Source organism: Epinephelus moara, chromosome 17 (assembly GCF_006386435.1).
Source record: "Epinephelus moara isolate mb chromosome 17, YSFRI_EMoa_1.0, whole genome shotgun sequence".
Classification (NCBI taxonomy): Eukaryota; Metazoa; Chordata; class Actinopteri; order Perciformes; family Serranidae; genus Epinephelus; species Epinephelus moara.
In genome coordinates this window covers 22,546,569-22,601,344 of record NC_065522.1, presented here as the reverse complement: position 1 = coordinate 22,601,344, position 54,776 = coordinate 22,546,569, and the positions used below count along the sequence as shown (strand labels likewise).

Sequence of the window (54,776 nt, the reverse complement as noted above, 5' to 3'; positions counted from 1 at the left end):
GCACTCACTCACACGGCGGCAGGCCAGGAGCCTTTGTAGCCAAGTGCAGGACATCCATTTCAAAGCCTGAATGTAAGTAAATGCACCATATACGTTTTAATGACTGCTTAATGTGATGAACAAAACATCCAAGAGAGTTTTTTCTCCTGCAGAACAGTTGCTGCTTTTCCTCTGAACTAAACCAGGAACCACACAGGGACAATCGTTAAGTCAGCCATGTCAGCAAACTTTTAAAATGTGACTGATAGCCGCAGTAACAATTTTGCATTTATATGGCGCAGTCAAAAGGGCAAGCCGATCCAAACCTAAGTGCCAACTTGACAAGCCGGCAGTAAACACAGTGACATTTGCATGCTCATTGGCCATTCAAAGGGCAACGCTGAGGGAGTGGCTTCAAAAGACTAGAGAGTCTAGCACAAAGCCCCAGGAGTGAAGTCATGACACAAAACGTTGTATTTAATGAGGTGAGGGTCGACTTGGCCGTGCGTTTTTTAAGACTGGATTATTCAGAGAGAATATTTAATTCAGAGTTTTTTACTTTGAATTGATGAAATGTCAATGTCTCAGTGCTACAAGGATTTAATGTGATCGTATGAGTCACTGCTGTCCTGTGAGTGACTCAATTGTTTTAACCTTTGACGATTATAGTTAATGTTTATGTACTCGTCTTGCCAAATGTTTGGCCCATCCCACATGAGATTACAAGACGCCACTGTATGTCAGATCCTCCAGTCACAAATATACAAAGCAGAGCTGAAACAGATATTCAGTCTATCAGTTGATCAACAGAACATAAATATGTATCAGTTTTTGTTTGTGCTTTTGTGAATTTAACAGTTACAGCATCTAAAATGTGAACCTCTGATGCTTTCCTGTGTTTTATATGAGAATAAAAAAGAACATTTGTGGGTTTTTAACTGTTGTTTGGAACAAAAAAAAAAAACACTCTGAGGGTGTCAACTTTCACTCTGGAAACTTGTGATGGGGATTTTCCAATAATATATAGACCAAACTATTAATTACGTATGCAACAGTCCAAATATGGAGTCAAAAGCCAAACCAATTTTTAACCTGATAAATTACTTTTTTCTAGGGGTGGAAATCACTGGAAGATCCACAATATGATTTTATCACAATACTTACGTCACAATACAATATTATTGCGATATGTTGAGTATCGCGATAAAATCTATCGTGATTAATTACCTTTTTTCAATTGTAAATTATGCCCCCAAATGAAAACTTTGCATAAATTATTCAAAGTTTAATTTGTATTTCTAATATTAAGAATTTACAAATTAAAAAATCCATACTAGGCATTGTGTGATGATACGATATTGTCACACAAAAATATCGCGATACTATACTGTATCGATTTCTTTCCCCAACCCCTACTTTTTTCCTCATCTTGCAGCTTTGTCTGCTGTATAAAAGCTTCCAAAATCCCACTGAATAAAACTGATTTTTTTTTTTGCTTGTCACAGCATTGACAGGTGCCCTCATAACCACATCATGCATTCAGCTGCGAAACATTAAACAAACACCTGGAAAGAGGGAGCAGGAATGCTTGGCACCTCTCCTACATCGGGGTATGAAGCAGCTCATCATAATCTTATTCACAACATGCACAGGTATACGTCTCATGTCTGTTTGACAAGTATATTGTTGTGAAGTTAAGCTTCCTTTCAGTCTGAACACACAATTTCTCTGACTACTCTGATCGCTACAACACCAGCTCCACCAGCTACACACTGAAACATGAACTCTGCAGAACAGACTGACCCCTTTGTTTGAAGCAGGAGTGATAGGAGGAGAAATATCTAATTACACACTGCATCACATAAACGTAAATTGCTCTAAATTCCCCTAAAAAAAATCCACACATGCACACATGTGGCAACTTGCACATGAGCACAATACCTATCCTATCTATGAACAGCCCTTTCACATGGCTTCATCGGGGTGGGAATCACCAGAGAATCCATGACACAATATCATTACAATAATTAAGTCATGATACAATATTATTGTAAATATGTTGCAATTTATTACCTTTTTTAACTGTAAATTATGTCCCCAAAGGAAAACTTTGTCAACATCTGTTTTATCTATAAAGATAAAGTTTTCAGTCTGTTCATCTCATTTCAGTCATTTTATTGCAGCAGCAAATTGTATCTAGTGGACTCAAAAAGCAACTGATTATATTATTCTAATAGACTGCCTTAGGTTTAATTTGTGTTGTCATTTTAATAATTTATATCATAAAAAATCAATACTTAGCTCTGTGTGAAGATATGACATTGCACACAAAAATATTGCAATACTATTCAGTGATCCTGCCCTGCAATACTGAAAACAATATATGTGTTCATGCAAGAAGATTTTCATAATCCAATAATAATAATAATAATAATAAAAATTACAAAACAAAACTTTATACCAGTCATTTTTCACTCATATCTGATCTGAAATAATCAACAGATAAATCAATAATGACAGCCCTATGATGCTCAAGATAAAGCATGTGGCGCTTGTTTGTCCTTCGATGCCTCCCAAACAAGACCTGGAAATTAAAATTAAATTAACATCCAAACAAACCCTGTTAGCACCATACAAGATAAAGCTGCAACGACTAGTTGATAAATCAATTACCTAATTGACAGAGTTGTTTAGCAACTCTTTTGACCATTGATTTCATGGTTTCTGCCTCTTAAATGTGAGAATTTGAGGCTTTTCTTCATCATACCTGATGATGAACTAAACAGTTTGGGATTTTTTTTAACTGTTTAACTGGAGCCAGTTGCACAAAACACCTTAATTTTTCTCCAATAGGTAAAACACTTAAGACTTAATTTTTCCTAAGCTGAGGGACTTACTTAAAGTTGTTGCACAGAATCCCTCAGAAGATTTCCTGAGTTAAATAAAAGTGTTAAGGCAGATTTTGCAGTGGCAAAATACTAGTTTCCATGATAATCATTTGTTTGATTGCACTCAAGTTTGTGATACATTACGTTTTTTGTGCAATGGTTTCACTAACTTTGAGAGATTCCTTAAGTTTAACCAAGACAAGGAGAAAGAAACCTGTTGGAAAAGATGTGTTTTGTGCAACTGATTTGATTTAAGAAAGCCTTAACATGGGCTTTAAGGAAAATCTTAACTTAAGGTGTTTTGTGCAGGCGGCCCCTGAAGACTTCACATTGGGTTCAGGGCATGTTTTATTATTTTCTGCGATTTTATTGACAAAAACACAATTGATTAATGGAAACAATAATGGGCAGATTAATCCATTATAAAAAATAACCGCTTACTGCAGCCTGAACACAAGCTCACGTCTCAAAGTGATGCAGTTTGTTCCCAGGCCAGCCGCCCTTTGTACTGTGCTATCTCTCACACCATTGCACTGATCTGTATGTGGCAACTCTGAGCCATCATTAATGAGGCGAGCCTCAGAATTAGCCTCTGTGCGAGTGAACAGCAGCGTGACAAAGGGGGGGAAGGCGGCTGGTCTGAACTGAGAGGAGGTGTATGAGGTTACCTGCACATGTGCCAGATCTACCTGTCCTGACCGTATCCACTTACACACCAAAACACACTGTGTCCACCTTACACAACATGTGGGTCACACGTGCAGAGAGGAGGGCATCATTAGAGGGGACAGTGAGGTGTGAATTTCCACCATGACGCCATCCTTTAAAAACAACTCCATCACCAATCTCCTCCTGTAATTATTCAGCATCATGTGTTTGGTTCAGGATGCACTGGTTGCCATAGATACCACTTCACAGATAATGAGTGAGTTAACAGGAAGTCAACAACTCACTCAGAGCTGTCAGAAAAGTTCAGCTCAGTTCACACTCTTGTCTGATCACCTTAAATGATCAAACACAGACATAAACTTTGATTTTGTGTAACCATGGAGACCTGGAGGATGTCAGCATTAAATATTCAGCCTGTCCTAACTTAAAGCACGAAGAGAAGAGTCATTAAACATCACTGATGACGCAAACACTCACCTTGAACACCTCAGAGAAGAACCCCGCGCCGATCTTCTCCCGGTTGAAGTCATCTAGGCGGGCCAGGCTGGACACGGCGCTGCGCAGGGCCCGGTAGGAGGACGGTCTGATCCGGTTGGGTCCGTGGACGCTGTGCATGGGCGGCTCTGCCTCTCCCTCCTGCTCCGGCTCGACCCTCTCCGTCTCCATCTCCATCTCGGACGCCCCGGGAGGAGAAGGAGGAGGAGGACGTGGGGACGTGTGCGTAGTTGAAAATCCAGCCCGACTAACTGTTTACATTTCCCATGTCCGCTACAAGGCCACACGGCGCAGCGCTCTCCGGATGGCAGGAATGAGAAACTCTCAGCGGGGGAAACCAAACGTCGCAGCTGTGGTCAGCGACCGGTTGGGCCTAATTCCTCTGTCAAATTCCTGCACACGTCCCGAACAGGCTTGCGTCTGTCTGTGTCTAACAAACTACGCAGCTGCAGCGTTGCATCCTGCAGAGTCAGTGCGCAGTTTGGGTGAAGTCCCTCATGGCGTGCAGCAGGGGAGGCTGTGCCGTTTTCTAAACTGCGCAGGCTGCTCGTGCTCCTGCTGCTGCTGCTGTCTTGGCAGCGGCGTCTCTGTCTCGGTTTCCTTAACTCTGCTCCTCCTGCAGTGGAAAAGGCCGGGGCTCCCCTCTTGGATCCACCAATTGAATGCCGGGTTTCCAGTGCGCACGGAGCGGCCTCAGTGACGCTGCAGCCTATTAAAACTGAAGAGGGAGAGTGGAGAGGGGGGCGGAAACAGGGGCGTTAATTCACTAAATCATAAAGTGTGTGCATCTGATGTGACAACTCCTGCTCACACTGACTGAACTAAAGAGTTATTTACAACATCACAATCTAATCAGCGTGCCAAATTACTATCTGACACACAATGCTTCGGCGCATGATTAAGCTTGTGTGCAGCCCTCAAAATGTGTTTTATCTGCATTACCATGAAGGCAAACACGCTAAAAATCGGTCTCATGATTAAAATCAATGATAACATTAAAAGGAAAAACAAACCCAGCAGAGAGCTGCTCGTAAATGAGTGTGTTTGACATGTTATCTGCTCTCTGGTGATAGCAGCCGTGGATGCAGCAAGATATCACCCCTCATTGTTACTGCCTGCACTTTGCACACACAAAACTGATCCAATCACCCGTGCAGTATTCATGCATGCACTAATGGTGGCTCGGGCACACTCAGGGGACTGTGCGCTGCGTGCATGCCGCCTGCAGGAGCCTCCTGGTGCTCTGCAGGAACCTGCGTGACGCCGCGGAGCTCCCCACAGCCTGACTGCGGCTTGTAAATTATGGATGCCAAACTGAGCCGAGTTTGTGAGCTCGCCTGTCACGAACTCTAGTCTACCCCCTCTCCGGATACACTAACGCGCATTTTAAGCTTTCACGATTCAAAACTAAAAAACGCTGACGCACAACAGCACCGAAAGGAAACTGCAGGAGGACGCGTGCTCGGCTGAGAGGAGGATCTGACTTACCTGGCCTGCTCCTGAACACACAACCTCCACACGCGCCTCCGTTGAGCCCAGATCAGCCGCAGCGTCCGGTTACTGGAGCTTTATTTTACTAATTAATCATCTGTGTGTGTCGCATTCACACACACAAACTCACACACACACACTCACACGGGGCTCAGTGGTTTCGGTTTACGTGCCCGCTGCCCGCCTCGCTGTACGTTTGGTTGCATGAAGGAAGGGGAGCGGTGACTTTTGCTGTGCTTTATTGGAGGCGGCGAGGCAGGGCGGGTCCATACGTCATCAACGCAAAACAGCACCTGAGGGGGCGTTTGATCCGACCCAGTATCAGTGCGAGCTACAACATGTATTTAACTCGAACAGTGACATTTTTGTGCCACAGAAAATCAAAGTTAACAGCACTGAGAGCACTGATACAGATATTATCATTGGGGGAGACTGGGGACGGTTGCAACAGTTCTCTCCAGTGTTGTTTTTTGTCTGTGCAGGTGGGTGGGTTGGGGATGGGTTATTCTCAAGAGTTTTTTTAAGAGTGTCTTGTTTCTATTCACACATGTTGTATGTAAAAGCACACTGAGATTACTTTGTATGAAAGGTGCTATATAAATAAAATTTGATTGATTCTCTCAGTTACTCAGAGACTATTTGGACTACAGCAACCAGATTTCTATATTTTAAACTTACATCTGTTTGCTAATTACCCATACTATTTACACATGATTACATATGACATATTGTTCGGAATATTTATTTGAATGGAAGAAGCCAGCTAGTTTTATTGTCTCAATAAGCATAATACGCTCAAAATATACGTGATTATATTATAATAATAAATGTATTTATATAAGCTAAGCTAAATTATACAACGTAAAACGCCATAGGCTTGTGCTAATAACGTTAGCATGTTGTAGTTGTTTGGAAAAGATGTTTAGTATAAGACAGTTGTTTTGTCGGTGAACCTTGGGAGTTAGCCTGGAAATCCAGACTCAAATCTATAAAGATTTTGAGTCTGGTCCTCACCGATACACCCTTCCTACCCAAGGGGTGGCACTAACTGAGGCACATTAAATGCTGCCACACACAATTGGATAGCAAAATGGCCAATCAGAGCAAAAAACAAGGTGACGTATTCATTGCACTAAGCCCCATTTGTTAGCCGACCAGTAAGGCTAACTGATATATTATGCTTTTGCCGTATCCCGTCGGCAAAACGGCAAAAACGGCCTTCCTGGAAGCAAAGGCTTCTAGGGCAGTCTTCTGTTCCTCTCTCAAGGAAAAAGATAAGTGTAGTTGGCTTAGCGTTTCTTCCAAAGCTAAATTGAAAGGACGAGGTCCTTCAGCAGCTGCCATCTTGGCTGTTTACTTTTCGACTCCTACAGTGCAGCGCTGTCTTCATCATATTACGCCCGCCCAGAGCCCGCCTCTGTCAGAAAGACTGATGTGATTGGTCCAATTTGCGATTCAACGGGCTCTGCTCGTCAGGGCCAGATCCCCGTGCAGTGCAAATTTGAATTTGCTAGGGGCGGGGCATCTGGATTTCCAGGTTACTTGTGAGTTGTAATGGAACCAAATTTTGTAACGTTACCTTTGTTAAATGTCCCTGGCTTCATATGAAGGCCAAAACACACCGGTGGCGTCATATGACGGCGGCGCCCCCAACACACACAAAAAGCATCGCGTTGCGGGGCGTCAACTGGATTTCTATTGCACACTCCAGTCCGCTAGGCTGGGAAGTACAAAATAGCGCTTTTTCAAGGGCGGCAACGCTGGAAAAATAGGACAATAGCGTAAAGTGCCACGGCACGTCGACGCGCGTCGAGCCGCCGCCGGTGTGGGTTTTTAAATAGAAAATAATGGGGGCGGCTGTTTTGACGCGCGTCGTACGGCGCCGGTGTGTTTTGGCCTGGCTGTTTTGACGCGCGTCGTACGGCGCCGGTGTGTTTTGGCCTTAACAAGGGGAAAAGTCCGCTAGCTGCTAGGCTAATTTATACAATGTAAAACGCCATAGGCTTGTGCTAATAACATTATCATGTTGTATTTGTGGGGAAAATGTTTCCAGATAAAGACAAGTGTTTGTCTGTGAATGCTGCGAGTTATAGTGAAGCTGATTTGTGTACTTGTGTTTGAAATTGTCTCTATTAAGCCATGTTTAATGTGTGTTTAATGTGTGTTTAATGTGTGTTTAATGTGTGTTTTGAATCAACTAAACAGCACTTCATAGAAACCCTGCCACCAACTAGTGTTTTGGAGGTGTAACTGCAGAGTGACTCAGAAACACCGCCACAGAGGTATAAATGCTCACAACAGTGTACGCCATGTGCATAGGACTACAGCATAGGGTCTGCATAGAGCTGACGCACAAGTGTAAATCCCGCTTTAGTTTCATTTTCACTGATGATGGCAGTAGGAGCATGGTAAGCTCAGCCCTCGTTTACCAACTGGGGGCATAAAGTAAATGCATAAAGTATGTCCGAGCCTTTAAGCAATCTGAGCATAGATATACTGTATATGCAACCTTTGAAGGGGGTCACAAGCCAAAGAGGTATGATACCAGTTACTAAATGATGTCTTGCAAATAAAAGCAGTCTGCCTAAACTGGTATTTATCAAATGAATTTAAAGACTGAGACCAAAAACACAATTAAAGGCTCCAAACGACCCACCTGACTGTCTATAAACCTGCTGAATAAACTCTTTCCAGTTGAAATACTGTAAATTAGTCCAGTGGGAAGCATTTGTGAAGTTATTAAATAAGTGCATAACATATAAATGCCATGTCCACGTGGGATGTGTTGGCTGGAATCAGTCCAAATTGGCCTGCGAGAGAGAATGAATTATTAATCGCAATTACAGAGACACTAAGTTAAAATGAAGCCCTTTTAATGGCCTCAATTAATTTTATGTGTGAATTTATGAAGCTGCAGATATAATATTTTGTTCAGAACAGTTTTCAAAACCCTGAGTCACACCAGGAAGCAAGTTAGAATAAGCAACGAGACCAATAAGACTCAAGTGAAATCAGGTTAAGCTCTCAGACGAAAGTTTTGTTTGAGGACAGATTTAAAAGACGATATAGATTCAGATGTGGATATGAACTCTCTTTACACCTTATTGTGAACACTGCGTGGGGAACCCAAAAGGTGCTGGATGCCAAAGAGCCATAAAAAAGTGTGTCGTACAGCGTGAAGCCATCTCACACCTCACAGCCACATACTCGCACACCGTTAACACATTCAGCTGCAGAGGTGTGTGACGAGGTTTGTGTCTCCCTTTGCTGAACAGACCTGCGGTCTCTCGCTGCATTATTTATCCATCATTTTATTGGCTCTGTCCTAAAGCCTGAGGAAAAACACTAAAGTCACACCGTCGTCTCTGATAATAATATGTACTATTTATTATTTAGTGCTGCTGATCACTTATTCATCACACTGACTGTTATATCTGTTTTGAGTCCAAGTTGGGCTTCAGTGAGCGTGTGTGTGGGGATTATGTGCAGGCATTCATGCATGTGTGTGTGTGTAGGTGTGTGACAGGAGATTATGGTGACTCGCTGACCTTTCAGACCAGACTCGGGGTTAATTTGTCACCCTACAGGGGTTATACATTCTCGGGCAGAGATTTTCTTCTGATAACTTTCAGTTGTTTTTATTGACTTACCACTCAAATCACTAACTGTGTGTGTGAAGAGCAAACAACGAGACAATCTCATCAAACGCCTCGAACTTTACGGCGAACGCTTAACAATGGTTAGTAGATAGGACTCCTTACTATGACGTGGATATCTTAATTAGATTTTTTTGCTTTTTTACTTTTTTATTCACTTGTATTTGCATCTTGAAGGATACAATCAAATAGGTAGGTTAATAAATAACATTTTATTTTGTTAGCTCATCCAAAAAGTGATGAGATGACCTAATGCAAGCTGACAAGAATGCACACCAGGCACACAACACTCTGTGTGAAGCAGGGTGTAAAGCAAGACAGGTATGAAATAGTTTTTAGGGAGTCCCAGTTTGATGTACCCAAATCTCTGACTGAACTGTCTGCGTCGAGTTGCATTGTGGGTAATGCAGGCGTCAGGTTTTGATAAGGCAGAACAGGTGGATTAGACACATTCAGACAATGTTACAGGAGTGAGATGCTAAGATGATGAGGTAGGCTTTTAATGTCACTGACTGTGTGTCTCTATCTTTATCAATGGACTGTTAAAACACCAGGGATAATAATGAGACTAACTGATTCGTTGTCAATAAACCAAACCAAAAACCCCCACAGAAACCAATTCACATCACTGAAAGACCCAAATCAATATGTGATTTAAACAGTCCGGTGTTAGTCCCCTACTAACACACTCAGTATTTATCTAAAAGTCGTTATATGTGCTGCAAAACCCTCCATCACTATTTATTTTTTTGGACTCACATTGATTTTAAGACTGGGCTTAAAATCAATGTGAGTCCATCTTTCTTCTGGTCTCATGAGGCACAAAAAATGTATTTTAATGAGGCTGGCTCTCATTCAGATCCCCTGCTGAAAAGTTTTAACAACACCCGGCAGGAAGGAAATCAATAGCACGCTCCTGCTGCATCTAACACCTGAGCTGTTCAGATCCCCTTCACAAGACAGATCAATCCCTCCAGAGCACAATGGTAAATACTGGACCAAAACTGATCCACAAGCTGTTAGTTACAGTCACTTAGAGGAAGCTCACCCACAAAAATATATCCCTACTTTCACATAAAGAAACATTTCCTGTTTACTTTATATTTTTAGTTAGTTATTTTCTACGCAGAAAGATGCTTGTACCTCCCAAAAAAGGCATCTGTACAGGCTCTGGTAGGACCCCTGCTCTCCCATGCAACCCAATCACAAGAACAAAATGTTTGCATTGTGCGTGTCTGCAAATCACTGATACGTTACATCTGTACTTCATTTTGTATTGGATAAGTTGAAGCTTTACATTTCTTAACAATGCTGTGATGAAGGTTTGTTTTGGCTTAAAACACCCACGTTTGGTGGCACAAAAGCTGCTGGAAAAGCAGGAACAGGTCGGTAAAAAATATGCAGGTTCGGTGACTCAAATGCAGCAGGGAAATGTCATGTTGTGTCGCTGAAAAACACCCAAGTACCAGGACTAAAATACCCCGCCTGATGTGTCGGTAAAAAATATCAAGGTTCAGTGGCTCAAACGTTGCTGGAAAAGCAGGGATGGGTCAATGAAAAACACCCATGTATCACTGCTCAAACGTCACTAGGAAACGCCAGAGTGTTTTGGTGGAAAAACACCCAGGTTTGATGGCACAAACACAGCTAGCAAAAGCCAAGACATGTCAGGAAAAAACACCTAGGTTCAGAGGCATAAATGCTGCTGGGAAATGTCACCAAAACACCCCAGTCCCATGGCTAAAAAACCCTGTGTGATGTGTCGGTAAAAAACACCAAGGTTCAGTGGCTAAAACATTGCTGGAAAAGCAGGGAATGGTCGGTGAAAAATACCCATGTACCACTGCTAAAACGCTGCTGGGAAAAGCCTCAGGGTGTCGGTAAAATACACCCATGTTTTATGTCACAAATTCGGCTAGAAAAAGCTGAGATGTGTCAGTTAAAAACACTCAGCTTTGGCGGCTCAAATGCTGCTGGAAAAGCAGGGACGGGTTGATGAAAAACACCCAGGTACCGTGGCTCAAACGCTGCTGGGAAACACCACAATGTGTCAGTAAAGAACGCTGAGGTTTGGCGGCTCAAACGCTGCTGGAAAATACGAATGAAGGGTTGCCAAAAAACAACAGATGTTGTTTGTTGGTCTTGAATTGTTGTCTGCAGCTTGGCAGTCGCCTTGCCCAGTGCCACGCCATCCACCACCCCCTTCACCTTGTGATAACAAAAATCAGCTCGTATACTACGTCACTTCAGAAATATTGATATTATACTGTACATATGAGGTGTTTAAATGAAGCATATCAGTGGTTTGCAGAAATGTCTAATTCCAACATGTCTTCTAACGACTGTATAAGCTCTCAGTCCAGTGTATAGTGTAAATAAAACATGAAGCCTCTCCTGCATCTGAAATTCCAATTTCCACCTATACATCCAGGTCTGGGCAGTAAAATCTATATCCCGAGCCTGCTGTGTCTCCCATCTGACCGTTTGGAGGTGGCCCCTCGTTAAGACTCATCTGTGGGTGCTAACGACCACGCTCTCCTCCTGCCTGGCCCTTACAGGCAGCCAGGCGGGGGGGCCAGGGGCCTTTATAATTGGTTTTTCGAGGACACCAGCTGTTTCATGTGCCCGCGTGCCGGTCCCCAAAGGAGCAGAGGGGTGAAGGGCGGTGAGGGAGAGGAGTAGCCACATGGCCCGTCTCCACATCCCCACCCCCCATCTCCTCGACCTCCACCCCCTCCCAGGCCGGATGAAACACTACTGCTGAGTAGACAAATAGACAAGTGGAGGTGCTGCTGCATTATACAGTATATGCTTTTGTTTATAGTTTGTTTTAAAGCTGGGCATAATAGGCCCCAGTTTTATAATAACATTTCCTCATAAATACACTTTTGTTTCGTTGTGACTTTTGTTTAGATTTCGTGTCAATTTAAAGGCAGTTTTCATCTACTCTCAAACAGCAGATGGGAGTAAACCTTCAAAAATCTAATCATCTCAGAGTCAGTGGGTTCTTTGAATGGGTTCTTGGTTAGATGACTGATATAAGGTCTGTGGTTAACACAAGCTTGAAAGACTTTCATGTTTTGTTCTACAACATCAAATATGTCAGTTAATACCCCACTTGTGAATTTTGAAGCTTTTCGTTGTCTTAAAAAAGATGGTTGCTGAATGAATGAATGAATGAATGAATGAATGAATGAAGTGGCTAAACGAGTACACAGTACGTCATCTTGCTTAACACAGCTTTACAGCCTCATTGTAGTGGCGATGTTTAAGTCATGGACTGTGGTGTAGTTTGTTTATAGCACTGGTTCTCAGCCTGGAGGTCTTGACCCCCACTAGGAGTCACAAAAGCTTCATAGGGGGATGTGAAGCCTTCTTTATTTTAACGAGTGTAAACAAACTTTAAAGGAATACAGTAGTACAATAATACAGTACCTTTATCTCATCATTTGATTTATGTCTGTGATGAAAACAAAATGAAATCCATATTTTTAAAGAGTAGCCTTCACTCTCTGCTTAACAGTCTCGTCCTGCATTAGAAAAATTCGCAGTTGGAAAAACAAATGCCCATACATCAATGGCCAAATGTTAGGGAGAAGAAAACACTGAATTTCTATATTTCCTATTCAGTATGTTTGTTAAAAATAATAATAATAAAAAAGCTTAGAAAAATATCAGGAATAATCATCTCTGATGCAATATGCACAGGGTCTGCTTTATCTTTATTAGATAAAACAGATGCTGACACAGTTGAAAAAAGTAATACATCGCAGTATATTCACAATATTTGGCATATTGCAAAACATTTAAAATTGCAATAATATTGAATTGTGGCTTTTTTTAAGGTTTTTTTTGGGGGGGCTTTTTGCCTTAATTAGATAGGACAGTCTTAGCATGAAAGGGAGAGCAAGAGAGGGGGGATGACACGTAGCAAAGAGCTGCAGGCTGGAGTTGAGCCCATGGCCGCTACAATTAAGACAGTGCTTTCGTATATGGGAGGCCTGCTCTACCCACTAAGCCACTGGGCACCATGTGATGTAAGTGCTGTGATAATATCGTATAGTGGGGCCTCTGGCGATTCAAAAATCATAAATGCGGTGATCATTTGTGAAGATAAGCTTGCTGAACAAAACGTGTAAGTATCATAAACTTCTGTTCGCTGCAGAGTTGGAAATTGAAAATCCCACTGACTTATTGACAAGGGAACCAGGGTGACTTTAACACCTGGGGTTGGCCTACAAAAAAAACGCCATCCCTGCAGCAAATAACCAAAAAACAAGACAAAACAGCAACAAAGTATAAACTGGGATATTTTGTGGGGACAATCCTGTGAAGCTTTCCCTGCGTCTTTCACCCTGTGAATAATCATCTGGGTGAAACACTGAACACTTTCAATTCTAAGTAATGAAAATGGTCACTTAGGCGCACAAACAACCACAAAGACACAAACACACAGTTGGATTTTAACCTCCAGGGACAGACAAATCAGCCTGCACTGGTCTCCAGGGCGAAGCTGAGGTGCTGGAAAGTGGATCAGAGCGAAGTGCTGCTTCATCCACAGGGAACGAGTAAAGTAAATTACTGGATCCAGAGGGGGGTTTGTGTCTTTTGACTCATTAGGAAAATTAAATGCCTGGATAACACTTTGATCCATTTGGCTGTCAGTGTTTCAAGGACTTTAGACAGTTTTTTCTACAATGTGTGAGTCAAAAGCTGTAGATAGATGGTATGTGGCGTATATGCCGTGACAACAGTGGCAGGAAAGAAGGTGGAAATCAATACAAAAGAGCCTGAGGCCATCCTCTGTTGTTCACTGACCCCGTATCATTTTACCCTGAAGGCCTGCATTCACAAAGGCTTTACGGTTCCCATACAACACGCCACAGCACATGCTAAAGTCACAACATAATCTCTAAATAATGGGCAATTGAGTGCAGTTACATTTGCTTTATGCACTTTCCCAGACAGACGAATTTCTCCTGCAGCTTCACACAGGGATACAAACTGTGCAGATGGTGTGTTATCCCTCCTGTCTCTACATGCCCGGTACTTCTCTGAGCCTCTGGTTTCACCTTACAGGTAGGGAATGTTTTTCTCCACTCGGTTGGGACTGTGATATGTTTGTGTTATGTTTTTGGACTGGGCGTATCCCCTCAAGGTGTATTTATCTTATGATTCTGTGACCGTCGCTTCATTTAGTCAACAGTAAATGCAGTTTATTTGCTAAAGATAAAGTTTTGCCTCTCAGCGACTGTGTCAGTGTGTTAACAGGTTGTAGGTCTGTGTGCAAAAGGTTGCAGAAAAACAGCAACTTCCTTCAGTTGACAGAATTTAAAGTGAACTCACTTCGTTCTGGCTGAAGCTTCCTGCCGCTGAGCATCAGCTCTTCATCTCAAAACAGGACGTGAAAATGAGGTCCCTCCTGAAAAAAGAGGATCAATATGTAACTCAGCAGGGTGTTGCTGCCATTATGTGGAGATTATTGATTTCACTATTCTTTTATTCACACCGTCACGCCCTAATGTGAAGTTTTCAGCTAATATGAGAAATGCATAGATACCCCTCTCATCAGAAAAAATAAAATAAATCAGATTACATTTGACTCAACATATATTGTGAGGATACTCTGTAATGCAGCGTTTATACATCTGCATCGAATCAACGCCGTACCTATGGCGTAGGCTTTGCGTCGATGCAGAGCCGACTGACGTGCAACTCGCGGCTGACGCAGACCTCCTGTCTATTTTTGTAAGCTGAAACCATTTCCCTCAGCGAAAACGAAGCTTTTATTTACTTTAATTTCACAGACAAGAAACAATATAATGTAAAGACAATAAAGCCTCTGTACAATGGCATTGTAAGAAGGAAGCGTGCATCTACTCATGGACAAGAGGCTCGTGCTTGTGACAGCGCAAGATGAGGTGTAACATTAGCTAGCTCAGTGGTGAGCTAGTAGTAGATGCACTCTTCCTTCTTTTTGGCACTTTGAGCACCACAAGCTGAGTGCCATCTAGTTCCATTATACTGGAGAGAAGACAGACATCTCTATGGCAGATATCTCCAACACTCAGCAACTCACACACCAAAACGATCTACACTGACAAATAATGCGACAGGTAAGAAGGAAAATATGTATTTTTGATTTTGGGGTGAACTGTCCCTTTAATGTTGAAGAAGTTTGAAATTTGAGTCCTATTGTATTGCTACTGTGTGCTGTTGCTTAGTGTAATTCATAATGTGATCACATGTTAGTGTGTCAAATCTGCAATGTAACTCTGGCTGTCATATGTGTTGATGTGAAAAGTGTAAAATATTTTTTAATAAAATATAAATGAGCAGATTTACTCAAGAATTTGAGTAAATGCACCCAGTTACATTCCACTGCTAATTTTAAATAAGAAACGATTTTTCAGATTACAGAACAACTGCAGGGAAAAGATACCAATGACATAAAAGGCTGAGAACATGCACCAAACAGATGTTATCAAGGCTGTTAACAGTAAAGTTTCACAAGCAGTTTTAGTCTTTAAATGACTGAATAGGATGATTTTGTGCAGAGTAATATGTGGCTCATGCAGTGTGTTGGTTGTGTTGTTGGTGCAGCGTAACAGCAGCAGCAGCAGACAGTATGGATCCTCCACTAACCCACTGACCTGCATTGCAGAGGCAGTTTTTTTCTCTTTGCTACGTGCTCTGTTTGTTCAATAACACATCAAAGTGGGAGCATCACAGCCTTTAGCAATGCTGCCCTCTAGTGTTCACAGACTGGTACTCCAGTGGAGCCTATTTGGTCTGAGTGCAACAAGAAACACTCCCCTCTGATATTACTGTATCCTCCTGAGACCCCAGCTTTTGTTTGGTATGTGTTTTTAATTTCTCCCAGCTATGGTGTGCCATGCTGCAAATCAAGGCATGCTGAAGGATGTTGTGATCTTTTTTTTTTATTTTCCTATATTGTGTTACCTACTCTAAGTGCCCAAGCAAATCCCCCCCTGGGGACAAATAAAGGGTTTTTTATTCAACAATTTTAGATTCTGTACATACTACAGATTAGTAATACAGTACTGATGGGCAGATTATGAGACAATGGGCCCCTGGTAACATGCAAATGGCCCCACCACCCCTCCTACATAGGAGCAGGACACTCAGAGTTTGTGCTGGTTTTGTTGTTTTGTTGTCTTTATGCGTCTTTTGTGGTTTTGTTTCCCTTTTGTAGTTATTTTTTGTCTCTTCACAGTTCTTTTGCATCCATTTGTGGTCAGTTTGATACTGTTCCTAGTTGGCACATTTTGAGTTACAGTTTGCAAGTGAAGGCCAAGAAGGGCTCCTTTGGGCACTTTTGCCCCCCATGGCCTGTGCCCAGTACGTCCATTCAGTAGTCCATCCATGATACTACTGCATCATATCATATCAGGATATCATGTTTATGTAAAAAAGGAACTAGTAACTTTAACTGTCAAATTAATGTACAGAAAAGAGAGAAAAAGTACAATATTTCTCTGCAGCGTGTAATAGAGTGAAATATAAAGTGTGACTAAGTGTTCTCTGTTACTTTCCACTGCTGATTTAGACGATCAGAAGAAAAGAGGACTGCACAGTTTAATTAATATATTTAAGGCAGTGTTTATAATATATATGTTGTGGGGTGGCCTTGTGATAAATCATATAATGTAGTAGTATAATAAATTGTTTTTTAAATTTTTATTTTTTTCTGGGGGTGTGGGACCCCCTGACAGATTTGGTCGCACCCCCCAGTGTTGACTCCATGGCTGCAGCCTCGGTTTAGTCACATATTTTGGGGGGGTTGAGCTGGGAGAACATTATATAACATGATTTTGTCAATGTTTTAAATTTAATTTCATTAACATAAGCAAAAAAAACCCTCTAATTCTATGTCTTACTGATCAAGGCTAAAGAACATGGGCGTTACCTTATCATATACAGGGTCTCTACATGTGTGAACAGGTGTGAAGCTCTTTCACTGTGCCTGTTTGTGCAGTGAGGTTGGTTCAGGTCTGTGTGAGACAAAAGTTAATTTTCTAACTGTGTATTTCCTGGTACATTGTTTGGTACCAAATGACTGACTTTGCTTGTTAATGATTTTGCACAATAGAGCTGCAGACACAATAAGACTTTATGTTAAATTCATGAAGGTTAAACTTTACCTTTGATTACCTCTGGAGGCCAATTTAGGCCATCGTCAAGCTAACCAAGATGAATTATGGATGTACAGCTGTTCCGGACATCATTTCAAAATAAAACGTCTCACTAGCACATGCAATTTTAGATTTAGATTTTAGCTGACGGAAAAAAAAAAAAAATCCAGGCAAGTTATTAGAATGAGAAACGTGCTCTAAATGGTGACTTATTACCTCAGAATAATGACTTAGCATTTCAAAATAATGACTTCCTAGTTTAAAATAATGAAATAGTACCTCAACATAATTAATTAATATTTCAAAATTACCTTGTATCTCAAAATATTGACTTAGTAACTCAACATAATGACTTAGTATCTTGAAATGACTTAGAATCTCAATATAATGAAGTAGTATTTCAAAATATTACTTAGTACCTTAATATAATGACACAGGAACTCAAAATAATGAGTTAAACTTCAAAATTGTGTAATGACTTAGTATCTCAAAATTACCTTGTATCTCAAAAAATTGACTTAGTACCTCGAAATAACGACTAATTATCTCAAAATTAAGAATTGGCAGGTCAAAATGACTCAGTACCTTAAAGTAATGAGTTAAACTTCAAAATAGCATAATGACTTAGTATCTCAAAACAATCTTGTATCTCAAAATATTGACTTAGTACCTCAAAATAACGACCTGATATCTCTGAATAATGACTTAATATCCCAAAAAAAACCCCTCAAAATAATGACTTTTTAAAAACCGCAAAATAGCGTAATGACTTAGGATCTCAAAATGACCTTGTATCTCAAATTATTGACTTGGTATTTCAAAATAATGACTTAGTATCTCGAAATTATGAATTAGCATCTCAAAATGACTTAGTAACGATTTAAACTTCAAAGTAGCGTAATGACTTAGCATCTGAAAATGACCTAATATTTCAAAATATTGACTTAGTACCTCAAAATAACAACTTAGGATCACTGAATAATGACTTAGTACCTCAAGATAATGACTTATATCTGAATATTGACTAAGTACCTCAAGATAATGACACAGGAACTCAAAATATTGACTTAGTACCTCAAAATAACAACTTAGCATGTCTGAATATTGACTAAGTACCTCAAGATAATGACATAGGAACTCAAAATAATGACTTTGTACCTCAACACAATGACTTAGTATCTCAAAATTACTAGACTTGGTATCTTTGAATAATAACTCAATATCCCAAAATAGCCTCAGGATTTTGCATCTCAAAATAATGAATTATTACCTCCAAATAATGACCCAACATCTCAAAATGACTTAGAATCTCAATAGGATGACTCAGTATTTCAAACTATTTACTTAGTACCTCAAAATAATAAAAAAAAGTAGCTTAAAGAATAATGATTAGTACCTCAAGATAATGACATAGGAACTGAAAATAATGACTTAGTATAGCAAAATAATGACTTAGTACCTCAAGATAATGACGTAGGACTGAAAATAATGGCTTAGTACCTCAAGATAATGACATAGGATGGAAAATAATGGCTTAGTATCACAAAATAATGACTTAGTACCTCAAGATAATGACGTAGGACTGAAAATAATGGCTTAGTATCACAAAATAATGACTTAGTACCTCAAGATAATGACGTAGGACTGAAAATAATGGCTTAGTATCACAAAATAATGACTTAGTACCTCAAGATAATGACATAGGACTGAAAATAATGGCTTAGTATCACAAAATAATGACTTAGTACCTCAAGATAATGACATAGGACTGAAAATAATGGCTTAGTATCACAAAATAATGACTTAGTACCTCAAGATAATGACATAGGACTGAAAATAATGGCTTAGTATCACAAAATAATGACTTAGTACCTCAAGATAATGACATAGGACTGAAAATAATGGCTTAGTATCACAAAATAATGACTTAGTACCTCAAGATAATGACATAGGACTGAAAATAATGGCTTAGTATCACAAAATAATGACTTAGTACCTCAAGATAATGACATAGGACTGAAAATAATGGCTTAGTATCACAAAATAATGACTTAGTACCTCAAGATAATGACATAGGACTGAAAATAATGGCTTAGTATCACAAAATAATGACTTAGTACCTCAAGATAATGACATAGGACTGAAAATAATGGCTTAGTATCACAAAATAATGACTTAGTACCTCAAGATAATGACATAGGACTGAAAATAATGGCTTAGTATCACAAAATAATGACTTAGTACCTCAAGATAATGACATAGGACTGAAAATAATGGCTTAGTATCACAAAATAATGACTTAGTACCTCAAGATAATGACATAGGACTGAAAATAATGGCTTAGTATCACAAAATAATGACTTAGTACCTCAAGATAATGACATAGGACTGAAAATAATGGCTTAGTATCACAAAATAATGACTTAGTACCTCAAGATAATGACATAGGACTGAAAATAATGGCTTAGTATCACAAAATAATGACTTAGTACCTCAAGATAATGACATAGGACTGAAAATAATGGCTTAGTATCACAAAATAATGACTTAGTACCTCAAGATAATGACATAGGACTGAAAATAATGGCTTAGTATCACAAAATAATGACTTAGTACCTCAAGATAATGACGTAGGACTGAAAATAATGACTTAGTATCACAAAATAATGACTTAGCACCTCAAGATAATGACATGATAGGACTGAAAATAATGACTTAGTATCTAAAAAATTACTTTGTATTTGAAAATATTTAATAAGTACCACACACAAAAAAAAACTTATTACCTCAAAAAAATGACTTAGTACCTCAAGATAATGACATAGGACTGAAAATAATGACTTAGTATAGCAAAATAATGACTTAGTAACGCTTGATACTCAATTAGTATCTCAAAAATAATGAGTATATCATGATTGAAACCCTTAAAATATCATAATGACTTAGTATCTAAAAAATTACTTTGTATTTGAAAATATTTAATAAGTACCACACACAAAAAAAAACTTATTACCTCAAAAAAATGACTTAGTACCTCAAGATAATGACATAGGACTGAAAATAATGGCTTAGTATCACAAAATAATGACTTAGCACCTCAAGATAATGACATAGGAACTGACTATTTTGAGATACTATGTCATATTTGTTTTAAAAATCCTAAGTCATTGTTTCCAGAAAGTTTCCGGCTGTAATGACTCAACAGGGTCTTTTATTTTCATGACACAGGCGGAAATGGTTCTCCACACTAACCTGAGCTGACTTGCTGTAGCAGGTGGATATATAGAGGCTAACGTCCAGCTGCTGGAGGAGGAGTCCCATCGTGTAGGCAACAGTGTCGGCGTGACTACGGCTGAACAACCGCTGACCCTCCGTCCTTTCCCCGAGGTGCAAACATGGCTCTGAGCCGCCTGGAGAAGGCTCAGGTGTGGCTCTATAAGGCGCTGATTGGAGTCCTCTTCATGCTGTTTCGGCTCCTGTCACCTCGGAGACCTGCTATGTCCGGGAAGAAGCTTCCGCCCGTCAGCAGCCCTCTCCTGGTCATGTCAGCCACGCAGCTCGCCAAGAAGATCCGGCGAAAAGAGGTGTGTACCCGGTCACACTGCGAGACAACCGCTGCTGGATAGACCAGATTCTTCATTAGACCCAGTCATTTATTATTACTGAAATATTTTATGTTAATGTCTGTGTAGAATGGTAAAAGTTAGGCTACAGAGCAGCAAGCTGTCAGTCTCAACATCTGGCTTGGTTATTTTCTCTGACATTCATAAAGCTTGTTTTTCCAATAAATAAAAACATTATTATAGCCAAAGCAAGCTCCACCTCTGGTCCAGTCTCACGGGATCTAGTCCCCACAGTTTCATTTTCTTTCCAAGCCTGCACGCATTTATAATGACTCAGTAACACCTGTGGAATAACAACACCTGTGTGTTTTATCATCATAATAAATGGGCACAATAGGAGCAGCTGTTCTGTAAGGTCCCTGCAGCCTTTTATGAGACATGTGATTTTAATTTTATTGAGACAATCAGACAGGTATAGGTAGGGCTTTGCATGTGCATTATATTGTAAGGCATCCAAAATTAGAGCTGCAATTAATCGAGTAGTTGTCAGCTGATACCGATGTGTTGATATTATCGTGCATCCCTAAACAACTAAGCGATTAATTGAAATTAAAAATAATTGTTAGTTGCAGCACTATCCAAGGTAAATTGAAGAGGGGGAGCAACATAGTTCAACACTACAAGGTCATTACTATAAAATTAAAAAAAAATTTTTTTTAAATTTTACATACTTTATTCATCCCCGAGGGGAAATTCAATTTTTCAGTCTGTTTGTCAATTACACACAGGTCCGAACACACACATGCACAAATTGGACCTATACATGCACTAAGTGGAGAGATGTCAGAGTGGGCTGCCTATGACAGGCGCTCCAAGTGGTTGGGGGGTTCGGTGCCTTGCTCAGGGGCACCTCGGCAGTGCCCAGGAGGTGAACTGGCACCTCTCCAGCTACCAGTCCACGCTCCATATTTTGGTCCGGATGGGGACTCGAACAGGTGACCCTCCGGTTCCCAACCCAAGTCCCTATGGACTGAGCTACTGCCGAAGTACGGCGCGGGACGGTTCCTGCCAGACCAACCAACCAGAAAAGAGGCGTCAGCAGAGCAGCAGAGGGCCTGCTATAGGATATATATATGTATATAGGAGCTATATGTAAGAAATCTAAAGCAAATAGTCGTAAAATCCTCCTAATATGTCACAGAGACTAAGGAATAATGTTCATATAACATACTGATTTCACTGACAACAATAGTACAGCCAGAATATTCGCATTTAAAAAACATTTTTACAGTCTGCAAATCATGTTTATGTTTTGAATTTGTGTTTTGGCCTGTTGCGCCACCCACCGCCGTCTACCAGTCACGCAGTCAGTAGAGTCTCAGCATCAGTTACAGTTACGACTGAGCTACAGCAGCACGGCAAGCAGCATTAGCAGTGTCCCGGTACATAGCATTAGCAGCCGGCTCCTCCTCAGCTGTATCCCGGCAGCAGCGTTAGCAGCAGAGAAGCCGGACTTGCTCGAACGGTCCGCTGGAAAACCGAAGATCAAGGACGCGGCGACGCGGCCCTGCCACGGCAGCCGCCCGTGGGCAAACAAATCAGTCTCCAGCGTGCCGCTGTCCAGCAACCTCGAATCTGTAGGGGAGGGGGGGCGGACACGACTCGCGGCAGTATTTTGAATTTCAGTGCAGTAACCGTTTTGGCCACATTCTTACATACAGTGCCTTTAAATTCACAAATCTTGTATTTATTTAACTGGATGGCAGTGTGTTGTGCAGGTTGCTCTTATATAGAGCCGAAACAACTATCAATCAACTAATCAATTGATGATTTGTCTAAGCCATTTTTAAGGAAAAAATTACAGTGGCCTTAAGGGTTAAAACACAACAACATCTCACAAAATATGACATTTCACAAACACATTTCACAAAACACTTCAGAAAATGAATTGTTTTGTAAAATGTTTTTTAAATGTCGTGTTTTGTGAGATGTTGTGTAAAATGTTGCAGTTTTATGAAAAGTTGTCATGTTTTGTGAGATGTAGAATTTTGTGAAACGTCCTATTTCGTTTGACCCCCAGGGCCACCGTGAAAAATACACTAGTCTCGCTTGTGAAATGTGAATATGTTCAGGTTTTTTTTTTTTTAACAATATCTTCCATAGTATAAAAAGAATGATTAAGTGAACTGAGAAAAAAACCCAACCAGCACAATAATCTGTAATGAAAATCACTGCAGCCCCATGGTATATCCATGCGCATTAATAAGTTGGTGGCAGAACATAAAAAGTTAAAAGATAATATCTTTTCCTCTCCCCCTCCTCGTCTTTAGGACAAACCTGTTTCATACCTCACCTGGAGGAATGCACTGCAATGATTTTATACAGTTCTTTCAGCGTGACTTGTCTTTGTGTTGTGCACCTGTGTACTATTGTGTCTGCAGGTGTCGAGTGTGGAGGTGGTGCGGGCTTACATTGACAGGATCCAGGAAGTCAACCCTTTTCTGAATGCTGTAACAAAAGACAGGCAAGAAAGAATCATTCTCCCTGAGATACTTTTATCTCTTTATGTTTACTGTGCTCTACAGCTGCAGAGATTGATCTGTTAATGTCACCCCCAAAGTCATGGAATTTCAGTCTCATTTTCCAGGCATGGAAAAGTCAAAGAATTAGTAAAATCCTTAAAGTTTTGGAGAATCATGGAATTTTATTGCATGTAATCAAAGTAATCTTCTGTGGATAACCAGGTCATGATAATCCCAATTGCTGTATGGTAGGCAACTGAATGTGAGATGGATCGGCAGTTTGGCGCGGCGTCTGCAGTGATGTGGACACTGTGCCGGGCTGTCGTGCTGGTTCATCTACATCCCAACCTTCACCTATGGTCATGAGCTCTGGGTAGTGAGGTCGTGAGGAATGAGGTTGCCGATACAAGCAGCCAGAACGAGTTTCCTCAGGAGGGTGGCTAGGCTCAGCCTTAGAGATAGAGTAAAGGAGCTCAGACATCCAGAGGGAGCTTGGAGTAGAGCCGCTGCTCCTTCACGTTGAAACGGGTCAGTTGAGTTGGTTTGGGCATCTGATCAGGATGCCTCCTGGGTGCCTCCCGCTGGAGGTGTTCCGGGCACTGGTAGGAGGCCTCGGGGCAGACCCAGAACATGATGGAGGGATTATATATCTCATCTGGCCTGGGAACGCATCAGGGCCACCCAGAAGGAGCTGGAAAGTGTTGCTGGAGAGAGTGACTTCTGGAATACTTTGCTCCGCCTGCTGCCCCCGCGACTCGGTTTCAGATAAGCAATTGAAAACGGATGGATGGGTTCTCCTCTCATCCAAGTGGCATTTGTCGGATTGGTGGATGAAAGGCAAAATGTCTTCAAGAAACTCAAGCAAGTCCAGTTACCTATGATTTAGCACTTAGGATTACTATGATCTGGAGGCCTGAGAATCTTCCTCAACACCTTCGATGTAATGTAACATAACAGGGACTATATTTTCTGTAGCTGTTGACGTAACATAGCTCTAATACGCCTTGATAACCAACAGGCTGGCTGAACTGTCGGCTGGCACTCCCCCACTTGGAGCTTACTGCTCCAAGTCTGCAAACTGCCTATAATGATAAAATTGTTGTGCTCCCATGTTTCTTCTTTTATTCTTCTTCTTTGTTGGCGCTTGCAGCTAAATTATTTATTTTCAATGCTGCCACTTACCTTTATAACTTTACTCCTCTACAAAATGTACTCATGCCATCATCATATTTATCATTTGTCATATTTACACAGAAAATCTTAAATTTATAACTGAAAGTATATTAATTATATGAACTGTCATGGTGACGCTTGAATTCTGCCATACTTACAGTTTCCACTACGATGCATGAATCTTAAAATCAAGCCTTTTTTATAAATCAGGAATTAAGCAGAATTCTGTCAAATAATATATCTCTGTCTCTGTCCAGGTTTGATGCTGCCCTGCAGGAGGCCACCCAGGTCGATAAGCTGATTGAGGAGGAAACTGGAGGAGAGGAGGTGCTGGAGGACCGACTGCCTTTATTGGGAGTCCCGCTCTCTGTCAAAGAGTCCTTCTCCCTCCAGGGTAAAGTCCAGACATCTAATCTCCTGTCCCCCACTTGGACGTGAGGGACGTTTGACACTAATAACATAAATTCACCTACAAATTGCTACTTGGATAGTTTAAATGTACAGTTTAACAGCTGTTATTGTTAAATATGTAAGGCTATGAGGCAGCTTTGTTGTCAGTCTGTTTAGAGTTTATTTCATGTTGCAGTTGAGCATTTTAAAGGTCCAGAGTAACGGTGGAGTTTGGAGCCAAAAGCAACATCAGGAGCAGGCGGAACAGTTAGTACTTTGCTTTAATACACTACTTATAAATAAATACAGGGAGTGCAGACTGGTGAAGCAACAGAAAGCGTCAGTGTTCATTGTCAGAGCCCCCAGGGGAACAGAATCAGTCCATAGCTCTCTGCGTGAAATGCTGAAGCAGCACACAGGTGAGGTGCCGGCTTCTGCCAGGCGCACACGCACAGCAGACAGTTCAATTGTGTGCAATGGTAACGAGAAGGGGCAGGCAGAGAGCGATGTAAGAAGAGCTGAGGTGCCAAAAAGTGCGAAGCCGGGTGTGGACAGGGGAGAGCTTAACAGCAGTGATGAAATGTGGAATCTGCGGTGCACACACAAGGGCGAAGTGTGCTGCCACACAACGAAGCAATCCACAGCTCAGAAGATCACAGGTGACAGAACCGGTAAACTCACTTTGGAAAGCTGGGTGATGGACTGTCCAGACAGCTGCAGGAAACCGGCGAACAGGAACCAGGGGGCCAGCAGAGCTTGTGGTCGAAAACAGAAGGCAGAGTGATTTACCGGAGGGCAAACGAGGCAGGAGAGTCAGGGATGGGCAGGGTCGATACTAAGGAAGCAGCCCGGAAACAAACGCTGGAAAGTCTTGCGTGTAGGCGAAGAACAATCTGGCAAGGAGTGTCTGTGAAGACAAACCAAACACTGGCTCTAGATAGGGCCAATTGCGGTATTGCATTGGGCACCAAAGTAAGCAGCCTCTTCTGAAACGAGCAGTGTCGGAAAAACATTGTTTTTTTTATGTAAAACTGCTTTATTCAGTGTTTTTACCAGTTTAAATCACAGGGTCTGTTTGTTTTGGAGCGGAGGAGACCTCTATGGATAATTCGGCTCCTGGCAAAAACCTCCTGAATGTCTGGATCAGATAAAAGTTGAGCATACTTTAAGTTATCAGAGAAAAAAGGTGAGCACACATTGGCAGGCGCTGGGCTAGAGAGAGGAAGAGACCTCTTCAGATAATTTGGCTCACGATAAAAACTCCCTGGACAATGAACACTAAAGAAAATCCAGCCGGGTTGCAGTCCTCACTGCTAGACGCCACTGAACCCCCTTAATTACACACTGGACCTTAAACACATTTCTGTCTTGCAGGTATGCCCCTCACGACAGGTGTGATCTCCAGGCGAGGAGTCGTGGCCACTGTCGATGCTCCTCCGGTGGCCCTGCTGAAGAGAGCGGGCGCCATCCCGATGGGCGTCACCAACACCAGTGAACTGTGCATGTGGTGCGAGTCCCACAACCACCTCCACGGCATCACTAGCAACCCGTATGACCTGGAGAGGATACCAGGAGGAAGTTCAGGTGAGAAATGTCAACTTTCAGCTTAACGGTGACCTTAAGGATTGACTTTTAGGCAGAGGATCCTGTTGTGGACATTGACGGCTTAGAGACAAGGAGCATTTATTCAGAACAGCTAATTGTCTGTTAGTCTCCAGGAATAGCCCTGGTGTTGCCTGATAATCAAATTACAGCACAGTGCAGACAGACACAAAGGCTCTGGCTCTGGTTCCTTAAAGGGGAACTAACGAAACCTGCTCAGGTTTCAGGGAGTTCTACTGCATGTGTGAAAAATAGCTGTATAAAGCTGAAGTTAAATGTTCCTTGTGGAGTGAATCACCACTGTAAATACACATCATTGTGGTTAAAACAGATAAAGCAAACCGACCAACTTATCTCTCCTCTCTGTCCGTTTATCCCCTCTTCCCTCTGCCTGCCTCAGGTGGGGAGGGCAGTATACTGGGAGCAGCAGGTGCAGTCATTGGCGTGGGCTCGGACATTGGAGGCAGCATCCGTATGCCCTGTTTCTTCAATGGAATATTTGGCCATAAAACCACCCCTGGTAAGAGAAGCTAAATGTTAAATGTATATTAAAGTTCCTCTCCTGGAATTTATTCAACCCCTAAATACTCATTTCAGTTTATCAAAATTACATATCTATATGTTTTTTTGGCTTAGGCGACGTGCGTAGGGTCTGCCGCACAAGTATAAATCCTGCTTATAAGTTAGATAAAAATGCACCTGCCGTACAGTTGTCATAAACGAGGAAATTAGCTAAAGAGGCCACACGTATTGTTCCAGGCTGTAAATGTGTTTATATCAGCTGTAAAGTTTGACATTTTAACATGGAGGTCTATGGGGATTGACTCACTCCTGGAGCCAGCCTCAAGTGGCCATTAGAGGAACTGCAGTTTTTGGGCTCTTTTGTGTTGGCTTCATTTTTTAGCCTTTGAGGTTGTGGGTCCATGTCATTGGTTCGACAGCCCATTGGTTCGACATCCCATTAGTCCGACTGTCCGCGGTGCTGAACGGCTCACGGCAGGCGTATGGTGCGCCACGACCGGCTTGAGGCGGAGCAGGCTCACGGCTTATGTGTTTGTCACTTTCTTTTTCATTTTAACCCACACCATGATCTTTTCCTGACCCTAACCAAGTGGTTTTTGTGCCTAAACCTAACCAGACCTTAACCACAGGGCATCATGATGATTTCGGAACAGACTTCGGAACAATGAGTTTAATATGGTCGGAACAATGGGATGGCGAAACAATGGGCAGTTCCCGAGGTTGCTGCTTGGCTTCCATTAATCAGGTGGACACAATATAAACTTAAAAGGTGTTAATATGCCAATGTTGTCTTTACAGCTTGTTTCTGCTGCCCCCCAGTGGCCAAAAATAAGTTATTGCAGGTTTAAAGAACACACAATATACCAGACTTCTCTGTAACTGTGATGTGTTTCTGCAGGTGTCGTGTCCCTTGACAACCAGTATCCACCTTGTACTGGCAGACACCCAGAGTACTGTAGCAGTGGTCCCATGTGCCGCTACGCTGAGGACCTGCTGCCTATGCTCAAGATCATGGTGGGACCCAACTCTCACATGTAAGAGCCAGATGTTAAAGAACTTGCCCTTTTAAAAGTAGAGCTGTCACTGCAAAGCTGTTGCCGGTGCTCTTGTACTTATCTTGGTTCACCTGCAGACGGCACTTGACAAGGTAACCTCTGTATTTTCAACCTAGATCCTATGGTCTCATGTCTTTGCGTCTAAATAACTAATGGTAGCAACAATATTTGAAACTGGTCCAGATGTCAGTATGTCACCTACTTTGCCCTTAAGGAAGAGAGTTGCAAGCGTTAGCTGCAAAACAGGCTGCAGTGTAACTATTTGGAGCACGGACAATTTATGTCCACTAAAAGTGTTTGTTTTTGCTCCAGTGTATTTTGCTAAGTGTCTGACAACATTATGGAAAGAATCCCTACATTGACAGACGTTTTTGTTTTATGAGAAACAGCCCGAAAACTGCTATTGTCAAACCCACCAGACTCCATTTAAAAAAACATTAATTGTATGATTGTAAATCGCACTGCATACAAAGTGGACAGAGGCAAAATAAAACTCACAAATGCCATCTTGGTTCATCTTTCCACTGTTCCAACAATCACTTACTCTGGTTTGGTTGAAATAAACCCTTAATTCACCCAGTTAGATGTGAAAATATGCTGGTTCTACACAAGTTAAAATAACTGTTTATTTAAATGGTGTCTGGTGGGTTTTGCGATGGCGATTTCTGTGCTGTTTCTGGTTAAACAAAAAGGATCTTTCTCTTTTACCCAAAGGTCTTTATCTGTAGGGATCCTTTCCATAATGTTGTCACTTAAAATAACAGTCTGAGCCTGTCAGTGGCAAAAACCAAGCACTTTTAGTGGACGTAAATTGTCAGTGCGGAAATGTCCCAAATGTTTATATTGCAGTCTGTTTTGCTCAATACTGGACCAATTTTAAAATTAATCTATAAATGTGTTTCCTGCATGAGGGTAAATGTTCCCATCACAAACAGTTTCCCTCAGGTAACAGTCAGGGTGTGAGGGGAATTAAATGCAAATATGCCATTTAGAAATGTAAATAATGTCTTAACTGACTTAAGCTCTTATCAAGTGAATGTAAACCACCCCGTGAACCACAATCCACAGTAATCTACAGGGCCAAGAGTCAGACACACACCTAGCTGCTGACAGTGTGTGTGTTTAGATGTCTTCAAGGTTCTACACTAATGTTTGTCTAACCAGCAGTATTTCTTTAAATGTGTTCACAGGTTGTCATTAAACAAAAAAGTGGACCTAAAAAAGCTGCGGTTCTTCACCATCCCTCATGATGGCGGCTCTCAGATGACGTATCCTGTCAGCAAAGAGCTCATGGAGATTCAGAGGAAGGTTTGTTGAAACCAACTTCTGCCTTGACTCTGTGAAACGTTGCAAAATCAGGTTTATCAGTCAGGTTTTTAGAATTAAAATCCTCACGTTATGTCCTCCAGGTGGTGAAGAGTCTGGAGGCTGACCTTGGAGTGAAAGTCAAAGAAGTGAGTTTCCCCGGGCTCCGATACAGCTTCCAAATCTGGGACACCTACATGGCTCTTCCTGATGATGAGGGCAAGGTAGGTGACATCCTGAGTCAGAGCAAAGTGTTTTTATCAGAGTGTTTTTATCAGTTTCCCTCATAGCAGAAGGAGGAGAAACAGGAAGGACAGGAGAGGAACAGGCGTTTGTTACCCAAGACTCTCTCATAGAAAAGACACGTTTCACAGTGAAAGAAAGCAGGCCGGATCTTAGTCACAGCACCTATTGTAGTCTGCTGCTTAGAAATGGTTCACTAATCTGTTTAGCTGCCAGAGCACAGCATACCACACTCACACACACACACCTCTGAGGACTGCAGGGTCCTTCAGTTAGTCTGATAAGTTGTTATACTTACTGCCGTGCTGCTACTAATTCACTTGGTCTGAAATATTTTTCTCCAAATTTGTATTTAATTTGACACAAGAGCTGTTGTGGTGGAAAATATTTAAGAGCATTTACTAAATGCTGAACTTTGGCACAATTTTGAGGTACTACTTTATATTTCTACTCCATGACATGTCAGAGGGAAATACTGTTACTTTTCTGTGTTCATTTGACAAATATGGCTACATGAAAACAAACATGATAATCTAATAAAATACAATACACTGTTAAAGATTAACCCAGTGGTAAGTGGTAGGAGTGTCGCACACAAACGGGAGCAAACCTGCTCAACTACTCCAACAGAAAAGGAGACCTATATTGTATCTTAGCATCCACATTAAAGGGACAATTCACCCCAAAATAAAAAAATCCATATTCAAAAAATCCCCTTGTTGTGAGCAGTTTCATGTAGGAGCAATTTTCTTTCAATCCATCCAATCACTGCAGTTTTACTGCAAATTTAAACACTGATCGTAGTTTCCTATGAGTTTCATCAATCGTAAAAGTCCCCTGCCTAATGTCACCAAACTCACTTCCTTGTTTTTAGTTGTGAAGACACAGACTTGGCAACACAAATGTCTCACAGTTACCTAAAAAAATAAATAAATAAAATTACTGACCGAACAAGGCAATCCCATGATGTTCTGCACAAAGTGGGAGTCAACTGTTTTGCAATGGATGCAACATTGTGGTGGAACACAAATAAAAGTCAAAGAATACAACACTTCTTCGTCAAACACACCTGAAGGATGGATACTGCAGCACGTAGACAACAGACAAGACAAATAACCATGGCAGAGGCTGTTCAATCCAGATCAATTACATGTGCTGACAGAATCAAGGTGGGTTTGATTTAATATGCATGGTTAGGATAGGATAGGACAGACTTTATTTGTCCCAGTGGGAAATTTGTCTTGGACTTTACAGTGTCTTCATTGTGAACAGTATAAAAAACAACAACACAACCACGTTAGGGCTCATTTATGCTCCCTTTACGTACGAAAATGTATACGTCCGTTTCAAACGATGTTACCATCACTGCCCACATACTTCCATGCGCCCTTTACGTTGGCATGGATGTTAACCAATATATCCACCAGGAGGCAGCCCAGCGTCAAAAGTTTATGACAACAACAAACTCAAAAACAAACATGCCGACTGTGGAGGAGATATTGATAATGTACCTCTTGCATAAAAGACAAAAACAGAGGCAGCGTTGTAGGAGGCGGTGGTCGGTGAGGCCGTTAAATACATCGCGACTGGAGGACGGAGAATTCTTTTCTCTAGTACTGCCGATGAGAGAAATTGAATTGTTATTTCTTCTTCGTGTCTCACTAGAGCTACGTATCGGGTAGTGACAGCAACACTGCCCCCACGGTTTCCGGTGGTACTGCTCCGTTTCGCCCGTATCTGTAAGCTTTATGGAAACGTACAGAAATACGGACGAAATGAACGCGGAGCACGGACAGAAGGCTCCGTCCGTATCTGGATCCGTATTTAACGTTGAGCATAAATGAGCCCTTAGTGGTAACGTTAGCAGTGTAAATCAAAAACTCAAAACAGTACAGTTTTGTTCTCAGTGAAACAAGTACACTTTTAGTGAATTATACAAGAAAGTTGCATACTGGTATATTCTTGCTTTTTTAAGTTGCTCCTGCAGTTTCATAGCAAAATAAAGCCTGAAAACACAGCAACGCACAATGCAATTTTTTTGAAAAGCTGCTGTGAAATCAGGGACTGACTGAGCTAGCTTACATTACAGCTCAGCCGAGAAGCCATGTCCATGAGTAGATGCACGTTTCCTTCTGTGCAGTGATACAGTTGTCGGGTGTTGTTGGGTAGAGAGAAAATAGTTCCTACATGAAACTGCTCACAACAAGGTCTGTGGATTATCTTGAGTAACCAGGTCATGATTTCTGTTAAGAGACATTGATGTTGAGTTTTTCAAATGTATTTTTTGTCGCACAAACCGAGTGCCATCTAGTTCCATTATATTGGAGAGAAGGCAGACATCTCTACAACTGATATCTCCAACACACTGCAACTCAGAGCAAAACAATCTAGACTAATAAAAAGCACTGCAGGTAAGAGAAAAAATATGTTTTGGATTTTAGGGTGAACTGTCCCTTTAAGGTCAGTACATGTTATAGAGTGGTATTACTGCAATGGAGAAAACCCTGTGAGATTACGTAGAGGACACATTATAGTTCCATGGTATCTTCTTTATTCTGGCTGCTTTCCATATTTTTGATTTAAGTAGATTTTGATTGCAATATTTCAGGCGTCACAATTTATGAGAAGAGAGAATGTGTTTCTATAATATTTTGGTGCACTGTACAAGTGTGTATTTCCTATTTTAAGGTACTACTTTATCACTCGCTTTAATTAAAAGCATGGTGTTGAGATAACACTCACAGTATAGTAAGGGAGCTGTCGCAGGTCAGTGTTACCAGTGTGATAGTCGGGTGGAAACAGAAAATAGCAACCACATGACTGTCTGTTGATGACCGGGAACAGCACAGCAGTGTGGTAACTGAAGCATGATGTACACACTGTGTCTTCTATGTGACTGTTAGTGTTTAAAATGTGTCCTTTTCTTAGACTCCTACGCCATTTGCTGAGCTGATGGGAGAACCAGGGCGACCTGTGTGGCCTCTGTGGGAGCTGCTGAAATGGTTGATAGGAAAATCAGAGCACACGATGGCCGCTATCGGTAAGAAGGGAAAAACATATATTATACCTTAAAGAGTGTTTTGAATTATGAATAAAACAGGATGACTGTTTTATTCTGGTAGCAGCTGTCTTAAAGCTGCAGCTGTACAAGTTTCCATGACGTGTGTGTGTGTGTGATGTGTTCAGGTCTGGGCCTGCTGGAGATGACCCATGTGTCCAAACCCTCGCCCTTCATCATCCAGCAGAAGGAAAAGCTGCAGAAGGAGGTAGACGAGTTGTTGGGGACAGACGGTGTTTTCCTTTACCCCTCACACCCCAGAGTGGCTCCCAAACACCACCACCCGCTCTTCAGACCCTTCGACTTCGCCTACACAGGTCAGTCCTCGTCAGGTTTCAACAGTCCTGCTTCATGTGTTCAGTCTCAGGGCAGGAACACATGCCTTTACTCCTACTACTTATTTACTGTACAGGCCTGAATATTAGGGTGCTTTCAGACCCAGAGTTGTCTTGCTTTCTGAATCAGGGACTAATTTAGTTATAAAGTTGCATAATTACCTGGAGTTTTCTTTCACGTGAATGCTCCACTAAAATGATCAAACACAACATGTAGTATTTGCAGTGACAGGACTTGCAGTAAAGTGCTCAGAATGTGCTCCAGTCTTGTTTTTATTCCCACGTACCTCCAGGTGTAATCAACATCCTCGGGCTGCCGGTCACCCAGTGCCCCCTGGGTCTGGGTGAGGAGGGTCTCCCTCTGGGTGTGCAGGTGGCTGCTGGGAAGCTGCAGGACCATCTGACCCTGGAGGTGGCTCTGTACCTGGAGAAGACGTTCGGCGGCTGGAGGGACCCCGGGGCCAACTGAAACTACACACTGACAGCCGTTACCAAATCTCCAGACTGGAGCCAGTTGGATTGAAGATTGTGGTACTCTCTTATCTGCCTTGCTGCTTGCTGTAGTACACAAAGAGGTACAATCAAATCTCTGAATGTTCGAGTGGAAACGAGTGATTTTTGCACCAATGAGTTGTTCCAATAAGTGTCAGTCATGATTTGTATGATTTTACCCTGTTCAGGAACGATGAAGTTATGAGCACAAGCTTTAAAAAAGATAGATTTTTATATTAATGGATAATTAGCATTCACATTAACACACATAATGAGGGTTTTTTGGCTGTTGGTGACTTGGTTTGACACGTCAGTATGATGCCAGTGTCTGACAGGACGTTTTTCCCCGTTTCCGGACTGCCAACACCTATACAGTTACATGTGTTACAATTTTAGCTCTCAAAAGGTCAGCAGACGACATGTTCAAGGTTTTAAACACCCTCCACACACACACACACACACACACACACACACACACACACACACACACACACACACACACACACACGCACACGTTTCTGTTGTTAAAACTACTGACTCCTCTGCTCAGGTTCACGCTGAGTGGAGCTATGCTGACAGTTTGCGGATGTTACCTGACTCCGTACACATTAAAGAATCATAAAGGTGTAGTTTGTCCTGTGTAAACAACTAATCTAGAGAGATGACAATCACGTGTGCTCACACATCCCTGAGGAGGTCAGAATAATGAAACACCAATGTAAATGTGTCAGCGTTTTGTAACTTACTAGAAATGTTTAAACACTGACAAAACCTTGGATGTGTGGTAATGTGAATGTTGCATAATGGCGGTTAATCAGTTGTGGTGCCTGTTTGTTTTTTGCTGCAATTCATGTATTTCATTTAATAAAAAAATAAAACCTCTTAATTTTTTCTGTCATTTATACATTCAGATTCCTACAATAAAACTAAGGATTTTAAAGGTCCAGTGTGGGTGATAGGGTGATATATACTGCCAGAAATGGAATATAATAGTAATCACCTGTACAACAGTTATATCAATATATATATATATATATATATATATATATATATATATATATATATATAAATTCAGAGGAAGAAACCTCTGCGGATAGTTTGGCTCCTGGTAAAAACCTCCTGAGCAATGAACACGAAAGGAATTCAAACCAGGAGAAGTTTCAGCTGGTTGCAATCTTCAATTCTCACCTCTAGATGTCACTAAATCCCCTAAATCTTACACACTGGACCTTTAAGTAATTTCCACATTTCAGTACTTGCATTGCACAGCATTCAGGTACTCAGAAAAACAAAAAACAATCTAATAGGAATTTAAATTGCCTTCTATTAGCCTATTAAACCATAAATTCAATGTTAACATTTGAAAAACCCGCAAACTTTCTGTTGCTGTTGTTAAGACGCAGAAGCACTGAGGGACCGTCTCCAGAGCTGGTTTCCTATGGGTCAGTTTGATGTCTGGCCGGTTAGCATGAGCTTACACAGTAGCTGCTAATATCCAACATGGACATTCACACATTCAACAGTAAAACGGCTCAACTCCACTGTCGTTAAACCTGTTAATAAATGTTAGGTGACCTTAGCTGTGTGATGCTAACAGTTAGCCCTTTCACTGTGTATGCAGGTGGACACTCCCCAACTGTCACCGAGTGTGGAGCTCGCACTCCTGCAGCATCTGTCTCAAGATGAACAGAGAGAGCAACAGTGGGGCAAGGAGTGCTGAGCAAAGTGACACACTGCATGCAGCTCTACAATAAAATAAGATGTTGCCCATTATAAATAGTAAAAGAAAATAGAAACATCATGTTTACATGTGGGAAGTTGAGTGGTGAATACGTTTGAGGTCCAGTGTGTAGGACTTGGTGGCATCTAGCAGAGAGGTTGCAGAAGAGAAACTTCTGTGTGCTAAGCGTGGAAGAGAACTATGTTGGCCGACACAAGAACGCAAGCTATCAGACACTTGTATTTAACGCTTTTTAGGACCGTTGCAAGATAATTCTAAGCCAAATTTAAAACTGATTTTGGGATAAATCATCTTTGTCTTATTCAAGCATTGCAGGTCAGTATATAAGTAAGTAGTATTATATGTGGTCCAGTGCAGAAGTAGAATATTTTAGTGGAAATATCACCATTAGAGTGAGTCAGGTTCATCCACATTTTGAGAACAGGTAAGTGCAAGTATAGGAAGAAGACAGTAGAAGGTTCAGTGGTAGGGTTGAAGATTTGTCACATCATAAACTTGGAGTTTCACACAGAAGAGCTTCACTTCAAATGATAGATAAATTAGATAAAATGTTTGTGGAAATTAAGACCTTGTGAATTCAAATTTATGACTGTGACTTGGAGCGTAATTTTTATAAAATTGAATTTAAGACATTTTATGACTCAAGGACTTGCAGACACTCTGAAAGAGTGTCTGCAACCACTTATGTCTGTACAATACATATGAAGCAACAGCCAGTGGCGCTTTGACTGTCCAAAGGTAACAAGATCCACCTACCGACGCCTTCAATAGCTCACTAATTAACACATTATATCTGCTTTGTTTAGTCTGTACAAAGTGTACATGTCAGGTTATGTAAGGTTACATACGGGACCATTTCTTAGCTGAGGTATGCCTTTTAACATATGCATTATACAGTCTGAGTGCACTGGTTTTCTTTAATAGTTAAAATTGTGCAACTTATAGGATTCTGTTAGACTGCACCCAATTTGGGTCAAAACGCTGAGGAAAACCTGCTGAAATATCCAGCTTCAGGCGAAAGGGACAGTTCACCCCAAGTTGCAGAGTGTTGGAAATATTGGTCGTACGGATGTCTGCCTTCTCTCCAATATAATGGAACTCGATGAGACTCTGCTTGTGGTGCTCAAAGCATCAAAAAATACATTTGAAAAACTCAACAGTAATGTCTCTTTACAGAAATCACGACCTGTTGTGATCATCCACCAACAGTGCAAAGAGAAGCCTCTCATCCATGAGTAGATGCACACTGCCTGCTGCACGGTGATAAAGTTGGCGGGTGTAGTTTGGTAGAAAGTAGGGTTGTACCTCACTCAGTCGAATCAGATTTGGCCGTTTAAAATGAATACTCTTTGTTTTTTCTTCATACCAACTTTTGAAGTTTGACGGGCTCAGCAGGATGTGCAGTGCAGCAGTGGCATTCATATATTACAGCAAACAAGCTAACGATGGACTGGATATTGCAACTTTTTTTCTGGATAACAAACAAAATTCGAAAGTCGAATTAAGTATCTGTGAGCTGTAAATTAATCACTTCAAAGCAGAAGTGAGAAAATAATGTTGCCTCGGAGCCTTATGGTGGAAAGTTTCTCCTTCTGTGTTGCTGCATCACGTCCGCAGCTGACGGTACCAAAGAGCAGCGAGAAAGTCAAGAGCGCTCAATCAGCATCAAAATCTGGGGACCAAAACATCTCCAGAAATACACTGCAGAGCACACTAACTAGCAAACAACAACAACAACAACAAAAAAAGACGACTACTCGACTCGAAGCAGTCTCAGTCGATTGAGGGTCTCCGACTGACGACAGTACAATAGCTCCATCATATTGGAGAGAAGGCAGACATCTCTATGGCCAATATCTACAACACTCTGCAGCTCACACCAAAACAATCAAGACTGATAAATATCGTGACAGGTAAGAGGGAAAATATGTATTTTTGATTTTTGGGGTGAACTGTCCCTTTACGGCAAAGGAATTTAAGAAACCCTCCAAAATAGATTAATCACAATCTGATTATAAATGTACGTAGGGGAGGCAAAGGCACATAAAAAACACAAACAGGAAACCTGTGGTAAATTCCCTAAAAGTTAGAAGTGAGTAAGAATGATGCGAAACGTCCTCTGGAGTCTGCTGTCACTTTATTTTCTTCCCTTCTTTGGAAAAAGGATGAAAAATGGATGAAAACATCGACCATAAGGCTCCAAACAGAACTCATTTTCACCGCTTTGTTTTTTTTTCTTCTTTTGGTCACCTCAATGATGACCTTCGTTACTGTTCTCTTTTTTTGTCACAAACCATGATTCTGATCTGAAAGAAGATAAGCTGCAAAATGTGACATTCATACACAAAAATACAGACAGCTCGTCTTCTCTCTAGACACGTGACATGCTGGTACCTCCAGAGTACACGTTGACAGGTGCCTGCCGTGAGAACAATTCCTCAGCTCAGACTCGTTTAACTCTCTCACTTCTTGTGACCACAGCATCATTCAGGAATCGCAGGTGACTTAAAAACTGAAACAATAAAAGGGAAAGGGAAACAACCAAACAAAAAGTACAGAAATATTCTTCAAAGAGTCCTGCATTTTGGCGGCGCAGGAACAGGGAGGACCTTTCTCTCCTTGACGACCTCTCACCCGCCCAGTGCTTGATTTGGCCCAAATGTGTATGCAAATACTTGTACGTGTGTAAACATTTTCTTTTTTTAAGTGGATAAGAAATTTTGGATGTGTGTTTTTTTGAGGACGTGAAGCTCCTCAGGAGGTATTGGTGATGGGTTTGTATTTCTTGAGGCGGGTCCACTGTCCTGTGGAGTAGTTCATTTCGAAGACTGTGTCCACCAGCATGGTAGTGCTGCCGGTGCCGTCGGCTTTGGGCAGAACCTCTGTGTGTTCGCTCAGCTTGATCTGGATGATGTCCCCCTGCTCCGGGCACGGGTTCTCTGCAAGACAGGTGGGAGGAAGCTGGTTATTATTGGACCAACAGATCTGTGTGTCTGTTTAGGAACCATCAGCCTCGCCCGTTCGTTGTTAGCTGCTGATAATCTGTCAAGCTGTCGGAGCTAGCATGTAACCCACACTGCCTCTAACTGCACTCCCTGAAGAAATATTATGGCTTATGTGTTTGAAGGATGTATCCAGGATGTCAAACTGAATCAGCAGCGAAAACAGGTAAAAAGATAAGGATAGAAGCTGAAGTGACCATGGCAATATTTCTTCTTTGTTTTAGTTAGTGATGAAAAGGTTCATTTGCAAGAGACTTAAGGGTCTGCCAGGAAACATTCAGTTGTCATAGTGACAGGAGTAATTTGTTGTGCCTGCACATTTAAATATGTGAATCAGTCACTCAGTGAGAGACTGTTTATTTATTTATTTATTTATTGATCAGGCAGCGAGTAAGATTACTGCTGAGTACCTCTGGATCCAGCCATGAAGCCCAGGATGAGGGCCTTCTCTGGTCTGGTGACCTTGTTGGCCGTCTTGAACATCTCCTGGGCAGCGTACATCTGGTCTCTCTGAGGAGCAGAAGCAGAATGCAGCAGAGAACTTAGCTGGAGGACACATCTTTATTGTATCTTTGAAGGACTCGACGGTCTGTGCCTCCACCTTACCGTGAGTGACAGGTTCTTTTTGGGCTGTGGCTGAGGTGGCGTAGGGGTTGGTGTCGGGGTGGGGGTCTGCGGTGTGCTCGGAGGCTGGGTGGGGGTCTCTGGCTGGCTGGCAGTCGCAGCCGCTGGGGGCCCGTTGCTGGCGGGGGTGGAGACTGGCGTGCTGGGGGACGTTGGGGTTGCGGGATTCGCCGTGTTGCTCGCGTTGTACATAGGCGTCCTCTGTTTGTACTGACCTGGTAAGGTGGCAGTGGCGGTGGCGCCAGCGCCCGCTGTTGCTGACTCCTCTGGTTGGCGAGCCGACTGCAGCGTGTCCCGTCCCGAACCACCAGCATTTGCTTCAGAGGAGGTTGGTAAAGAAAAGACATCATGAGATTGACAGGATTCTCTGCTGACGCCTGCAGGGGACGTCTTTGAACCAATAAGTGTATGAAAGCCCTGACCCCTGGATGTGAGAGGAATTTTTGTTTGAGCCAACAATACAGTGCTATGTGATCTTGTCTAACCTGGCTGGGCCTCGGAGCTGGGAATGTAAGAGGAGGAGGGGACCATGCTGGGTGTGGCCGGTAGGTAGCTGGTAGACGGCAGAGGATTCTCGTTTAACGCCCCCAGTTTCTGAAACACAAAACAATATTTGTTAGGGCAGAGCCAGGGAAAAACTGAGTGGGATGGCGAGGGGGCGGCGGTAATATGAGACCAAACAGGAGAAATCCAGAATGTCTGAGTGATGTGAACATGTGGAGTCACGTACCTGTGCAGAGACGAGGCCGGCAGCGTAGTCAGGTGTGGTGTTTTCCACCACGGCTGCTTCTTCTTTGGCTGCTTTCTCTCCGGCCTCCGTTTCTATGGCAGAAAAAAATGTTAATACTGAGTGATAAGTTCATGGTGCAGCTCTAAAACTTGGGCTGAAGGAGGCTGGAAACGCTCAACATCTGTTAATTGCTGTATGAAGTTACTACTAGTGCAAGCTGAACATTTCCTACTGCCGTAGCTTCACATTAAAAGCACTTAACTGAGGAAACAAGACATTTATTGTGAAATAGTCACAGGACATACGATGTACTTGTCAGTGAGATTAGCACTACTGCTATCGTTAATCAAAAATGTGGTCAACAGTCATTTTTGGCACTTCTTGAGAGGATCGGTTAGAAATATTGCAAAGGCACTTTTGCTTTCCGCTTAGACGTCAAATCCCCTGCTAGACTTGCCAATCAACCCTCGCCACATGATAAGTTAAATCTGACTGTGCCACTCTGCTGCTGTTCAAAGCAGACACTTTCAGTTTATAACTGCAGCATCTGTCATCCAGCTATTGAAAAAAAAAAGAAAAAAAAAAAGAAGCAAAACCACAGTGTGGGCGGTGAACAAGTGGTGTAACCAGTGAATGCCAGAACACCATGTAACACCGGTAACACTGGCTACTTTGGCGAGCCAACAGGAAACACATTTACCCAAAGTCTTTCTTCTCCTCTTTGCTTCTCTCCCAGCTCCGACCATATCCAGCTCTGAAATATCTAACAGCTGAAAAGAAGAAAGAACAAGACGAACGCAACTGTGGTCAGCGTGAGGGAAATTACATACAACAGATGTGATGCTTAATAAGGCAGGATTCAGTTTTAAGTTTTTGGGTTCATTCTCTTAAATCTAATCGTTACCTTGACCCCTCTCTCCTTACGCAGGGGCGTCCGTGCAGGGGCAATAGGTGTGCGGTTACTGGGAGGGCTGAACATACTGGGAGCAGTGGGACTGCGGAAAGGGGCCTTGGGAATCCCCTTGAGAGGAGCTGTGATACAAAAATTAATACATGGATCAGCAACAGTAACAGAAGACAAATTTTTGACTGAAGAAAATAATGTGTTGCTTTTTAGCAGCATTGAAAGAGCAGATGTTTAGGTGCGTTTATTGATCTTCAACTTACTTGTAGTGTCAATCTTTTTGACCAATCCTCTCCCTTTGGCGTGAAAAGGCACTCCGGCTGTCTTTTTTAGCTGCTGGGCTGTCTCTGTGGCTAGAGTAGAGAGGAGAGCAATATAAATTTGAATAAAGACACTGCACAATAGCAGATTCTTACATTCAAACAAGGACATGAAGAGTTAGAAAGAAACTCAACTACCTCTCTGGGACAGTTAAACTGTTAACAAACACTACGGCAAGCCCATTTAACATTTAATCAATAGCAGTTCCTTATGTGTTTCCTAAAAGTCCTACCGATTAAATGTAAAAGGGGCTTGCTAAATAAATACACACTATGATTTTCTAACAAATCTAAATATGCACCAGTATTTTGAAATATCAGTGTGCATTAGTTACAGTTTAGAGCAACTTACATTTCTGTAGCAGCTCTGCCCTGAGGGTTGCACTTTTAGGCTTCCTCTTCAGCTGGAAATGTTTGACGGGGGGTGTGAGGGGTCCCACCAGAGTGGTTAACGCACTCTTGTTCAGGTACTGGCACTCCAGAGGAAGCATGGCAGGCGCCTCACACTCGCTCACTGGGGAGGAGAGGATAAACATCTGGTTGACATGTCAGCAGAGTGAAACTGAAGAATGTGCTGTGACACTGAGAGATCATTAGGAGGCCTGAATAACTTTGAGAATAGAGGTGTTTGAATTCTGTGAAAACAACCTACAGTCAGCACACAGCAGAGGGTCTGCAGAAACACTTCAGATAGAAATCTTCTCTATAGACTCAGTTTACTTGGCTTTCACTCAGCTCGACTTCCTATTCACTTGTCGAGTTCACACCAAATTAGGTGTTGCAGCAAAAACACCGATTCTCCTTCTCTCATTTGCATGTGCAGCCTGGCGCAAAAAGTTTTAACATAAATAACTTTTGGAAACCCAACCAGATGTCATGCAGCAGCAGCTAATAACGTTACCAGCAATCAGGCCTAAAGACGCCCACAGTCCACAGGAACAAGTCATGCAGTCTCTTTCAATCATTTAATATTACAGTGAGTAAAATAATAAACAAAGTATGTATTAACAGCTTGTGTGTTGGCTGTGTACTGTCCTACAAAGGAGAGAAGTTGCTTTGTTTGTGTGTGTGTGTGTGTGTGTGTGAGCTGTGTCTTTTTTGGCACTAAAGACACTACAGTCACGATAATCAAAAGGAATTCTGCAGGTCTTTGCAGCCAACATTAACAAACTCACAGAGGACAAGTACTCGGTCACTGAGATGGGAGATTGGCTCTTTATACTCTGTCTCTACCCTCCACTCCCCCACAGCTGCACAACCCTGCAGCTCACTGCCTTAACGCCTGATATGATGTGTATGCAGCCTTGAGCAGGTTTCATATGAAGGTTTAACAACCACTGATGCACTCAGAACAGGAAATTCCCACACTTATCAACCACAGTACACCATGATTGTCTACACTACGAGCAACTTTGTTGGTTAACCAAACTCACTTGTAAGTGCTTTTACCAAAACAGTAGTGTAAGTATAACAAGATAATATATTTTGTGCAGGGCAACACAATGGTTTGAGTTGAAGGTGTGAGAAAGAACAGTATCATTAACATTGTTAAAACTGTGCTACATTACAGAGAAATACAAAACCGTACTAATGAACCTTCATTAATATAGGCCTATATTTTATCTACAAGTGCATGTCACACACTGAGCGAGCCGCCTGTTAATGACGCTGTGGGCTAATGGGCATGTAGCTACTTCCATGTTTCAGATGATACGTCATGTTTGTAGTCGACCAATGAAGATGAGTTTACATATCACCTTGGGTTCGTCCTTCACCTTCTCAAAATGATCCCACACTTTGGATTTCCTGCCCGACATGTTATTAACTAGCCTGTGGAATAACCGCAGGTACCAGCCCTGGAAATGTTGTATCTTTAACCACCTGGAAACGTGAGGTCGGGCACTACTCTTGTGCCTTTTCTGTGCCAGCTTTCAAGAGTATAGCAGCAGGTTGCGTCTGAGGTTGCTAAGCAACCGTAACAAGCATTGTATAGACTATTTATTTGAGTGCCTGTGTCTGTCGTCCGTGGGACAGACGTAAAGCTCTGGGTAGCCCTGCACTAACATGATCAACTTTTCTATATTTATCAGACTGAATATTTACAGAAGAAGGGAAAGATATCTGTCGGCTGTGATTGGTTTGTAACCTGACTCCTGTCTGTCTGCTGAGAATGGCCACTTCCTGTGTCTGTCCTTTCAAATTAAATGCCCACATGGTCCAGTCATATAAGTTTTGATTTATTTTGACAAGGCGCAATGTGGCAGTGGGAGTCAGTGAGGGGTCACCACAGCTTAATGAACATAAAGACACAGTCACACGCTCTCTACCTTTCTCCCTGAGCTCTCCAAGAATATCCTGCACATTTGGATTCTGCTCCTCCAAGTCCAGATTGAGAGAGCCAGTCTCTGGGAAGGACTTGAGGATGTCTGCAACCATCAGCACCCAGGGCTCTGAATCCACCGTAGCCAGCTGGATTATCTCCGACAGCGCCTCCTTCATCTGGCCAGAGAGGAAGACCGTGTCAGTGAAACCAATTTAAGAAACAACAGATGAATGCACTGTCTAAGGAGTTCATGATCACTGAATAACTTGTTGTTTAACAAACAAATAATTCATTTAACTGACAATATCAAAAGAATAAAGGTCATTACATTTAAGGCTGTTTCATTTTCTTTGATCAATTGTTCATTTCAGTCTTGTTGCTGTGTTTCTGAGTAGGTGAAGGTCTATTAGAGGTCAAGAGAACTCGATTTGAATCTGATTTAACCTTTGCTTTTATCTGTTGGGGAGCAATCAGTTCATCTCAGGTCATTTGTGTGCAAGACGTACAGCTAAGATTAGTCATGTCACCTGACTTTTTTGTTCTGCTGTGTAAAACTTCATGAGAGCCACCTGCTGACAAATAAACAAAAAAACAAGCATATCGAAGAAGTCACCTTTGGCTTTGGCTCTCTGGTGGACGTTATACAAAATATTCTGAGGTTTAAGACCAAACAATTAATCCTTTTATCAAGAAACTGATCAGCAGATTCATCAGCAATGATGAAAATAATTATTAGTTCAGTTGTAGCCCAAATGTTAAGTTGTTTAAATCAGCTAAGCTCCACTCTGAGCAGCTACAACACAGTAATCTATCAGTAATAGTGAAAAATATATGACTCTGATTAGAGATATTCTGTCAAGCTCTTTTATTTTCTATATCTTTTTATATTTGACAAACAATTTACTCTTAACACTTCTGTACTAAAAGGATGTTGGAGTTTTTTAACATTTAAGTAATGCTACTTTTACTTAAATAAAACACCTCAACACCTTTTCCACCTTTAAGAAGACCCCTACATCAGGCATGTCTAAAGTCCAGGCTGGGGGCCAATCGTGGCCCGCAGACGGCCCTCAGCTTTTCTTTTAAAATAAACTTTAAGTGGCTTGCCACACAAAATTGGTTGATCAAGTTAGTTCATTCAGCATTTTTCTCTTCACCCATGGAGTTTATACACATGCACCAACTAGGAACTATACAGGCAGAACTACTATGTTTTCATAAACAGATGGTAAACATGCAAATGAACAGCTACCTAGCAGCAGACGTGGTCAAAGCAAAAAAAGGTAGTCGACAGCCAGGGCTGCCACATTCAGGAGCAGTGGAAAGTTGACTACTTTTTCACTCAGCAATGAAACTGTTGCTTTTGTCTCATTTGTATGTGCGTTTTTTTTATGCTTGATGCAACGCGCAGCTGGCCCTTAGGTACTTTCACATTATCTAATCCTGCTCCCATTCAAAAAGTTTTGACACCCCTGCCCTAAATCTGTCTCTCTGAATTGTGAACGCAGTATATTTACCATATTTTGCTTTTTAACTGTTTACTTATTATAGTAGAGTTGCGGCAGTATATGGGTTTTAAGGTATACCATAATATTAAATTGATAGTTATCACACCGTGTATATTTGCTTATCTATGATAATGAAAACAAATGCAACTAAGATGAAGAATCTCATCTTCATCTTAGTTGTTTCAAAAGGGAGACTTTTTACACAAACATTTAAAAAATAGTTTTAAGTTTCAATTGTAGTAATAAAACAATTGGTCAACCAAAAACAACCCCTCTGTTTTTATTCCTTTCAGGGTCATTTTGACCTCTAATAATAATAATAATAATAATAATAATAATAATTCTGTAATACCGTGATATTTTCCGAGATGATTATCCTACAGTGAAAATCTCATACCGCTACAACCCTAATGGGTACTTATTACATTGCTTGTGTTATTTTACGGATGCCTCTCGTTTGCACTGTCCCCTTTGCTGCTGTAATGATACATATTTCCCTGCCGTGGGACTGATAAAGGATCATCTTATTTTACCTTATCTTATGTCTTACATTAAGACACATCTTGGACTATTATCCCTGTATATTCCACATTGCAATCACTCACTGTAGCTATAGTCTGATACCTCAAGATTTAATTTTGCTGTCTGGTCCTGGTGCACAGACTAAGATGGGAAAGAAAGCTTTTATGTGCTCTGCTCCTCTTGCTTGGAATAACCTTCAAAAAGATTTGAAACCATGTGAAATGGCCCCTCTACCTGACTTTAAAGCTCTCATGTGTACAAGGATGAATGAGTCGACTGGGTGTCATTGTGTGTACGTGTTGTAATATTTTTTACATGTTACTGTATTTATTTTATGTTTTATGTGCTGTGCTGCCAGGTCTCCCTTGTAAAAGAGATGGGACTTACCTGGTTAACAAGGAAATATATATGCATATTCTCACTACTGTGAACTTTTGCACATCCTGCACAAGCTACACAGCTTTCCCATACTCATCAGCTATATTGTGCACATTAGTTACTGCACTTTGCAAAGTACTTTTTGTAGTCTATGGGTTATTTATTTGTGTTCTTGACTTTAGCTGCATTTCCCTCCAATGTGTCCCCTCTTGTTATGTTCATTGTGTGCATTAAGGCAAATTCTGTTTAAGTGAACGCCTCCTTGACAATAAACCTTATTCTGACTACACAGTATATTATATTCAAACGAGGAGAGGGACTACGAGGATCTCAGATCAGATACTTTCGGCAGAGGTGATGGTGTTAAACATGCTGTGTGAATATGCAAGACACTGTGATGACGGGTATCTAACGTTAAAGGCAGCTGAACAAGTGATATGTCGGACTCGGTGCTGGTACCGCCCTCCAGCTCAGTCACTTAGCCCTCTTGTGCCCATCCCACCATAATGTCTGTACGAGTCCCGCTAGGCTAATGCTTCCCGCTGTCGCTGGTAAACCTCTGCTGAAAAAACACGGCTACGATCGACGTTAAATGGTGTAGCTACCTAACGTTAACGTTAAATCGTGTAAATGTTCTGTTGACGCTGAGGTAAAGGCGGTCGCAGGAATAACACCAGCTTTGTATTTCTGACGCTCGCTAACGACATTAACCGTCGCCAATAATTACAGATAGCAAGCTAACGCTAGCCTAATAGATTTATAAGCGTAGTTTGACGTTTCACCGGCAGCCTGAGACAGTCACTTGAACAGCGATCTATTTTTATATTTTTAAAGCAACTAGCCGGACATTAAGCTTTACTATTAGATGCGTATTGACGTTATTAGCGTACTTTACCTGCCAGGCTAACCGCTAGCTAACGCACAGCAACCCACCTCGTCAACGGTTCGCCTGGGAAGATGCAGCATCCCGAGCAGGAGTTTGAGCTTCACCGGGGGCGATAAGCTCGAGAAACACAGCCGTATGTTGTCAATTACTGACACGGTGAGGAGAGAGGCGATGCTCGGAGGCGTCCACAGCTCGTCCGTGGATCCCAATTTGTTATGAAGCCACAGGCCGGTGTCGCTGTCCTTCATCGACGCCATCTTGGAAAAAGAAGTGTTTTGAGTTCGGGCATTTTAACGGGCTACCTAAGAAAACAGTCAGGACCCCGCCCACACCGGGGTCGAGGGCATTTCACTTGACAACAATGAGCCATAAAAAAATTAAAATAAAAAACAAGTGTTTTTCATCTGGAGTACTGTGGCAATGTATATCAGTTTTGTTTATCCATATGTTGTGTTGTTTTAAATAAAGTTGAGTTACGCCTTACAAGTGTCACTGTGTATGGGTATAACTCACATAAAGGTGCATATTATTCAATTTTTTCCTACTTTTTTTTTTTTTAATGAAATTATTTTAAATTACATTTATTCTTTCCAATGCATAATACCAACTGGACCATAACCCCCTCAATGCTCCATACTATACACTGTACTGTCCTGTCCTCAGTGTCGGGAAGGTTACTAGCTAGTTACCCTAACTAGTTACCCTGTTAAAATGTAATTCGAAATGTAATTGAAAATTACTTCATCAAACAGTACACTACAGTTGCACACCACATTACTTTTTGATTACTTTAAACAATGAAGCTGAAAAATGTCCGAAAAGAGGCTTTGCCAAAAGACTGCACTCCTACAAGGCGAAAAGATACAGAGCGAAAGAGTAGCTAAATGTTTTATTTTACATATAAACTTCTTATCAAAGAGAATACATTCAAATGTTACCCCTTTGTAATAGATTTTGATTAGTAACTGTAATTACATGTTTTTCTTAGTAACTTTAGCTGATTACAATTATATTTATCTAGTAATTTCATTACCGTAACTAGTTACCCTCCAACGCTGACTATACTATACTATACTATGGCCTCATATTACATATGATTTTCTGATTTAATGCCGTACTATAATATGTTATACAAGCGTATATTATTTATATTATATAGTTATTATTATTACCATTACACTGTGCCTTATATTATACTATACTGCACTATATCATGCTGTACTACTTCAATGTTATACCATCTTACCACATCATATGCTATATTTCTATTCTGCTATATTAATACAGATAATACTAAGTATTACTTAATCACAGTTATTCTGGTGTACAGTGTTCACATAGATACTGGACTCACTGCCATCAGTCATTGTATTAATGGTGTCATTTTACCTTGTAACTGTCTTTAATGGCTTTTTTTTTTTTACAATTCATATTTTTCATTTCTGCTCTTATAGAATTAGTTGTTTTTATCTTTTCCACCTGACTTTCCCCTTGGGGATCAATAAAGGTTTATCTCAGACCCAGGTTCTCCCAAATGAGCTGCGGTTTGTTGAGGTTATTCAATGGTGGTAATTTGGTTTACTTTGAGACTATGCACTTCTAAATCAGAGTATCAACTGATGTGACATTGGTGGGTTACTTTACTCTACATTATTGCCTTATCTAGAGACCCTACCTGCCACCCTGACATTGCCTGTTTAGAAACAATGAGAACTATTTTTTTTATAAATGTTGAATCAATTATTTTACTATTTATACATATTTTATAAACTGTTCACGTACTTGGTTGACCTTAATCTGAAAAAATAACTAGCAACCAAAGCTGTAAAATAAATGTAGCTGAAGTAAAGTACAATATTTCCCTCTGAAATTTGAGGCCTGGCAAAAAAACGGAAATACACAAGCAAAGTACAAATTACTGCACTAATAGAATTAATTAATTAATTAGCTCTTAATTGTATGACTATGACTGCACCTAAATAAACGTAGGCCTGCTTATCTACTCCAATCTCTTATAAGATGATACAGTCTGTTTGTCAAGGCTTTTATTTTGAACGTTTTCACCGGAAGTCTTGATTCCGTTCCCAAAGCGAATTTCAGATGAGCCACGCGCGTGCGCACTCCGTTAATCCACATTAAACAATCCTAGGTGGGCATCTTGCGCTGTTCGGCCAAATACCATCGACTGATTGACGGTAGGAAAACATGTAGTTTGTTAAATTAATAGTAATTCTGATTTGTGGACTGTATTTTTGAAACACGTACAAATATTTAACGATGAAAACTGGACTGTTCTCCAAACAAAGCCCTTCAGAATCTGTTATTTCAGTGACTGACGGCCGTGTAGGACATTTTCCGTTGATGTATTTAACCACATACCTGCAAATTGTGTTTCTGATTTTAAAGGGTAGTCGATCACATCGTCACCATGGCATCCGGTGGATATCTGCAGGCAACGGTGCTCCTTCTGGCGGTCCAGCTCCTGTGTCTCGGTGCAGCTGATGCGGATCAGGAGGCTGGGACTGTCATCCCTGCCGAAAGTAGGTGGATTTAAATATGTTATTTATATGTTTTCTGCCTGTTCAGAGCAGGTTTTCAAATGTTTATCAGGTGGGAATCTGTCTGCACAGTGATGGTTTCATTCCCCACAGAGGTTTCCTATTGGGAATTGTAGGTCATCCTAATTGGTGTATATATCACAGCATGAAAAATGGGCCTCTGCTGCTACTTTAAGACCCGTTTCATCATCTGTACCAGGTTGAAACAGATAACCTAGGATTGTCTTTTGCAGCCAACACTGATGATAATTGGAAATTTGACCCATTTTTATGAAAACAAGTATGTAATTCAGGCTTCTCCACACTTATATTTACAGTTGTCAAGATGGAAGTCTGAATAACATTTATCCCCAGTTAAAGCCAGATGAGTTAATGCACCAGGAATAGCTCCGCCAAGTCAGATTTTGTACGTTTTTAAAGGAGATGTATCACAATCTTCCCTTTTACAGATAAAAAGTTTAATTCACAAGCAACAAAACAGACCGTTGCTCAATTTAGTCCACCCAGGGGCTTTGCAGCTACAGTTTTACTAAGTACGGTATGACCACGAGCTCATGGTGGCTGATATTATCTCAAGTTAGCAAACCTTATGTAAAGGCCCGGGGACCCAAAGTGTCAGCCTTCACCTGCAAAATGTCCCTCAAATTAACACATACCAACCAGGAAGAGACTCAATATGACCACAAAGAGACACTAAAAGACCACAGAGAAAAGCAAAGGAACTGCAGAGACACAAAATAACTACAAAAACAGGCAAAACAACCTCACAAGACAAGAGACAACTATAAAGTGACACAAAACAACCAAAAGAAGACATAAAATTACCTCAAAGTGACACAAAATTACTCTAAACACTCATATAGTTACCTCAGAGGGAGCCAAACGACTACAAACAGACACAAAACGACCAAAAAAATACAGAAATTTACCACAAAGAAACACAAATTACTTCAGCAAGAGACAAAATTACCTCAAAGAGACCCAAATGGTGACAAAAAGACACAACTCCTAAGTAGGAGAGGTGGTGGGGCCCTTTGCATCTGTGCCCACAGTCCTGATGTCTCATAATCCGCCCATGAGCTAACTGACATCTCAGAATTAAGTCACTGACCTCATGTGAATCTCTTAATTTCTGATATTTTTCTTCCAGGTCGCCCATGTGTGGACTGTCATGCATTTGAGTTTATGCAGAGGGCACTGCAAGATCTAAAGAAGACCGCGTTCAACCTTGATGCCAGGGTAGGTGAAGTTTTCTTGTCAGAGACAGAGGCCCTGTATTATTGCAGATATTTTTATTATGTTATATAAAAACGGTTTGACAGAAGCATTTCAAATACTGTTTATGTTGTCAACAATGAACCTTTAAAATCAATAACAAATGTTTTATTTCTACCTTTACCACAAAGAGCACTGTATTTTACTGCATTATCTCTGATTGAGGATCAGTTCCAGCATGTTTAGGAGAATTATCTTTTAATGAATATATGTGAGGTGGGGGGACTCAAGCCAAGTCATGTGACTGGAGTCACAAATTTGAGGACACTGATAAAAGGTTTGACTTCACTTTGACTTGGTATTCATGGCTATAGACTTTAGTTAGACTTGAGACAGATGAATGGAAAACACTTGACTTTTTAGAAATTAAATAGTTGCATTTGTCTAGATATTGAGAAGTTATGTTTTGTTTTTGAAACACAACTGGGTGATTTCTAGCGTAATGTGCATAAACCTGGCAACCTACAAGGATGCCAAGAGACAAGCAGCCATCATGGAGGCGGTTAGTCCCAAAATAATAAAATTTGGAGTTGAGGATTATGTTGTCGATGACAGTAGTTAGAAGAGAACAGCGGTATGCAAGGTCTGCAGCTCAATAATGAGTAACAAGACCGCCACAAAAACCTTCTTCTATCTTCCGTCACTACATCCCCCCCCCCTTCTTTTTTTTTATACAACTTGACTTGTGACTTGCTTTACCTGAATAATGACTACATTTGTGTTACTTGATTTATAGTAGTGACTTGACTTACTTGACACTCACCACAGTAACTTGGGACTCGCTTGAGACTTGCATATGTGTGACTTACTCCCACCTCTGGCATATAGCCCCAACAACCTCCACCAAGATAGTTGGGCAGCTGGTATGTTGCCTGAGAGGCAAAATGCGGAAAACAAAAAACTGTGCAGTTTAAGTTTAAGAGTTTTTCCGATCTGGAGTTTGACAGGTGGAAAGTAAGAGGACACCGTCTTTTAGTGAATTAATTAAACTGAAACTGTGAACGTGACCGGGCAAAAATTAGATTTTGAAAAGTAGAAATGACGCCTTTTAGTTACACTCATGTTTAAATTAGGGCTAAGCTTGGTTGAATTGGTGTGTGGATATTTCTTCTGCCATCCTCTCTTAAAAAATGGTAGAAACCTCAGAAAGAGTAACTGAGGAGGGATTCCTCTCCCAGGAAAGTCGTGTGTATATAATATATATATATATGTTATATGTAATACAACCCTGATCGGTGGGAACCTGTGAGATGAGAAAGCACAAGAGCTCCGGGCTCTGGGGAAGAAGCCGAGTTAGTGACATGCATTAATGGGACATGAGCGTTTGCAAATGGACAGCGAGAGAAAGAAAGGGGAGCTCAGTGTGTAATAGGAAGTCCTCTGGCAGACTGGGCCTACATCTGCCTAACTAGGGGCTGGTCCAAGGAAAGCCTGAGCCAGCCCTAACTATAAGAGCCAGCCCTTACTATAAGCTTTATCAAAGGGTAAAGTCTTAAGTCTACTCTTAAATGAGGAGATGGTGTCTGCCTCACTTTTATTTTACATTGAAGGCACAAAAAAAGAATGGTAGTTACATTTTAAAGCACAGTTTTGTACTGATTCTCTCTTTTAACTAACTGAAAAAAGTGCAGTATCTTTTAAAACAGTGGTTCCCAACTGGTGGATCGCAGTCCAAAAGTGGTTTATAGTTCCATTCTGAATGGACCACAAGTGACTCACGAATGTGTCAAGTTTGTAAAAAACATGCTTTATCTTGACGTACAGTGAATTTCCGGCACAGAGCATTTAATTGGAAGTGCTGTTTCCTGTTGTAGAGTCAGTGACTAACAGACAGCCACTTCACAGAGACAGCAAACTAGCTCGACGACATGGCCAAACGCAAGTATGACACTGAATAAACTGAACTGTGTGGACCTTGAACTAATGACTAAGGAGAAATCTGGACCTTGTGGCTGGACCAGTTGGGAACCACTGTTTTAAAATGTGTCTGTCACACATGTTGACATCGAGATGACAACAAGAAAAATGAAATATTGTGCAGTCGGAGTTAAAATGCATTGACACGCTGTTTTGTCCGTTGCAGACAGAGACGCTGGTGCTGAGGGCGGAGAGGAGGGCCCTGTGCGACTGTATGCCCACCAACTCGCTGCGCTGAGCACACCTGAGGACACTTCCACCTGTCATCACACCCCAACACACTGACAACAACCCTGTTCTAAACCTCTACTCATGTACAGCAACTTTCATCTTAACTTATTCACACAATAGGCACTTTATTTTATTTTCTCTCATATCACTGTTGAGTGAAGCTTTGATTTGAAACCATGCATCATAAAGGCATGTAATTGTGTTGCCTTATTCGGGACGACTTTTATACCACTGATATTTTACATTGTGAAACACATGCCTGTGAAATTAGTTTTCATCATCATAGGGTTTGGGTCAGTTCTCATATGTCTCCTATGAAGCATAAGCTATTTTTTTGTACTTTTTAGTATTTGACTGTATAATGTAGATACAGTAGAATGCATCGATAAATTTACTTGTTGAATGTGTTGTATGAGATTAATGTTTACGACGATTATACACATCGAACTGTAGCATCACGTGGAATTTATTTAACTGCTCAAAATATTTCAGTAACAGTTTTAAATGATTAAATTAACCTAGAGGAATCAGTAAAATGTCACTGATTCAAATTAATTTATTTGCAGCCTGGTTTCCTTTGCAAAAAAAGGTTAGGTAACTTCTCAAAAAAAGTTTTTTTTTCTTTGTAAGAACCATGAAGTTTTTTTTTTTGCAGAAAGAAATTTTACGAGAAGTTCAAACAATATTTTCAGATTTTTTTTTAAGGCGGAAGAAGCGTACTTGTAGGTCTTGATTTAGCACAGCACTGTAGCATGAATTTACAGCAATTTTTGTTAACCTACTGTTATTGTAGATTGTATGTATAGATTCTGTATATGTACACGGGTCTTTGTCTGACAAAGGTGTATGCAAGACTAGTAATGAACAATATAGTATCAAATTAACTATAATATGGACGGGGTATGGATAGAGGCAGGGGACATAAAGCTAGAAATAATAGTCTTATTGTTGCTTGTTCATGAACATGTTCTTTGTTAACATTATGTCACAAGATGCCCCATTTATTGTCTCAATGTTGTACCTATCAATAAAAACAATGAATGATCCTTACTGCTTTTATTATTTTCTCTGGCTGGGACTTTTATCACTGATCATCAGTGTGATCTGTGATAAAGAAGCACAGTGTGGGCTTGTGCTGGCATTAATTTAGACACATATTCATTCATTTATTTATTTATTGCGGTCTCTGCTCGGTCTCACAGCTTAGTCGTAGGTGTAGCACTGTGATGACTGTGTAACAAATGTGTAAAGAGTATTTCCACTTCTCACACAGCAGGCCTCAAGGGCTGCAACTAATGAGCATTTTCATTATTACTGATTAATCAGCCTTTTATTTTCTTGACTCATCCATTAATTGCATCTTGAAATGTTTTTGTCTGACAAACAGTCTAAAATGAGGGCGGAGCCATATGTTGTAAACATTCGGGGCTCAGGCCAAACCCAGGGGGGGCCCCCGCTGAGATTTTTTTTTCCTTTTACAGCAGTTACGTGCACGACGTTTCAAGCCTCTTTAGATGATAAAATGCCTACAAATCTGTACAGTATTTTCTAAAGACATGATAGTCGCCGAGGAGAAAAACATTCTACGACCTATAGTTTATCTAATAGGCTTTTTCCGCAAAATAAGCAAAGATATGCCATTTTAAAATGTGGAAAACCCTGCTAAAAATAGGTGATAGCATTGTTTTTTTACTGGTGTGTCATGTCAACATCACACACATGCTGGAAAACAGGTAAGTAAACAATAAAAGGCAGCATGGAGGCCAGTGAAAATGTTAAGGTGGTTACCTCTTTTTTATATCAGTTACATATTCAGTCTCTCTTTCAAACTCGGTGCCAATTACTTTTTGAAGGATGTTCGAGCTCAGATAGTATCTTGTAGCATCCTGTCATTGCATTGCGTCAGAAAAGGGGTTGAAATTAACACGCCCACCCAGGTTTTTATTTCCATCACTGCTAAGTGGAGCTGATCGTAGCTGGAGCTGATAAAAACCTGTGACTATGGCCTGATCACCAACAGATTATGAGAAAATGGACCCCTGGGCACAGATATGCAAAGGGCCCCACCACCTCTTCTACACAGGGGCAAGACTCAGATGCCCTTTTTACACAGATCGCACTATAGGGCTGCTATGAAGTCATCATCATCATCATCAATTTTATTTATAAAGCCCATTATCACAAATCACAATTTGCCTCACAGGGCTTTACAGCATACGACATCCCTCTGTCCTTATGACCCTCACAGCGGATAAGGAAAAAC

At 41.2% G+C, this 54,776-nt stretch overlaps 4 protein-coding genes across 4 annotated transcripts in view; 2 read left to right on the top strand and 2 right to left on the bottom strand.

Moving 5' to 3' along the window:
• The window catches only part of tesk1b (testis associated actin remodelling kinase 1b), a 38,928-nt gene extending 33,206 nt beyond the window's left edge, over positions 1–5,722 (bottom strand). The window contains exons 1-2 of the mRNA XM_050067092.1: positions 5,520–5,722; positions 4,014–4,749 (exon numbers count right to left, since the gene is read on the bottom strand). Of these exons, the coding sequence (XP_049923049.1) occupies positions 4,014–4,208 (195 nt within the window). The 5' untranslated portion in view covers positions 4,209–4,749; positions 5,520–5,722. The remainder of the gene's footprint in view (positions 1–4,013; positions 4,750–5,519) is intronic.
• Positions 5,723–20,600: 14,878 nt separating this feature from the next.
• faah2b (fatty acid amide hydrolase 2b) lies at positions 20,601–34,476 on the top strand. The gene is made up of 11 exons (XM_050067094.1): positions 20,601–20,918; positions 23,339–23,421; positions 24,850–24,986; positions 26,357–26,566; positions 26,985–27,104; positions 28,005–28,140; positions 29,352–29,469; positions 29,571–29,690; positions 32,638–32,749; positions 32,896–33,084; positions 33,396–34,476. Exons 1-11 carry the CDS (start codon positions 20,730–20,732, stop codon positions 33,569–33,571), a joined length of 1,590 nt encoding a protein of 529 aa, XP_049923051.1. The 5' UTR covers positions 20,601–20,729; the 3' UTR covers positions 33,572–34,476.
• Positions 34,477–37,455: 2,979 nt separating this feature from the next.
• nelfa (negative elongation factor complex member A) lies at positions 37,456–46,879 on the bottom strand. The gene is made up of 11 exons (XM_050067093.1): positions 46,580–46,879; positions 43,243–43,414; positions 41,268–41,429; positions 40,859–40,948; positions 40,596–40,723; positions 40,392–40,461; positions 39,692–39,783; positions 39,447–39,555; positions 38,944–39,278; positions 38,748–38,847; positions 37,456–38,274 (listed from the first exon to the last, which is right to left on the bottom strand). The coding sequence occupies exons 1-11, from the start codon at positions 46,787–46,789 to the stop codon at positions 38,090–38,092; spliced, it is 1,653 nt and encodes a 550-aa protein (XP_049923050.1). The 5' UTR covers positions 46,790–46,879; the 3' UTR covers positions 37,456–38,089.
• Positions 46,880–48,591: 1,712 nt separating this feature from the next.
• Positions 48,592–53,559, top strand: c17h4orf48 (chromosome 17 C4orf48 homolog). Its single transcript, XM_050067100.1, has 4 exons — positions 48,592–48,727; positions 48,939–49,072; positions 50,241–50,329; positions 52,449–53,559. Exons 2-4 carry the CDS (start codon positions 48,961–48,963, stop codon positions 52,518–52,520), a joined length of 273 nt encoding a protein of 90 aa, XP_049923057.1. The 5' UTR covers positions 48,592–48,727; positions 48,939–48,960; the 3' UTR covers positions 52,521–53,559.
• The last annotated feature ends 1,217 nt before the right edge of the window (positions 53,560–54,776 follow it).

What these genes read in the sequence shown, in the direction of transcription:
- faah2b (XM_050067094.1), top strand. Translation starts at nt 20,730, where the DNA reads ATGGCTCTGAGCCGCCTGGAGAAGGCTCAGGTGTGGCTCTATAAGGCG. An exon ending in GTGGGACCCAACTCTCACAT is followed by an intron (nt 28,141 to 29,351) that starts GTAAGAGCCAGA and finishes ATGTGTTCACAG; the next exon opens with GTTGTCATTAAACAAAAAAG. An exon ending in GCACACGATGGCCGCTATCG is followed by an intron (nt 32,750 to 32,895) that starts GTAAGAAGGGAA and finishes TGATGTGTTCAG; the next exon opens with GTCTGGGCCTGCTGGAGATG.
- nelfa (XM_050067093.1), bottom strand. Translation starts at nt 46,789, where the DNA reads ATGGCGTCGATGAAGGACAGCGACACCGGCCTGTGGCTTCATAACAAA. An exon ending in GAGGAGAAGAAAGACTTTGG is followed by an intron (nt 39,784 to 40,391) that starts GTAAATGTGTTT and finishes TTTCTGCCATAG; the next exon opens with AAACGGAGGCCGGAGAGAAA. An exon ending in AAAAGAACCTGTCACTCACG is followed by an intron (nt 38,848 to 38,943) that starts GTAAGGTGGAGG and finishes TCTGCTCCTCAG; the next exon opens with AGAGACCAGATGTACGCTGC.
- c17h4orf48 (XM_050067100.1), top strand. Translation starts at nt 48,961, where the DNA reads ATGGCATCCGGTGGATATCTGCAGGCAACGGTGCTCCTTCTGGCGGTC. An exon ending in GACTGTCATCCCTGCCGAAA is followed by an intron (nt 49,073 to 50,240) that starts GTAGGTGGATTT and finishes TTTTTCTTCCAG; the next exon opens with GTCGCCCATGTGTGGACTGT. An exon ending in CGTTCAACCTTGATGCCAGG is followed by an intron (nt 50,330 to 52,448) that starts GTAGGTGAAGTT and finishes TGTCCGTTGCAG; the next exon opens with ACAGAGACGCTGGTGCTGAG.